Here is a 72,089-nt window from a genome sequence, read left to right as displayed (position 1 = left end):
GCCTGTCTGTTGGCGGTGACCGCCGCGCTGCTTGTCTGTACCGCCGTGGCGGGCGGTGTGTTAAAGTGGCTGTCTTTGTTGGCGGTTTCCGCCAGGGTCATAATTCCCTTTTTTTGGCCTGTTTGCGGTATTACCGCAGCTTTAACACCGTCCGCCAGGGTTGTAATGACCCCCTTAGTGATAATATATCTGAGTCAATAAACACCCCTTTGGTCAGATTTATTATTTTCTCAGAAACACAATGATCTAGAATCAAGCATCTCGCTTGCCAAACTTCAACCAATCGCTGCACAATACTTACACCACCAATAGCAGCACAACACTCTATGATGTCACAACCTGCTCTTTACAGCGGTTTACCCACTTTTACAATTTTCCCTTGTTGCAATGAAGAATTAGCTAGAAACACAAGGATTCTATAAATCTTGTCTGCTTTTTCTAAAGAAATAAAAGGTAATCTCTCAATCTATCGGAACAAGGCTTTTAAGAACCTTTAGATTTTTATTCTAACCACTATTTAACTTGAATGAGTTCTCGGCCTGCGGGAAGTCACCCTATTAGTCACCCAAGTTGTGCATGAGGTTCCCCAATCACAAGTTTCTGTTAGTACAGTAACATAAAGATTCTTATTATTTCCCCATCCTGGTGTAATGTCGACAAAGTCTCACAACTTATATTCCACTTAGCAGACAATCCTTTGTTTATCTATTCCAGGATTTTAGGGCCTCAATATGAGTTTAACGGTCCCTCAACCGCCATGGCGCTCATGGTGGTCCGACCGTCGTCAGGATGGTGGTTGGACCACCGAATTATGAGTCATGCGGACCAATGGAGCAAGGACCACTGCAGTTCTGCCAGCTCCGCCAGGCAGCAAGACCACCACTGTCATGAGGCTGCATCAGCAGGCCGGTAGAATCTGTGTTTTCGCACACTGACAATGTAACCATGGTGGTCCAACCACCACGTCTCAAAAGGTGGAAACGGACAATATAGAGGGAGATACTCACTTGCAGGCAGCCTCAGTCATCTGCTGCCATCATGGAGAACATCACACATGTCCTGCCTTTGCTGATGATCCTCAAAGGTACACAAAGCAAATGCCACTGTGAATGCCATCACCGTAAGTACAAACACCTACCTGTATCTCCAAAACAGATCGTAACGCTGTCGTCCAATTCATATGGGGGGCATGCCCCAGGCACCAACTACACGTCCTATCCTGTACAGTCTGAAACATACATCAAGACAGACACATTCACAGCCACAGTACACCTCCCTTTGGCAGCTCACTCACACTGCACTGCAACACTATACAAAATCTCCCCTGGAGAGAACAGGGCAAAGGTTAAGGTCAAACATAAAAACTTTCTAAGGGACACAGGGACGGTCATCAGAAGAGGATCAGGACTTGAATGTTGAGGGAGGGGTCGTAGGCCGTGTTTGTGTGGATGTTGTGGGTGCGTGCTTCTCGGAGGTATGCTTGTGTGTGGTGTTTGTTGGATGGATGAGTGAGTGAGTGCATTTGTGTGTCTTGGGGAACTGGGAGGTGGAGGTGATGGGGATGTGGGAATGGTGGATGTGTGTGTGGCTGTTGGGGTGGTGACTGCGGGTTGGCTGAGTGGTGGATGTCTGCGGGTATGTTAGACGTGTCACTGACTGTTGGTGTATAGGCTGTGTGTATGCTGGATGTCCTGTTGTGTGTAATGCTGGGGGTGAGGGGTGTCTAGGGAAGATGTGGGCGTTGTTGTGTCTATGGGTGGCTGTTGTTTCTATGTGTGCTGGTGTGTTTTGTGGTGCTTGTGTTTATGTGTTCTCCTCTTGGCTGTTGATGTGGATGCCTGCAGATCTGTCTCTGTGCTTTGGTAGAGAGAGTTGGAGGGGGGATGGAAGGTGGGGAGTGACAGGCTGCCATCAGTGAGTAGGCCAGAGCATGAAAAGACCTTAGTAGGCCAGACATTGCACCATAAATGCCTAACAGGAATGCATTAGTCTGTTGTAACTGACTTGCCAATCCCTGGCTGGCATTCACAATGGCTGACTGACCCACAGAGATACTTCTCAGGAGGTCAGTAGCCTCCTCACTGACGGCAGCAGGGGTAATGGGCTGAGGCGGAGGTGCCTGCAGCGGAGACACCCACCCTCTTTGGTGAGCGGGCTTTGCCAACTGGGTGGGGAGCAACAGGGAGGGTGGTGATAGAATGGGGACTTTCCTTCCCCTCTGGTCCCTGAGTCCCTCTGTGTTCATGGTGTCCATCAGGTGAGGTCTCGTGGCATGATGCTTTCCCACTCGGCTCTGCCCTGTCTCCTCCACTTGCCTGTGCTGATGCTGCCAAGACAAAAAGGAATAGGGTCATCACAGGTCCATGATCACGCTTGAACAATAGCCCTGATAAACAGACATTACCATGATGTCAAGTAGGCCCCAGCAATACACTCCACCTAAGTGGCCCATATTTGTGCCATACCATATGCATGCATGCCATCTGATTTATCAACAGTTGACCACAGGAAAGTCAGGATCTCCCACAACTACAATTGCATGGCTGAAGTTGTGCAATCACTATAACCATTCAACAACTAGTAGACTTCATCACCCTCAAAGCTCTGGCCCAGTCACCTCTTGGCACATAATTGTAGGCCAATGCAAAGTCAATTCCCACAGATCCCGCACAAGCTCATGCACACATCTATTTGTCCCATACATCCTGACCCAAAAATAAGATATTATGCTCCAAAATTCAGCCATATTGATGACAAAAGTACAATAGCCTGGAAAAGGTGACTGGGAAATACCCATGTCACAATGGAAACATCACCAAGTGATATTTGTCCCAACAGAGTCAAGAAGGTAGTATCAATGCATTACAGATAAGCCGCACATGTGGCATTGAAATGAACACTGTAGACATCATGTGCAAGATGTCAGGGAGAGAAGTCCCCAAAATACATCACACAATGAATCAGCAAGCCCCAGAGTAATCACCACTAATGTCTGGCACCCCTTAAAATGACATGTACGGGGTGCATCAGTAGAAGCCATTAGTCATTTGCATGTTGGAGAGACACAGAAGTTACAAGAACTTTTAGAAGGAACATAACATATTGCCCAATGGGAAGCTACATCACCCTAGATGTCTGTCTGTGAATTAATTCCTGTACTCAAACACCTGTGTCCAAAAAATAACTGCAAGGCACTCCATGATGCATGCCAACAGTCAGGGCACATACCTTAACATTTACACATGTGCAGTGCATTTTTCCACCTGATGCCACATCAAGGCCATAGATATTCAAAATTCTAGGCCTACCTGTCATGCCCCTAGTTGCTACTCCAGTTGAAAATCCCATCAACAAAGGTAGACCATGCATGAAAATGCAGCTTCCAAATGTTTTCTAAAAAGGAAGGGACACATGCTAACATATGGAAATTTGGTAACAGTGATGGCATTGATTCATGTCAATTGACATTCCCCACTTACCAAGTGAAAGTAGTGATCTGTTGCTGCACAAAAAGAACATAGTAAGCCATATCACTTGTATTTTGGACACCTTCACACCAGAGGCTGCAGTGAGGCACCAGTAACCATCATAGTGAGAGAAAACAAGTATATGGGTGGCAGATGCCAACATACACGTTTATACAGACACGTGGCTGAGGATCCATCACTTACTTACCTGTGGCCGGGAACACTGAGGAGTAGTGGTCAGCTGCATAGAAAATACACACACTACAACAACAAACAGTATATGATTGATAACTGTACACAGACATATGTGGTCCTTTCAGAGCAAGTGGTGTGAGGATTCCACCCAATTTTCTCCTAGGTCCCTATTCCATTAGGCAAGGCACATCAGTTCAAAACACATGACATGTCAACACAAAAAATCTCTCCACTACTGTGTGACACGTGGCTCTTCCCTAATTGTCATGGGGATCACTCAGAACCTCGCTCAATAACTGGGCAATAGGACAAGCAGAAATATGCCCTACACTCACCCCCCTCTGGCTGCTGTGCTGCCCTCAAAACCCCCAGCAAGCTCCAGATGGACCACCACCAGAATGTGGATTATTAGGGGGGGTCATGGTCCGATGGGTACCCAGCCCATGTTGGGAGGACATCCCCAGCTGGGCCTCCGGGATCTTCTGGGCCCAATGTCTCAGGTACTCCCGCCTCTTTCTGCAGTGGGCGCTCTACCGGCTTTGGACCTCCATGGTCCGCACCTTCTTGGCGATGGCTCTGCATAGCCTTTTCTTTTTGATGGGAGTTGACCTGCATGGATGCAAAAGACAAAGCAAGAGATCATGTTCACAAGTTTCATCACAAATGGTTCAGTCACATACATGTCAGTTACATCAAGCTAGAACATTCCCATTTTGTCAATACTCCGCAAGTTTCACACATACAAGCCAATAAGTACATAGACATGACTACAGATATACATTTCCCTATCTGCAGACCACCCCACCACCCTGCTCAAGCCCTACAATGACTAGGTAGACTTACTGACATAGGGGGTCATTCCAACCTCGGCGGTAAAAGGCGCTTACCGCCGTGTAGAAGACCGCCATAACACCGCCGCGGCCGCGGTAAACCGCCACGGTCATTCTGACCCACAACAGGCAAACCGCCAAAATACAGACATCCACAAAAGTCCGCCACACTAAAGGCCAGCGAGAAACTGGCGATGACCAGACCTCCACTGTCACGCCACCAGAAATACGCCCACACTATCACGACACACGAATCCACGCGGTGGTCTTTCAACCGCGGTATTCCATTGGCGGTACACACCGCCGCGCTCAAAATACACACACATCTCCAAAACACAGCCACATTGGATAATTCGAAATACACACACCTGAGACACATAAAAACAACACTCCCACACACCCAACACAATATAAAACACACACCCACATCACCCACAAACCCCCACTCCTAGAGATTCGTGAACACACACAGAGATAAGAGACCCGAGCACCCTGACGCGCAATTCACTGTCACCCAGCAATATTACCAGGCACTTCAAACTACACACCAATACACATCACCACACTTAGCACCACACAATCCACCCCACACATCACCCAAACCACCCCATGGCACCGCAAAGACACCCCAGGTTTTCCAAGGCTGAACTCAGGGTCATGGTGGAGGAAATTGTACGGGTAGAGCCACAGCTCTTCGGGACACAGGTGCAGCACACCACCATGGCCAGGAAGATGGAGCTATGGAGCAGAATAGTGGACAGGGTCAACGCTGTGGGACAGCACCCAAGAAATCGGGACGACATCAGGAAGCGGTGGAACGACCTACGGGGGAAGGTGCGTTCCATGGTATCCAGGCACAACATCACGGTGCAGCGGACTGGTGGCGGACCCCCACCTCCTCCCCCAGAATTTACAACATGGGAGGAGCAGGTCTTGGCGATCCTGCATCCTGAGGGCCTCGCAGGAGTAGGCGGAGGAATGGACTCTGGTAAGTCAAATCTTAACTACTTCATCCCCCCCACCCCACCAGCATGCCAACTCATCCCCCCACCCTCACCCCCACCCCCATCACACCTACTCCTTGCAAATGTCTCACCCTCACAACCCACCCATCCCAACACCAAGCCCTGTATGCGACCACAAAGCATGGACACCCATCACCTAAGCATGCCCACTGCACATACCCATCCCCCCGCCAAACCACCGTCACAAAAGCCCCCACACAGGAATGCAAGCACTGGGGTACACGGGCACCCACCCATTGCACGCTATGGCACACACAGAAGCAATAACCATACTTTTATACCCCTGCAGGACCCGAACGCCACGTCACCGCGCAGGAGGGTCCACAAATGTCCACTCCACCCCCAGAAGAGGCCCACAGTGATGACAGCAGCTCTGTCTCCCTGGATCTAGATGACCAGCCCGGCCCATCGGAGACCTCTGGACATTCGGTTCCCCTCAGACAGCCACAGGCCACAGCAGACCTTCCCCCCTCTGCGAACACCAGCACAGCACCCACACAGCGGGCCCATATCTCTGTCCCCAGGACACGTAAATCAGCGGTGTGTCCACCACTACAGGGCACCCAGGTTAACCCACCACCCCAACAACAACAGGGACCTGGGGGCAGTGGTAGTGGGCACACGGTCCAGGGGACAGAGGCCCAGGGAAACAGGGGAACTGGGAGGGCTGCTGTGCGACAGGGGGGGGACAGGCCCAGGGAACCCACTCTCCACGAGGCCCTCTCCTCCATCATGGGAGCATACCACCACTCCCACGAGACGATGGCCACAGTCCTGGCCAGGTTTCAGGAGATCCAGCTTCTGCAGGAGCAACAGTATATGTATGGGGTTCAGGGAAGAACTAAGAAACATCAGTTCCGCCATGGGCACCATCGTAGTGGCTCTAAATCAGGTAGTCACCACATTGCGGGACACTGTTGCACCACAAAGGGCCCCTGACACTAGCATGGACCAAGAACTGCCTACCACCTCCGCCGGCGCTAGTGGACAGGAGGCCCCGACACAAGACCAACAGGCCACCAGAACCCCACCCCCTGCAGAAGGAGAACCACCCCGCAAGCGGGCCCTGAGATCCAGGAAGAAGACAGAGAAAGATGCCAAGACCCCAGCCAGGAAAGGATACCTCCCTGATTGTCATCCCACTGTCCCACATTGACACCCTGTCCAACCTTACACTGCCCCTGCTCCACTTTCCACAGGCATCTGGACAATGCACCTGTGATACTGATAGTCTGGACTCTGCCATGGACAATCCTCCACCATCACACCTCAACGATTTGCAATCACCCACCAATTTAGAGCACTGTAATAAACACACTTATTGCATAAAACAATCTGGAGTCTGGCTGTGATTTTGTACAAATGTATTAGACATTACCGTGCCAAATGGCATATTCACATTGTGATGCCAACATACCAATGTCACACAGCTGTAGTCCATGGGGAATTAAAGCAGATGTCACGCAGTGGGGCCCACATCTCTGAAATCGGAAGGGAAAGTCACAACTCAGTTACCATACACTGGGGGAAAAGGTCAGACAGTAGAGAGGTAGTAGGGGTTAAGTATATGTAATATGCCGGTGTGGATTCTTACCTGTGTGTCATTGAAAATACTGCTGTATTACTGTGTTCCTGTTCTCTATGTCGTCCTCTTCGCCTTCCTCCTCTTCACTCTCCACAGGCTCCACAGCTGCTACAACATCACCATCTTGACCATCCTCCTGCAGAAAAGGCACCTGGCGTCGCAAAGCCAGGTTGTGAAGCATACAGCAGGCCACGATGATCTGGCACACCTTCTTTGGTGAGTACATTAGGGATCCACCAGTCATATGGAGGCACCTAAACCTGGCCTTCAGGAGGCCGAAGGTCCGCTCGATCACCCTCCTAGTTCTCCCATGGGCCTCATTGTACCGTTCCTCTGCCCTTGTCCTGGGATTCCTCACTGGGGTCAGTAGCTATGACAGGTTGGGGTAACCAGAGTCTCCTAATAGCCACACACCTGTGCCTCTGGAGTTGACCCATCACGTAAGGGATGCTGCTATTCCGCATGATGTATGCGTCATGCACTGACCCAGGGAACTTGGCATTAACATGGGAGATGTACTGGTCAGCCAAACACACCATCTGGACATTCATGGAATGATAACTCTTCCTGTTCCTGTACACCTGTTCACTCCTGCTGGGGGGGACCAAAGCAACATGTGTCCCATCAATGGCACCAATGATGTTGGGTATATGTCCAAGGGCATAGAAATCAGCCTTCACTGTAGCCAAATCCCCCACCTCAGGGAAGACGATGTAGCTCCGCATGTGTTTGAGCAGGGCAGACAACACTCTGGACAACTCCTTGGAAAACATGGGCTGGCACATCCCTGATGATATGGCCACTGTTGTTTGAAATGACCCACTTGCTAGGAAATGGAGTACTGACAGCACCTGTATTAGAGGGGGGATCCCTGTGGGTTGGCGGATTTGTGACATCAGGTCTGGCTCCAGCTGGGCACACAGTTCCTGTGTAGTGTCTCGGTCAAGCCTGTATGTCAGTATGACATGTCTTTCCTCCATTGTCGACAGGTCCACCAGCGGTCTGTACACGGGAAGATTTCTGCATCTCCTCGCATGTCCCAGCGGACGGTGCCTATGAAGGACAACAGCGAGCACAGAGTCAATCAACCCACAGGTACGTAACCACAGCTTGCACATAACACGATTCCCAATGCATTGAATGGCTTGTATGAGTGTCGATGCAAGGCCTAGGTATGTGTGACGCAGTAGAAAATAAGGCATGTGGGCCCTTGAAATGGCGGCTGCCTGACCTGTGAATTGCGACAATGGGATGTGAGGTCAATGCGCTGGCGTGGCACACTGTGGTGGTAGGCGGTCGAAGGCCAGCGGCGCAAAGCAGCATTGGTTAACATTGAACCCTATGGGTCTCAGGAGCCAATGACAATGTGCGCCGGCGGTCGCGGTACGCACCGCCGCGGTACGCACCGCCGCGGGCGTGACCGCCATTTTCTCTCTGCTTAATCACTCGATACCTGATCTTCGACAGGAGAGGACCTACAATGCAAGTGCTGCTGTGACCACGGTCTGGAAGAGACAATGGCTCATGCGACTGGGGAAAGGGCCCCTGCCTTCACTGCTCAGTAGTTGGAGAAACTCGTGGATGGGGTCCTCCCCCAGTATGCGCTACTCTACGGTCCTCCAGACCAACAGGTAAGTACACTGGGACCATGCTTTGTGGCCAATGCCTGTGTTGAGTGGGGTGGATGAAAGATGGTGGTGAGGGGAGCGATTGAGGCATGCATCAAACGACAGATGAGAGCATGTGCCACATGGCAAGGGTGGGGATGGGGGGGCCACTCACATCGAGCATGCAGAAGGTGATGATTATTCTTCTCTCCCTGTACATGTCACATAGGTCAGCGCCCACCAGAAAATCGATATTTGGCGTGCCATCGCCAAGGACGTCCGGACCCTGGGGGTCCACCAGAGACGGGGCACCCACTGCCGGAAGAGATGGGAGGACATCCGACGCTGGAGCAGGTAGACGGCGGAGGCTCAGCTGGGGATGGCCTCCCAACGTGGGAGGGGTGCCAGTCGTACTTTGAGCCCCCTGATGTCCCGGATCCTGGCGGTGGCCTACCCCGATTTGGATGGGCGCGTGAGGACATCACAGCAGACACAAGGGGGTGAGTACACTCAAATCCTGGTGACTTTGCGCGCAGTGGAGGTGTCTGGGTGGGGGAGGAGGGCTGTGGGTATCCCTAGGCCAGGGCGATATCTGTAGGCTAGGCCCCTCCGTAAGGCATGGCCCTGTGCCCCCGCCCCCCACCTCTGTAGGGTGCCAAGTACAGCTATTCATTGCCCTGTGTCATGTATGTGAGCAGAGGTCGCCCATAGGCTTGTAGGCCATGTCCCACGGATTGCGTAGTCGACCCCAAGTGTGCGGCGTAGTGCAGGGGGCTTCTATGTCTGTCCTGTCCGCCAACGGTGTCGCCAATGCATGCACTCAACATTTCTTTATTTTTCCCCACCCCCCTTTTTTGTTGTCTTCCTGTTCCTGTTCAGTTGTCTTCCTGCATCATCAGGCGGAGGAGAAGTGGCATCGGAGCATGAGGGAGCTGCATCTCACATGGCCATGGCGGGCCATGCAACAGAATCAGAATTCACCAGTGAGACGGAGGGCGAGGGGAGCTCCACAGCGGGGACTCGTGCGGATGTCAGTGACAGCGACTCGTCCTCTGAAGGGAGCTCCCTTGTGGTGGTGGCAACATCCGTGCCCCCGCAACAACAGGTACAGCCGCCACCCAGCGCACCAGCACCGCCCTCACAGCAGCCCCTCAGCATTTGCCCCGTGCACGCTCACCCAGGAAGGTGGGCATCTCCTTCGCCCCAGGCACCTCAGGCCCTGCCCCAGTCACCCCTGCTGCCCTCAGTGAGGAGGTCATTGACCTCCTGAGGACGCTCATTGTTGGGCAGTCTACCCTTTTGAATGCCATCCAGGGTGTAGAAAGGGAGGTGCACCAGAGTAATGCATACCTGGAGGGCATTCATTCTGGTCAGGCTGCCCATCAGCGATCGTTCAACACTCTGGCCTCAGCACTGCCGGCAGCAATTGTCCCTGTCTCTAGCCTCCCCCTCCAACTTCCTCCACCCATACCCAATCCCCTGTACCTCTGCCTATCCCAGACACACCATCAGACCAGCCTGCACACACCTCAACACCCAAGGGAAGCTCAGACAGACATGAGCACCACACATCACACAAGCATTCACAGAAGCAACATCCACATGCAGACATACCAACACCCACTGCCTCCACTGTGTCCCCCTCCTCCTCGTCTCCCTCCTCCCTCCCTGTCACGTCTCCACTCACACCTGCATGCACAACATCTTCAGCCACTACGTCCATCACCAGCACACACACCAGAACCCCCCGCACATGTGCAGTCACCACCCCCACTACCATTCACACGTCCCCTGTGTCCTCTCCCAGTGTGTCTGTCACCCCCTCTTCCAAGCTACACAAACGCAGGCAGCCACCCACCCAACAGCCATCCACCTCACGACAGCCTCCATCCCAAGCACCTGCACCCAAAGACAGCAGACTTCAAACTCCTACAACCACAACCTCTTCCTCCACTCCCATACCTACTACACCTACCCGTCCCTCTCTTCCTAAACTTATTTTCCTATCAAAACTTGACCTCTTTCCAACAACTCCCCCACCTCGTCCATCTATAGGACTCCAGTCAGCACCTCAGCCACCACAAAAGCGGGCCCTGTGAAGACAGTCTGCCATGGACTGTGGAGTCCCCCACCCTCAAGGTCAGCCAGTTCAGTAGGGAGCCATGGCACGGCCAGCCCAGCCCCGCAAAAACATGCGAAGATTGTCAGTGGCCGGCGCGAGAGGCCTGAAACACCTGGGACCAAAATCCCTACCATGGCTCCGGCAGGGAGTGTGGTGCCAGCTGGCACACCGCCAAAGGTGGGGAAGGGCCACAGGTGAACAGGGAAGGCTGGGAAGGGCAGCACGCCCGACAAGACTGCCAGCAGCCCAGCTGTGCAGGAGGGCCCCGCATGCCCCATCCCAGGTGGGCAGGAAGACACCAACAGGCCCGGTACTGCAGCCCAGGAGGGCCCCACCAGGCCCATCCCAGGTGGGCAGGAAGGCGCAGCCAGCCACAGGTCAGGTGGCGAATGACCTCCACGCCATGGGCGGATCCGCTGAACTGGGCGCTCATCCAAAGCACCACTGAACTGGGCCCTTCATCTCAAGCACCTGTGCGCTGGGCACCGCCGTCTCAAGCACCGGTGAACTGGGCACCGCCGTCTCAAGCACCGCTGAACTGGGCACCGCCGTCTCAAGCACCGCTGAACTGGGCCCTTCATCTCAAGCACCGCTGCGCTGGGCACCGCCGTCTCAAGCACCACTGAACTGGGCACCGCCGTCTCAGGCACCGCTGCGCTGGGCCCTTCATCTCAAGCACCGCTGCGCTGGGCACCGCCGTCTCAAGCACCGCTGAACTGGGCACCGCCGTCTCAAGCACCGCTGAACTGGGCACCGCTGTCTCAAGCACCGCTGAACTGGGCCCTTCATCTCAAGCACCGCTGAATTGGGCACCGCCGTCTCAAGCACCGCTGAACTGGGCACCGCCGTCTCAAGCACGGCTGGCCCATTGGCGGAAGGGGCAGGCCCGCATCTGTGTCGAGCAGAGCTGCACGAAGCACTCTGGGCACTAGTCCCCCTCCAGTACCAGTGGAGACTGATATTGACTTGAGAGACTGTGGCTTTGCACTCCCCAGGATGTAACAGTGGGCAAGCCACCCACTGTAGAGACTTGAGAGTCTGTGGCTTTGCACTCCCCAGGATGGAACAGTGGGCAACCCACCCACTGTGGAGACTTGAGAGACTGTGGCTTTGCACTCCCCAGGATGTAACAGTGGGCAACCCACCCACTGTGGAGACTTGAGAGACTGTGGCTTTGCACTCCCCAGGATGGAACAGTGGGCAACCCACCCACTGTGGAGACTTGAGAGACTGTGGCTTTGCACTCCCCAGGATGGAACAGTGGGCAACCCACCCACTGTAGAGACTTGAGAGACTGTGGCTTTGCACTCCCCAGGATGAAACAGTGGGCAACCCACCCACTGTGGAGACTTGCGAGACTGTGGCTTTGCACTCCCCAGGATGGAACAGTGGGCAACCCACCCACTGTGGAGACTTGAGAGACTGTGGCTTTGCACTCCCCAGGATGGAACAGTGGCCATGGAGGCCCCTCGTGGATCTGGTGTCGTGGACTCATCTGGCTGAGGTGCCCCCCCTTCCCTTCCCCCTGAGGTGCCTGTAGTTTTGGTATCTGATGCCCCTGCAGTGTTCTCTCCGTTGGAGTCAGGTATCCTGTGTGGGCTTTGCCCATGTGATTTGGGCCCAGTGGTCCACGAACAATGCCTGATACAAATATCGGACTGGACAATTTATGTATATAAAAGTTTTAGATAGTGTGATATATTTTAAAGCCAGTCATACAATATATTCCAATGTTTATAATCATTTTCTTTTGTCTTTGCATTCTTCCGGGGGGTTTGGGGGGGTAACTGTGATGTCTTGCTATGCATTGATGTGTGTGTTGTAGTGGGTGAGGGTGAGGGTGGGTGTGTCGCATATGTGTGTCCCCGTAATTTTTTGCCTCCACCCTCCCCTGTGTCGTAGGTGCAGTACTCACCGTTGTCTTCTGCACCGGCGTTCGTGCGCCTGGTAGAGGAGCAGGAAGACAATCGCTGGGAGGATGTGGAGTTCGGGTTCCATGCTGTCCAGATTCCTCGTGGGGTGTATGGAGGTGAGCGTTTTCCGTTTGAAATGGCTGTTTCCGCCGTGTTTTTATCGGCGGGGCTACCGCCCCGGAAAAGGTGGCGGATTGTGGGTTGTGATAGGGTGGGCGGTACATTTTCTCCCGCCTGTCTGTTGGCGGTGACCGCCGCACTGTTTGTTTGTTCCGCCGTGGCGGGCGGTGTGCTGAAGTGGCGGTCCATGTTGGCGGTTTCCGCCAGGGTCGGAATTGCATTTTTTTTACCGCCAGCCTGTTAGCGGTTTTGCCGCCGCTTTAACACCGACCGCCAGGGTTGGAATGACCCCCATATTGTTGGATGTGCTCTAGCAACCTGACTTAGATGTGAGCCACTATGTGCCACATCACACCTCTGTGGCTTTTGAAAGGTAGACTTCTTAGACATGAATGGACCAGCATAATTCACACTCTATGAGAATGACTCTCTGCATAAGTCCCTATAGGCTACTTGTAGATTACAAACTCAAACATCATACATGAATAACAATGAAGAGACGTTGATGGTTGGTACAGAAAGTGTCTACCCTGTCCATGTATGGACATTTGCCTAAACAAATGCAGACTCATGCCACTTCAGGGGTGGGATTCTGTGGTATGCATCTGTATCTGTGTATCTGTGAACACACTTTTGGACATATGTGTCTATCCTACAGAGATGACATTCAATAAAGGCATGCATTAATCAGTTTCTGCTATGTGACTGAGATATTGAGTCACATATCCTGGTCTCCCAGGAACAAACACACTGTCTGCACTGCAGAAATGTCAGTAATGCATTAAGCCTTGACAGGACAAATATGACCTGTAAGAAGATGACAGCAGGGCTGTGGGAGTAAGCTACCTGTCAGGAGCCAGAGACACACATTGACAATGTACGCAGTCCTAAGGGAAAGATGAATTGTGTGCAGGCTTTTACATCAGTCCCTCATATTGGCCACATGACAGCATATGCTGGGGTACAGGGAGTGGACACAGTGCCACAGTTGCATAGCCACAGTGACTCCACCCCAGACTAGAAAAGGACCCATACTGGGAGATACATTTGACTGACCCTGGTCTCTGCAGGCTGAGCAGACTTCACCTACATGACACTCCATTCCAAACACTTCCATGCATGGCAGCCCATCATGTAGCCAACAGCAAATTGGCATGTGGTGTGTGTGGCAACCTGGAGGGCAGACAGAGTGATGTGTGAAGAAATCTCTGTGGCTACATACACATAGCTCACATTACTCACAACTGACACATACAAGATGCATACTCAGCTAATGCTGTCATGCTCATGCATGTTGTCTCACATATACTAAATTTATGAGGAAAGAGATGTCAGTGGATGGATTTAATGTCACCTCACCTAGTTATGTGCATCCAACACAAGGCGGATCAGGGAACACAATAAACACACACCACAATCCGAATGAACTCAACATGTGGCATTGGCCACCAATACATGCACATTGACTCTCCCATTGATGCCACAAAGACTGCACCTATAGACACTTGAATATTTGATATGCCACACATGAGCACATTCTAGCCTGTGAGGAGGGAAAGGCTGATGAAGTACATAGAAAACTGTGCACTTGAGGGACTTTTCTAGTCCTCCGGTGCACCCTAGAGCTGTCCATACAGAATAGGACCTTAGTCACCAGCCTCTCCAACTCCTCTTGTGTGAAGGCAGGCCCTATCACCTGCTGGACGTGGCACGATTGCTCCCAAAGGCAGTACACAGCAGCTCGATAGTGGAGGTGTTGCCTGCAGCAGTGTCAGGAGTCAAGTATGGGATTTTGCAGAACACAGTGGTCACGTCAGCCACAGCCATTGGCCCGCGATTCTGAATGTCCAGTGAAGTAGGTCAGGCAGGCGCCATTTTAGTGGCATGAAATGCAGTATTAGGTTTTCAACACTGTGTCACACCTCAGAAAAGTTTGTTTTGTGCACAAAAGCCTGCTCATCTTGTCTTGTCATGTAGGTCCTACTACTCGAACACAATTGTAGTATGTTGCAGGGCACAGATGGCAATTTACAGTGGAGCACAGTCTACCTCCATCAAAGGTCATTTTTGTGCTTGGGACATCCAGTTACATTCCCAGTGACATTTGTGATGCACATTTTTGATTTAGGTTCAGATACATGATGTGTACACATGTGTGGCAAACCAACGGGTTAACATGTGACCCTTGTGTCATTAGCAGCTGTGATGTGTACTGTTTGCCATGACCATTCCTTATAATTTGTCCTGTCACATGTTAACTTTGAAGCATCATGTATGTTGCTGTGGACACAATGACTAATTTCCTGCCATATATAGATATCAAGGGGGAGGGAGGATACGACAACCACCGATCTACCGCCAACTGCCAGACCTTCAGGCTATGGAAGAAAGACACGTCATTCTCCTGTGTCATTGGCAAACAATAGTGGATTCATGTTGTCATTTGGAGCCAGATCTGATGCCAACTATTAGTTATTCAACCAGCATACCACCCATTGCACACCTCAAGCCAGTGTTGCACTTCCTAGCCACAGGGTCCTTCCAAGATACAGTGGCCCAAACTGGTGGTATGTCCCAATCTGTGTTCAGTCTTGTGTTGAAGGGTGTCCTGTCAACAATGATGAAACATCTGGACAGCTACATCCATTTTCCCTGATATGGGGATTTAGCCCATACGAAGGCTGACTTTTATGGTTTTGCATGCATCTCACATGTGGTGGGGGCTATTGATGGCACACACTTTGGCTTGGTCGCAGCACATGCCACTGAACAAGTATACTGCAACAGAAAGAACTTCCATTCCATCAACGTTCAAGTTGTATGTTTGGTGCACCTATACTGTACATTTCACATGTGTGTACCCTTTTTCTGGGTTCAGTCCATGATGCCTTCATTATGTGGAACATAGTATAAACCACAGAGGGTAACCCTGCAAAACCCAATAGGGGCTGGGTAGGAACTATTGTCAACTAACTACATTGCCCACTCTTGGACCAAATCTAAACTAAAACATAATAAAATGTACATGCAGCATCAAAAACATGTTTACATAAACTCATTTTATTTACATACAAAATTAGTAAACATATTCACCTCAAAATACCCCTATCAAAAAAATAAGAAGGACAGAACAAGTGTCAGAAGAAACATTGCTCGTGTTCAAGAAGAAAGAAAGGAAGTCAATCTCACACCTAACCAAAAAACAAAAGTTACAAAGGAGCCAGTTGGTTCAACTTTTAACACATTGAATCTTTATATACAATTATAAAGGTCATAAATCCCCAGTAAAGTCCTTTTTTTATCCTAAGGAACCAAAACAAAAACAAACACATCCAGTCTCAGACATCATCGTCGCTGTTTCGACCCCTGGCTCTCAGGCTAATTCCGGGCTCACATACGGATCTTCATCAGGGCTAAAGAAGATAGTTGTATAACTTGTTAGAATTCAATTCTTAAGGCCACACTCCTCTTCAGGTAAACTCCACAACGCCTTTACATCCCAAAAACATGGGGATATCCTTTCTTTATGTTCACACCAACTCTTCAAAATTGAATCCTTTTATATCCAATTGCTTTGTACTTCTCTTCGTTATTGCAGAATCTATCAAATCCTTTCTGGCCAGAAGCATCCCCAGGCCAGAAGACCTGGGGATGCTTCTGGCCAGAAAGGCCTGGTCAGAAGCATCCACAGTGGCCTCCCCCCGGTTGCCCACAACACACCCTACCCCCATGGGCCTGTTCCCCTGCCACAGGGTGCCCCCTACTACTGGTTCCAGGACCATCATTGTCCGAGGTGTTGTGCTGTGACTCAGGATCCTGGACTGGGGGGCACAAGATGGTTGTCACTGTCCTCGGAACACAGGTTGGGGGGTGAATGGCTAGCTGTGAGGTTGAGGCAACCAGGCTGGGAGGTACTGATGTGGGCACAGTGAGACTCACTGTAGGGGCCGACCAGGTTGTCCAGATGGCCAAGAACCGTCCTCCACATCCAGACTTCCAGGAGCGTCGTCATCACTAAGGGCTTCATCCAGGGGGTCTGTGGCCTCTGTGGCCTATCTTGGTCTTTCCCAGGTGAGTAAACTTGATTTGAGAGTGATCAGGCTAGGAGTTTTGGACTATTGACCATTGTTCTGCATTTGGAGTCACTTGAACAATGCCTCCTGGGAGCTGGGAGTTGCATTCAGGTCACTCCCCCAGTTCTTGACACTAGACAAAAGTGATCCTACCAGGTAATTAAAAAGTCCTTTGAGAGTTCACGAACAGATGCATTGGTGCAAGTGTACACTGGGCTGATGATTGGAGTTAGCAACACAGGGCCCATTGGGCTGTACATTCTGGTCACTGCAACGAGTTCCCAACACTAGACAAATGTGATTCTCCCAGGAGAATAAACTTCCATTTTGAGTTAACGAACAAGGGTATTGCACAGGTGCACACTGGGCTTTTGTTTTGAGTTGGAGAGGCAGAGCCTCCTGGCCTTAACAGTAATGTCACTCCATTTTATACACTTGAGACATGTCGTTCACCCTGGTAAGTACACTTCTTTCGTTATTTCTTAAACAAGATTCATTGGAGAAGAGGACACTGGCCTGGTGGTTGGAGTGACAGGAAGAGAGCCTCCTGTGATTTGCAGTCATGTAACCCCCTGTACTACACACACTATACAAATGGTATCCTCCCAGGTGAGTACAATTCAATTGAGAGTTAAGACACAGGGTTTTTCGAGGAGAGACCACTTGGCTGGTGTTTGGAGTTGGGGGAACAAATCCTCCTGTGAGTTGCAGTCCTGTCACACTCACTACTCCCCAATACTTGACACGTTATCCCCCCAGGTGAGTAAGCTTCATTTGGGAATTGGCAAACAGTGGTCTTTGGAGAAGAGGACATTGAACTGGTCGTTGGAGTGACAGTAAGCTTATAAGAGTCTGATAGACAGAAGGGTTGGATATATGTGTCTTCTTTCCCACACGCTCTTGAATTCTGCAAGAACAATATTACATGCATAAATATATTTTCCAATACCCTTTCCCATCCCTTCATTATGTTAGGTCATTCATGCAAAACATTTGTTATTTTCTATGCACGTCAGCACATTCCAAAGCAGGTTAGTAAGTGAAATGGATATAATTAATACTGGTTCCATTGTTCAGGACAATGTTTTGTTGCATCTTATAAGTCAAAGGAAGGTTAAGAAAGAAACATTTAACTTCAGGACTTTGCCAGCCTAACGAGTTTAGCGATTCCAGCTACAAGGGTTATGTAAAGTTCAGAGCATGCTTTTAAACAGTGATAGCTATGGCAGTTTTTGGTTCTCTCACTCGTTAGCAATAAATATTAGGTTTTAGGTTTCTATTAGGAGCCTCAGCAAATGAATGATCAAATTATAAAATTTTCAAAATGAGCTGGGTAAATGATGATGCCCAACTCATAGACATTAAAGCTATTATTAGGAATGCTAAATTATCTACAACATGCACAAAAGCAGCATTTAATTACAAAGAACAGCAGGGTCTGGATGATGTTAGTAAAGTGAGTGAAGCCAAGAAAAATAACAAAACCAATAAGTAATAGACTGTGACGCTGGGGAAATTAGGCTAGTATACAATTATTGCTGTGCTAGTACTAGTCACTTGGCTCACAGAAAACTAATACTCCACTCACAATCAAACATGTTTAAATTGTGGCACAACGGGACATTGTGCATGAACATACAGAAAAAAAGGTTGAATGTTTGGTCCTGATTCACAAAGATAACTTACACTTTTGAGGAGTTTTCTCTTTTGAGTAAGTTTATTACTGTTTGTCTTTTCCCAAAATCTGAGTGTAAATTTACTCCAAACGTGCAATTTACACATCTCCAACACATTAAAGGGCCTGGGGGCTATTCACAAATTGCTGGGACTATTCACAAAAGTAACTTACATGTTTGAGTAATTTACATATATACTTTCTTCTTACACCTTTGGGTAACTGCACTATTTTTTGCTATTCACATAATCCCAGTGTTTACCTGTGACTCTTCATCATGGCCTTGATAGAGATCAAATTTTACTAATACATTAGTGGCATAAAATTTAGCATATGGTGACTTACAAACCGTGGTTTAAAAGCCTAACAGAGAAATTAACATGGAAATGTAAAAGGTGAATGTTTGAAATATAGTGGACAATGTGGCCTCTATTAGTATCTGACCACACGTTTTAACATGAAAGATATTGTGCATTTATATTTGAGTGAATTATTGATGTGAATTAACATTAAAAGTGTTTCTTTAAGAGAAACAGTAGAAATGAAGCATATTATGAGTATTGAATGAAGATAAATTAATTGTACTTAGTTTGAGGTAAATAGGCTTATTAAGGTAAGTTGCACAGTGCAGAAAACTAAATGCACTTTTAACTTTGTTCTAATATGCCGTAAATAATATTTAAAATTGAAAAATTAGCTTTGCTTATCTTATTCAAATGGTAAGGTGCACAATAGACTTTTTATGTATAATTGTATTAATGTGAATTTAGGCTTTCTCAGCTAGACTAGGCCTGAAGATTCATTTTTGCAGCAAGAGAGGAAAATTACTTGTTTATTCTGTTCCCTCTGACCTGAATTATTTCCTAGGTTGCTGACGTGATGTTGAATGTCCTATTGTATAGAAGACAGAGAACATGTTTTAATGTTAACACAGTAACAGTATTTGTGCTAACTGTCGATCAAGACAGGACGAATTATTGAAACTCATATGAGTATTGTTTAACTCAGTCTGTGTATCGTGAGAAAGGATCCTGAAGTAACAATCAACTAGAAATTGTAATATTTTGGCATGAATTCAATGAAATGACTAATGACTAATGCTTTCTCTGAGAAAATCCGGAATAGTTGAAAACTTGATGGTGTCAGCGGCTACCATAGGATGCTGAATCTTGTGAGTAGGATCAGCCCACCTGGAGGACCAGTCGCAGACCTGTGGACATTTTTAATTAGTGAGGGACTTTTAAAAGTTCTATTCAGTCTACTAGTCAGTCTTGTCTTGTCTTTCTTGAACTCTGCAAGAGTCTGGCGAATGCTGCTGCTGTCACCTTCTATCCTTTTACAAATCTTCTGCCATACTCAGTCCTTATGTTATGAGTTTCCTTTAGTCCTACTTGCCCCATTATAAATTGATTGTCATATTGAATTTAATGATTTACTGATGTCACCATCATCTGCTTTGAAATCTCAAATTAATGTGCATATTGTGGCTTTGCTATTATTCTTTTGGAGTGTCTAACAGTATGATTGTTTAGTAGACAGCATCACTTTAGACCAGGGATACTCAAAGTACGGCCCGCGGGCCTCATGCGGCCCCTCTGACCTTTACATGCAGCCCCTGGGGCATCAGGAACACTGGGCAGCTGTTTGCTCGACTCGACTCCGCACTAAGAAAAATATTAAATACACACACAATCATTTATTTCAAACTTAATTGGTGCTAAAGAAAGGAAGTAACTAGGGACTTCTGCACTTAACTTTAGAAACGCCTTCATTTTTAAAGACATCTTGCAGCATAAGTGTAAAACTAAGACACTCTCTTCAAAATTAATTAAGTGTATTTAGTTAACATGCAGAACCTTTTCACCTCAGTACAATTTATTTTATCAGTGCATTGAGATGCATTCCTTTTAAAGTGATAGTTTTCAAACATAAATTTGGAAACATTAATTATTTCCCTTACCCTGAGAACACGATCAATAGTAAATTAAAGAGGCAAGTCACTTGGTATGTGCACTTTATGGGTGGCCTGGGTTCCTATCATATATAAACAACATTATAGTTTATTAAATCAAACATAGAAGCAGGTTTTGTGCAGTGCACACCATGAATCATGTATTTCGAGGTCATCTTAAATGTGATAATGCAGAAAAAGGAGGGAAAGTGACATTAAACAATTGCCTAGGATCACACAATTTGGAAACTTGGGTAAGCCGGGATTAATTCCAGGTTTTCTGTTTTCCCATTGTTTATTTCAGCCACTAGATGTATATATCCTTTGCTTCCCCTACACCTACCTTGCCACCAATCCACCTAGTCACCCCACCCGACCGCCACCGCCCTGGCATCAATGCGGCCCCCAGGCACGTCACAGACGAAACTTTTTGGCCCCTGGAAAAATGTTTGCGAGTACCCCTGCTTTAGACATTTTGGTTAGCCTATGATTTTCATGTATGTTTATAACTTAGTTTTACACACTATGGCCCTCATTACAACCCTGGCGGTCAGTGTTAAAGTGGTGGTAACACCGCCAACAGGCCGGTGGTAAAACAAAATGGAATCATGACCACGGCGGAAACCGGCAACACATACAGCCACTTTAATACTCCGATCGCCACGGCGGTAGCAACAAACACCGCAGCAGTAACCGCCAACAGCCAGGCGGAAGACAAGGTTCCGCCCACTGTATTACAAGAGGCCTATTCGCCACCTTTTCTGGGGCGGTACCCACACCATCAAAAGCACGGCGGAAACAGTGTTCTGAAGGGGAACGACTCACCTCTCGACACTCAAGGAAGAACCAGGGCGCCATGGAGCCCAAGCTGCAGGTCTTCACAGTGCTGGTGTATCTGCTCATACACCACGACCACAGTGAGTACTACACCTAGCACACAAGGGGGGGGAGGCAAAAGAGAGTGACACACACACGCAACACGCAACACCCCCACCCTCACCCCCAACACCATACACAAAAACACATGCAACAACATTACATATACACCCCGTAATCCTCTGGAATAAAGCATGGACAAAAGGAATGGAGTCAAATGAGTGCAATATTAGAAATACTTAGAAATACGTTCAGATACCAAAAACAGTATTTACAATATATACAATATATACAAAAGGCGGGACAATGCCCACTCAAAATGTCTGTGGCCCACTGGGCCTAAACATATAGGCCAAGCCCACACTTGACTCCTGCCTCAATACAGAGGGAACTCTGCAGGGGCATCAGGTCAAAAACACACAGGCACCTCAGAGGGATGGGGCGGGGAGGCACCTCAGCCGGAAGATGGTACAACGCCACTGCTCCTGGAGGGGGCTCCATGCCCACTGCTTGGTCCTGGGGAGTGCAAGGTCACTCAAGTGGGTGGTTTGCCCACTGCTTGGTCCTGAGGATTGCAAAGCCACAGTCTCTCAAGTGGGTGGGTGCCCACTGCTTGGTCCTGGGGAGTGCAAAGCCACAGTCTCTCAAGTGGGTGGTTTGCCTACTGCTTGGTCCTGGGTAGTGCAAGGCCAAAGTCTCTCTAGTGGATGCCTTCTTCCACTGGTTCTGGAGGGGGCTTTGTGCGCAGTGTGCTTCATCCTGGCAAGGAGAGGGTGAGTGAATGCCTTCTTCCACTGGTTCTGGAGGGGGCTTTGTGCCCAGTGTGCTTCATCCTGGCAAGGTTAGGGTGACTGGATGCCTTCTTCCACTGGTTCTGGAGGGGGCTTTGAGCCCAGTGTGCTTCTTCCTGGCAAGGAGGGGAGGGGGTGAGTGGATGCCTTCTTCCACTGGTTCTGGAGGGGGCTTTGTGCCCTTTGATGCAGCACATAGGGAGTGCAAGGTCACAGTCATTCACCTGGGTGTCAGACCCACACAATTTTCTGTGGGCAGGATGCATGACACTCCCTGGAGGCAGGTGCTTGCAGCAGTGCTTGTGGCGGGGCAGGTGGCGGTGCTGGCCGCGGTGCAGGTGGCGGTGCTGGCGGTTGTTATGGTAGCCTCCAGGCCTTCACCTGCAGCCTCGGACGGCTGAAGTGCCTGGCTGGTGTTCCGTGCCCCTTCCTGCCCTTGGCAGATGGTGGTGCCTCCTTGCATCTGGCAGCTGGAGTCTTTGGCTTGGCCTTGCTGGCTGATTGTGCCTCCTTCTCCTTGCTGGATGCTGTCCCCTTCTTGCCCTTACCTGGTGGCGGAACCTTCTTGGCCTTGGCAGGTGTTGGTGGCACACTGGCTGGGCTGACGGGTGCCTCCTTAGAGCCTCTCACAGCTGCAGAAACCACAGCGGACATGGTCTTGGTGGCTGAGGTGCTGGGCTGGTTTCTGGCCACCCTGGCCTGAGGTGAAGGGTGGGGGGGAGGGGAAGGGGCAGGGAAGAGGTCAATGTTGGCTAGGAAAAGCTTCTTAGGGACATTGGGGCGGGAAGAGGGCGAAGGTTTGGGAGTGGAGGAAGAGGGACTGCTTGTAGGAGGTGTCAGTCTGTTGTGTTTGGGTGCAGGTGCATGAGCTGGATGCTGTTGTGAGATGGATGGCTGTTGGGTGGATGTGTGCTTGTGTTTGTGTACTTTGGGAGGAGGGGTCACAGACACAGTGGGAGAGGACACAGGGGACGTGTGCATGGATGTGGGGGTGGTGACTGCCAGTGAGGGGCATGTAGTGATAGGCGTACTGGTGATGGAGTTAGTGGATGAGGATGTAGTGCATGCAGGTGTGAGTTGAGACACAACTGGGAGGGAGGTGGACGAGGAGGAGGGGGACACAGTGGAGGCAGTGGATGTTGGGGTGTCTGCTTGGGGATGGTGGTTGTGTGAGTACCTGTGAGATGAAGTGTGGTGCTTGTGTTTGCCTGAGCCACTTCTGTGTGTTGATTTGGGTGAATGCTGGTCTGAAGGTATGCATGGGATAGGTTGGGGTCGAGGGGATTGGGACTGAATAGAGGAAGTTGGAGGGGGAAAGCTGGAAATAGGACAATGGCTGCCATCAGTGAGTTGGCCAGAGCCTGGAATGCTCTCTGTTGGGCCGCCACGCCAGAGTGAATGCCCTCCAGGTATGCATTTGTTTGTTGCAAATGCCTTTCAACACCTTGGATGGCATTCAGTATGGTTGACTGCCCAACAGTGAGGGATCTCAGGAGGTCAATAGCCTCCTCACTGAGGGCAGCAGGGCTGACTGGGGCAGGGCCTGAGGTGCCTGCGGCGAAGGAGATGCCCACCCAACTGGGTGAGTGGGCACGGAAAACACGCTGAGGTGCTGCTGGGAGGGCGGTGCTGGTACGGGGGTGGCAGCTGTACCTGTTGTTGGGGTGGGCATAGAGGTGTCCGCCACCGCCAGGTAGCTTCCATCGGAGGAGGAGTCGTTGTCTGTAGTGTCCCCTCCTGTCTGCGTCGTGGTGTTCCCCTCGCCCTGCGTCCCACTGGTGCCCTCACCGTCGGTGGATTCGGCCTCCAGGCCCATGTGGGATGCAGCTCCCTCCGTCGCCGGTGCCCTGCTCCTCCGCCAGATGACGCTAATGCACACAAAGACAGGGTGACAAAACAAGAAGGGGGGGAGAGACAGAGGATACACTTGGTCAATGCCAGCAACAACAATACTGTTGGCGTACACAACACACAGGGATCAGCCCTATGCACTAGGCCATACACTGCCAGTTACAAAGCTAGTCACCAGCCCATGGGGTACATTGCCCAATGCCATTGGCTGCACACCTGAAACCCACAGGACCCTTCCCAGTAGTAGGTGCCCACTAACACTATTGGGGTTGGAGTGCTTGAGCCTGCCCAACAAGGGGCCTACCCTGCTAGTTCACCCTGGCCTACGGGCACCCACAGCCCACATCCCCCACCCAGGTACAACCTTAATGCTTGCAAAGTTGTGATTCAGAATCTGTACTCACCCCCTTCTGGCTGCTCTGATGCCTTCAAGTGCCCATCCAACTCCGGATAGGCCACAGCCAGGATGCTGAACATCAGTGGGGTCAGGATATGACGGGCACCCCTTCTTCCTTGGGAGGCCAGCCCCAGCTGGGCCTCCGCTGTCTTCCTTGCCCAGCGGTGCAGGTCCTCCCACCGTTTGCGGCACTGGGTGCCCCGCCTGTCAAAGACCCCCAGGGTCCGCACCTCCTTGGCAATGGCACGCCAAATACCCTTTTTCTGATGAGCGCTGACCTGCAGGAAAATATGCATAGAAAAAAGGGATTAGTCATACCGTCCAGACTGTTACACTCATCCGTCCTATCCCCTTACGCACAGACATTGACCACCAGTCATGCAGCACTCTGCCCAGGACCCCTCAGCCCCCCCTACACGAGGCTGACACACCCAGCAATCCCTACATTCATGGCCCACGCATCATGCTCACAGTGTACTCACCTGTTTGCCTGGAGGACCATAGGGTAAAGTGTATTGGGGTAGGACCCCATCCACCAGTCTCTCCAACTCCTCCAAAGTGAAGGCGGGGGCCCTTTCCCCAGACACTCGAGCCATTGTCGCTTCCAGACACAGGTCACAGCAGCACTTGCAGTTTAGGTCCTCTCCTGTTGAAGGTCAGGTAGCAAGTGAGTGAACAGATACAAAATGGTGGTCAAGTCCGCAGTGGTGCGTACCGTCACCATCAGCGTACATCGCCATTGGCTCACGGAAACCCATAGGGCCCAATGATAACCACTGTGAAGTTGCGCGGCGGTCATCGACCGCCGACCGCAACGGTGCACAACACCAGCAGAATTACCTCATTTCCACTTGTCCCTCCTCACAGGGCAGGCAGCAGCCATTTCAGGGGGGCACAGGCCATGGCACCAAACTGCGTCACAGCAGACATTGGCACATCAACTGACTTTCGTATTCACATACTGTTTCTGTAAAGTGAAAAATGCATTTTTAATTTCACATATGTGTGAATAGGACCCTCTGCTCACCGTTTTCCACCCTAGAGTTCAACCGGTGAGGATGAATTGGAGATGGAGACATCCCCTCGTGTACAGACCCCTGGTGGACCTGGCGACAATGGAAGACAGACACATAGGTGGTCATTCTGACCCTGGCGGTCTTTGACCGCCAGGGCGGAGGACCGCGGGAGCACCGCCGACAGGCCGGCGGTGCTCCAATGGGGATTCTGACCGCGGCGGTAAAGCCGCGGTCGGACCGGCACCACTGGCGGGGTCCCGCCAGTGTACCGCGGCCCCATTGAATCCTCCGCGGCGGCGCAGCTTGCTGCACCGCCGCGGGGATTCCGACCCCCCCTACCGCCATCCAGATCCCGGCGGTCGGACCGCCGAGATCCGGATGGCGGTAGGGGGGGTCGCGGGGCCCCTGGGGGCCCCTGCAGTGCCCATGCCACTGGCATGGGCATTGCAGGGGCCCCCGTAAGAGGGCCCCTACATGTATTTCACTGTCTGCTGCGCAGACAGTGAAATACGCGACGGGTGCAACTGCACCCGTCGCACAGCTTCCACTCCGCCGGCTCGATTCCGAGCCGGCTTCATCGTGGAAGCCTCTTTCCCGCTGGGCTGGCTGGCGGTCTGAAGGCGACCGCCCGCCAGCCCAGCGGGAAAGTCAGAATTACCGCCGCGGTCTTTCGACCGCGGAACGGTAACCTGACGGCGGGACTTTGGCGGGCGGCCTCCGCCGCCCGCCAAGGTCAGAATGAGGGCCATAATCCTTACCTACAGACTTGATAGGGCCACAATCCAAGAACTGTGTGCCCAATTGGAGCCAGACCTGATTTCAGCTATTCGCCAGCCCACAGGTATCCCCCCTCTAGTGCAGGTCCTGTCAGTGCTCCATTTCCTGGCAAGTGGCTCCTTCCAAGCAACAGTGGCCATGACATCAGGGAGGTCTTAGCCAATGTTCTTTAACGTGTTGACCAGAGTGTTGTCTGACCTGTTGAAACACATGCACATCTACATTGTATTCCCCCAGGTGGAGGATTTGGCCACAGTGAAGGCTGACTTTTATGCCCTGGGACTTATCTCCAACATCATTGGTGCCATTATCAAATATCCCTCAATATTTGCAGGTGACTCTGGTTACGCTAACCTCTCATGGCTACTGACCCCAGTGAGAAATGCCAGGACAAGGGCAGAGGAACGTTACAATGAGGCACATGGGCGAACAAGGAGGATAATTGAGAGAACCTTTGGCCTCCTGAAGGCCAGATTCCGGGGCCTCCATCTGACAGGTGGATCCCTGTACTACTCACCCACGAAGGTGTGCCAGAACATCTTTGCATGTTGCATGTCGCACAACCTGGCCTTGAGACGCCATGTGCCTTTTCTGTAGGAGGATGAGCCTGGAGATGGTCTTGTGGCAGTGGTGGAGCCTGTGGAGAGTGAGGAAGAGGAGGCAGAGGAAGAAGATGTGGACAACAGAAGTTCACTCATTCAACAGTACTTCCAGTGACACACAGGTAAGACACTGCAACTTCACTTTCCATTGCAGTTTTGTGTTAGACATTGAACACAGCAGCCTGGTTTCCCTATGTCTATGGTCACTTACTATACCCTTTGGCATCTCTATTTTCAGATCTCTGTGCCCCACTCTGGCTCCTTGTGTGTTTACTGCTGCACCACTACAGGTCATACCTATGTATGTATAACTGTACATTTGAATTGCAATGTTTACAGCTTGTTAAAGTAATACATATTTCAATCATTTGACAGACTCCATACTTGTATTTGTTCCAATGGTGTTTATGTATGTGCTAATAAGTGGAGGGGGTACTGCAATGGGCTGGGTTGCTGATGGAGGAAAGTCCAGGGTAGAGTCCAATCTATTTGTTTCACAGGTGCATTGCCAAGGGGGCATAGGAAGGGGAGCAGTGGCAGTACAAGGTGGACAGGGTGATAGAGTTGGACACAAGGGTGACATTCAGGAGAGTCTTATTTCCTGGCGGGGTCTTGGCAATGTTCTGTGGCTTCTGCCTGGATCGCAGGGACCGTTTGCAAGGTGGTTCTCCTTCTGCAGGGGGCGGGATGCTGGTGGCCTGTTGGTCCTGTCTACTAGCGCCAGCGGAGGTGGAGGGCTGTTCTTCGGTGTGGCTAGTGTAAGGGGCCTGTTGTTGTGCCACTGCCTCCCTCATGGCATTGGCCATGTATGCCAGCACCCCTGAAATGTGGATGTCTTTCAGGTCCTCCCTGATCCCCAGGTACTGTCCCTCCTGCAGCCGCTGGGTCTCCTGCAACTTGTACACTATCTGGCCCATGGTCTCCTGAGAATAGTGGTATACTCCCAGGATCCCTGCAAGTGCCTGGTGGAGAGTTGGTTCCCTGGACCTGTCCTCCCCCTGTCGCACAGCAGTCCTCCCAGCTTCCCTGTTGTCCTGTGAATCTGTCCCCTGAACCGTATGCCCACTGCCACTGACCCAAGGTCTCTGATTGTCTTGGGTTTGTGGGGTTGCTGGGGTCCCTGTGGTGGTGGACACTCTGCTGATTAATGTGTCCTGGGGACAGAGGGATGGGCCCGCTGGGTGGGTGCTGTGCTGGTGTTTCCTGAGGGGGGAGGCTCTGTGGTGGGTTGGGACTGTGGCAGGGTAACCGACTGTCCAGAGGTCTCTGATGGACCAGGTTGGTTATCGTGATCCAGGCGTGAAGAGCTGCTGTCATCACTGTGGGCCTCTTCTCTGGGGGGACTGGATGTTGGTGGCACCTCCTCTCCGGTGACGTTGAGTGGGGGTCCTGTGGGTATGTAAATGCAGTGTTATTGTATCTGCGTGTGCCATCTTGTGCATGGATACGTTTCCCTCTATGGTTGTTATTAGCAAGGCACCTTTGGGTTGTGTGAGATGTTATTGGTTTGACTGAGTGATTGTCACTAGTGTGCATGCTGTGGTGATGGGTGTCCATGCAGGTCTGTGATGGGTGTCAATGCATTGGTGTTGCATGCAGGGCTTGGTATTGGGATGGGTGGGTTGTGATAGTGGGGTATATGTGAGGTGGTGGAGTGATGGGGTGAGGGTAGGAGTTTGTGATGGCATGGAGGTATGGTGGGGGATACAGTAATAAAGATTTGACTTACCAGAGTCCAGTCCTCCTGCTACTCCTGCAAGGCCCTCAGGATGTGTGTGGTGTGTGTATGTGTGTCAGGTGTGTATAGTTTGAATTGTCCAATGTGGTGTAGTTTTATTAGTGTGTGTGTATTTTGAGCATGGTGGTGTGTACCGCCAATGGTTTACCACGGTTGAATGACCGCCGCGGTGATTCGTGGGTCATGATGCTATGAGCGTATTTCTGTTGACGTAATGGTGTGGGTTCTGGTACTGCCAGTTTACCACTGACCTTTGGGCTGGCGGACTTGTGTGGGTGTCTGTATAGTGGCCGATTTCTCTGTGTGGGTCATAATCCCCGTAAAGGTATACCGCCGCTGTCACAGTATGTTGGCGGCTGTCAGCACGGCGGTCGGCAGCATTTACCACCAGGGTTGTAATGAGGGCCTATCAATGTTACATTGATTTTAGGATTAGAATTAAGCTTTGAAACCTAATTCAGTTTGAAGTTCGATTTGATGTTTGCATTTTCATGGTTTCTAGAATTGTTTATGAGTTTCATGTTATTGATTTGTGTTTAATGAATCTGACTCCCGCACTCCTCACTAAGTCCAAAGATGCAGTTGACTTCTAGTGGTACAATAAAGTATGGTGTCTCACCAGAGAGCTTGTGGTTTCTGAACCCGAGGCGGGAAGTAGACATCTTCGGGTGCTCCAGCAGCCTCAATCAGATTATGACACAATCTGTAAATAGACTTTAAGGGCCATAGTTACAAGAAAGTGGAGCATCAGCTCTGATGCACCATTTTTCTTGCGTCATTCTGCCTACTCCCTAACGTCACCATGGTAGCACTGTACTACTATGTAGTGCACCATTGCACATGTTAGCACAATAGCATCATAATTTATGATGCTATTGTGGTGCTTTGCTGGATTAGCACCATAAATGATGGCTCTAGTCCAGCAAAGCACAGATAAGCCCATTGGTTATTATGGGAGTGTCACTTTAACACCTGCCGTGAGCAGGCTCTAAAAAATGACTGAAAAACATGGTGCAGTGAAATCTTGTAAATTTCACTACACCATTCTTTGGGCCTCCTGTGTAGGAATGCCCCCCCTTGTATACATTATACCTGGCACAGGTATAATGTGGCGCAAGGGGTTAGAAAGTGGCACAATGCATGTATTGCACCACTTTGTATATATGGCGCATGGTGGGGGCCTCCTTATCGCCTCCGTAGCATAGAAAAAAACACTAGGGTGGCACAAGGATGCACAAGGGGCTTGTAAATATGCACCTGAGTCTCCGCAATAAGAAAATCCCTTTCCAAAGATGTACATTTCTCAAAAACACAGAAGAAAAAAAAGTTTTCTGAGATAGTTACATCTTTCATGGTACTTCAGCAGAACTTAGAAAGGCTAAAAAAACACAATAAAACAGAGATCCTTGTGGTGGAAGGGTTAAATCCAGCAATGCCCTGGGAGATCTGGCTAAGAGAAAGAACCAACAGCTATTGTAGACTCCCTAAGTATAATTGCCAGTCAAGCATTGAGTGTTATCAGTGTCTGGTTCTTTCACCTTCAGTTAAAAACATCTTAGAATGTATACGTTTTCCCTATTGTTTCTAGGTCAAGACAGCATTACAGCTTATTAAATGTAATAAGGTAACTCCAATGTTAGGCTATGGGAGAGGTATGTCTTGCAGTAGTGAAAAAATAATTTAAGACTTTTTCACTACCAGGACATATAAACCTTAAAACTACATGCCCTACCTTTTAAATACATTGCACCCTGCACTCCGGGATATCCAGAGTCTGCCCTAGGAGTGACTGATATGTATAAAAATTGAAAAGGTTTATTTTGTCAGGTCGACGTGGCACCCAAAGTCTACACACACAGGCTGCAATGGCAGACCCGAGATGTTTAAATGTCTACTTAAGTGGGTGACACAATCAGTGATGCAGGCCTACTAGTAGCGCTACTTTTCAGGCCCTAGGCACAAGAAGTGCACTTTACTAGAGACTTATAAGTAAATTAAATATGCCAATTGGGGATAAGCCAATACTGTCATATTTAGAGGAGAGAGAGAACACATGCACTTTAGCACAGGTTAGCAGTGATAAAGTGCTCAGAGTCCTAAAGCCAATAAAACAAATTCGGCAAAGAGAGGAAGGTGAAGACAACAAGTTTTGAGATGACCATACAGAAAGGATGAGGTCCAACACAACCTCACTCCAGCCTAAAGCTAGGGAAGACTAATGAATACCTTAATTGACTTTGCTGCTTATGCGACAGAACGTGGACAATAATCCTCTTCTGCAGGGACAGTTGTCTGTTTTATGCCCTTTTGAATTTAGGTGGCATTCTCTGTCTACACTCTCCTGAAACACTGAACTGACCCATGGGGAACCCTTCTCCTCACCTGTGTGTCCATTCCGTGCAACACTTAGGGGGTCATTACAACCTCGGCGGTCTTGGAAAAAGACCGCCGAGGATGCGGGAGACAGAATACCGCCATTGCCGGCGGTATTCCTGGCTCCCTATTAAGACATTTCCGCTGGCCCAGGGGATGGTAACAGTGTTACCGTCCGCATGCCCAGCGGAAATGTCACATCAACATTGCTGCCGGCTCGTGATAGAGCTGGCGGCAATGCTGATGTGCAGCGGGTGCAGTAGCACCCGTCACTCATTTCAGTGCCCGAAATTCGGGCAGTGAAATGCACGACGGGGCTATGCCTGGGGGCCCCTGCACTGCCCATGCCAAGTGCATGGGCAGTGCAGGGGCACCCAGGGGCACCCCAAGTCCCCTTACCGCCAGCTGTTCCATGGCGGTGTTTACCGCCACGGACAGGCTGGCGGTCAGGGACTCATAATCCCCAGGGCAGCGGTGCTTGCACCGCTGCCCTGGGGATTATGACCGCCGGGCGGAAGCCTGGCGGTATGTTGGAGGGGCAGGCGGTATGGCCATGGCTATTGCGCCACGGTCATAGTTGCTGGCAGAACACCGCCAGCCTGTTGGCGGTGTTACCGCCACCTTACCGCCGGCCGCCAGGGTCGTAATGACCCCCTTAATCTTAACTTGGTCACAGATGCATCCCAGTAGGCAGACTGTAGCACCATGGCCAACAAGTTATATGTCCTATTTCACTCCTTGGATCAGAATGTTGTCCCTAACCCAAGAAAAATTCTGCCCATAAGGATAGTAAGCAACAAAGGCCACTGACAGCTGTCAGTGTCAGGAGCCAGGCCCAAGGCCATCCACTGCTAGGTAAAAGATCTCAGCGGGGACACTGGGTAAGCCTCTCTTCCACACTTGGGGATAGCAAGAAGTTTCCTATGGGCTCCTGCGGCATCTTTGACCTCTGAGGTGTCTATAAAGTGGGGGGGCAGTAGCCCCAGGTGTTTTGCACCTTACTTTCACTCTATCTCCCATTATTTTAGAGGTAGGATCCAGACACTGGCCAAGCCACCTAGGGTCTGTTTCCTGAGGCTGAACAGGAGACAGAGGTGAGCTCTCCATCACCCTGCCCCTCCATCTGGGCTCCCTTACCCTCTGCTTGGGAGGGGTACCCCCAGAAAACATTACTGTCAGTGTGCCCGGCGTAGCTTCCCCCTCTCAGCTCTCCTGCCACTGGGGCAACTCATTGCCCAGAATGCAGTCTGTGGGCCTCTGGGGACTAACTAAGACCCTCCTCTGGGACACCTCCCTAACCTACTCCAGAGATATAAGGGCCGTATAACAGACCATTTCCTGCCCATCGGCCTGAGTTACCCTATTCACCTGGCAACTGTACTGCCTTGGGGAAACTAGCCTTTCCTCTAGCATGGCTGGGCTATCCTGGTATCCCTGAGATCAGTGACTGGGCCCCTGTTTACTTTTACCTGGTGGAAGTGATGACTCCCACCCCCAGGCATCACAAGCTTTCCCTCTGAGTTCACCTTCCTGCTAAAGGAGACCATGACATGGTCTATGACCTGCCTCTATTGACTATTTACCCCAAGGCCACATTGGCAACCCTGTAGAGGTCCCATCAGTGGGTGGTTTCTTTGGACAGAGTCCTCCTGCTTATGTCCTAACTCAAGCAGCAGGATTGGGAATGGGGCACCCTTGGCCATGCCCACCAGAGCCACTACTCTGTTTCTTAGATGGGGCATGGGAACCCTTTCTTCCCCCTTAATCTGAGACTTGTCTGGATAATTTTTAACCTTCCTGTTACTCTGCTGTGGGGTAACCTGAACCAGCCTTCTTAGGGCCACTCACAGGTATCTTCTTGGACACTCTGGCACTGATCCAGTGGTCCACCTCCTCGGCAGGCTTTCTAGGGTCAGTAAGCTTGCTGTCAACTAGTTGATGGTGCAGCTCTGGAAAACAGGTACTGAACATATGCTCTCTCAAGAGTAAATTGTACAGCCCAACACAATAACTTACCTTGCTGCCTCACACCCCACCATTCAGTGCCTTGCTGGCATAACCCCAGAAGTCCACCCAAGACTGATTCTGCTTCTTCTGGCTGTCCCTGAACCTGAAGTGGTATTTCTTTGGGTAAACATCCTTTATGCCGAATTTTTTATAACGAAGTCCTGGTTAACGAAAGCGGAACAACGCTTTCTTTAACCACAACTTCGTTATTTTGTGCCTTAACCACGCATGTCCTGAACAACGAACATGCCTGGTTAAGGTACAAACAAGGGAGTTGGCTGAGGAGGATGACGCAGATGACAAGGTGACGACTCAGGTAAGTGGGGGGTTTTAGGTTTTGGGGAGGGGGTGGTGGGTCAGGGGGTTTTAGGGTTTGGGGTGGGGTTGGGGGGGTGGGGTGTTTTTGGTTTTGGGGAGGGGTTGGGGGGTGGGGGGTTTTAGGTTTTGGGATGGGGTTGAGGGGGTGGGGCGTTTTTGGTTTTGGGGAGGGGGTGGGGGCTCGGGGGTTTTAGGTTTTAGGGTGGGGTTGGGGGGGTGGGGCGTTTTTGGTTTTGGGGAGTGGGTGGGGGGTCAGGGGGTTTTAGGTTTTAGGGTGGGGTTGGGGGGGTGGGGCGTTTTTGGTTTTGGGGAGTGGGTGGGGGGTCAGGGGGTTTTAGGTTTTGGGGTGGGGTTGGGGGGTGGGGCGTTTTTGGTTTTGGGGAGAGGGTGGGGGGTCAGGGGGTTTTAGGGTGGGGTTGGGGGGGTGGGGCGTTTTTGGTTTTGGCGAGTGGGTGGGGGGGTCAGGGGGTTTTAGGTTTTGGGGTGGGGTTGGGTGGTGGGGTGAGGGATGTAGGGTGAATGGTGCCTATTGCTAATGATTTTATCAGGAATGCCTTTACAACGAAATATCGTTGTTAAGGCATTCGTGGTAAAATCATTAGTAGTAAAGACGAGGTCGGTGTTCCGACCTCGTTGTTAAGGTTAGTAGTAGTTTAAGATTCGGTGTTCCGTCATATAACCATTTCTTTGGGGTGAGTCCAAACTTTGAGGCAACATTGACTTTCATGGAGGCATATCTCTGGTGTGGTCCTCCACTCCTGGTGCAAGCAGGGTGCTCCTCTCCACTGTAGGAATGTTTTCACAAGCCACCCTCTGCAGAGCTCCTCTGGAATCCTGTGTACCTTCAGAACTACCTCATATGTGGTAAGCCTTTTGTCTGTGTCATCCCCTACCACATAGTTGGGCACTAGATCTTTTGGTATGTGGACCTTCTTGTCTCCTTCAGAAACTGCAGGAATGCTGCCACCACCACTGCTGGAATCTGCCTCCCTGGTTTGATGTCCAGGTCTTCTAGGCTTAGTTAATGAGCCAACAAGAGTTTATTTTCCTATAAGGCTCTTTTAAACTTTTTCTCCCCTGCCTCCATCTTCAACATGGTAATTTTTATCATGCATACCCTCTCTTCTCTCCTCTCTGCCAGTTCCTCTGGGGACAGGTTGCAGGAAGGGACAATTCTCCCTGCCCTGGCAGGGGGCTCTATTTCAGGGGTCAAATCATCCCTTTCCACTGCAGGTGGTTGCTAAGAAGGGTCCTCTTCGGCCCCCCATCTCATTATCTTCTCCTGTGGCTTCAATCAGTGTGAGGTAAGCTTCTGCAAAGGCCCTCAGCACCTTTTGCAACTCCACCTTCCTGGTGGTGCTCTTGGCAGAAAGCCCCCTCTCTTTGAAGAAATCCTCGAGCTGGGCAACAGTGTAAAAATCCATGTTGGCCAGCTCAAAGTCCATTTATGCAGGTGTAGTTTCACTGAATGGCACTACAAAACACAAGTCCTACCCCATCGCTGCCACCAATGTATGAAATTGGCATGTTGGTTGATGTGGGTGTTAGCCCTGGTAAGCAGCAACCACAATCCATGTCAGGATTAGGCACAAGCAAATCCCAAATTAACCTGTGCTCAACCACACAGTAGCTTGGCACAGAGCTGTCAGATTCAAATTTAGAGGCAATGTGAAAAGTATTTGTGCAACACCTCAAACAGCAAAACAGCAAAAAAGATCCAACACCAGATTAGAAAAATAAAGCAAAATGTAATAAATAAAACAAGACTAAAACAACAAAAATCAAATTAGTGAACCAGAGATAGTGAATTTTAAACTTCAAAGTAAAAAATAGTGCTAAAAAAAGAACAAAGCACTACTGGGCATACCTGGTCACACTGGACCGGGACAAAGTCACAAGTTCAGGTCAACCACAATGGAGTGCGGGCCGGCTACAAGGATCCAGGTAGGCTCACAAAACATAAGTACCTTTAATCCTGGTTTGAAGAGCATTTTGTGGATCCGTGTTGAAGATGTGCTGCACAGCCAAGGTGATGCATCAGTTCTGAGATGCAGCGAGGCTGTGGGGTGAGGTCCTGTTGTGTCAACAACAAGCATTCTGTCGACAGGGCTTGCGATGCAAATCTGGTGTCAGGGAAACAATGCACAGTTGAGGGAATGCTTCAATTATGAGGAGTGGTGAAGCTGCAATGCATAGGTTTAGTGTCATTGTCAAGGTTGCCATTGATGAGAAATGCAAGGATCCGCTACAGGGAAGCGTTGTGCACCTGTGGTTCCAAAGGCAATGCCTTTGGCCCCAAATGAGTGATGCAGCAGCAATGTGAATCTTTTGCGATGGGTTTAATCCATGCAGTAGCGTTGATGCATCATTTCTGCTGCGGGATGCGCTGATCTGTACAGGAGATGAACCAGTTCTGCATAAGGATGCACTGTTCAGTAGAAGTGATGTATCAGTTCTGCTGGAAAGCACCTCAGGCCCACTTCCAGGGGTCCAGGATTGGGTTGGCACCACTTGGCAGGGTAGACTCACAAATGTCAGAGTCCAGGTGCGAAGAAGGGTTGTTGGAAGTCTGTTATGTTCCTAAGACTTCATTTCAGGAGAGCAGCCAACTAGCCCTTGGAGTCCCCCTGGGTTCAAGAGAGATGCTGGTCTAGACCTTCTCACCCTGGCAAGAAGGCAGTAGGCAGCAAGTCAGCACAGCAAAGCACTAGGTCACATCTATGCTCTCATTGTGTGGCTGTCCAGGAGGAATACTCAAAGCACAAAGACCAACTGCCAACTATACCAAGTCATGTTACCAGAGACACAATGCAGGCAATAAATGGCCAAGGCCAGAAAATACCAACTTATTAAAAGAGACATTTTCAAAATTGCAATTTAAAATCCAACTCCTACATATGTTAGGGTTTTAAATTGTGGTTACAACGACACCAAACCTGAAGCAGTTATCCTTCCTTTTAGAATTTGCCCTTTTGCAGGGTCATCCCCAATCATTTTGCCTCCTTCCTCCTATTTTTTCTGACCTATTTTTGTTGCCTTTAGAAATCTGAGCACTTTACCACTGCTAACCAGGGCTAAAGTGCATATGCTCTCTGTGTAAATTGTATGGAATTGGTGCCATGATTGGCATATTTGATTTACTGGTAAGTACCTAGTAAAGTGCACTAGGGGTGCCCAGGGCCTGTAAATCAAATGCTACTAGTGGACCTGCAGCACTGGTTGTGCCACCCAAATTAGTAGCTCTGTAAACATGGCTCAGACCTGCCACTGCAGTGTCTGTGTGTGCAGTTTTAAACTGTAAGTTCAACCCCACTTGCCAGGCCTAAACCTTCCCTTTTCTTACATGTAAGACACCCCGAAGGTAGGCCCTAGGTAGCCCAAAGAGCAGGGTGCAGTGTGTGGTTAAGGTAGGGCATATAGTAATGTGTTTTATATGTCCTGACAGTGAAATACTGGTGCAAGGCCTATCCCTCTCATAGGTTAACATGGGGGCTACCTTTAAATATGTTTAAAGTGTAGATTCCCTTTGGAAGCGGATAGACATGTGGAGTTTGGTGTCTCTGAGCTCACAACTTAAAAATACATCTTTTAATAAAGTTGATTTTAAGATTGTGTGTTTGAAAATGCCACTTTTAGAAAATGAGCAGCTTCTTCCTTAAACCATTTCTGTGACTCTGCCTGTTTGTGGATTCCCTGTCTGGGTCAGTTTGACAGTTGGGCTGGTTGCATCTCTCACTAGACAGTGACACAAAGGGAGCTGAGGTGTAGTCTGCATTTCCTGATGGGCCATCTGTGCTAGTAGGGAGGGAAGGAGTGGCCACTCACACCTGAAAGGGCTGTGCCTGACCTCACACAATGCAGTCTCCAACCCCCTGGTGTGTGTTTGGGGCCTGGCCTGGGCAAGGTAGGATTTCGCAAACAAGAGAGACTTTTCTTTGAAGTAAGCCTACTTCAAAGAGCAAAATGGGTATAAGAAGGGCACCCAAAACCACAGACTTTAGAAAACTTCTGGAAACCAAGAGGAACCTCTGCCTGAAGAAGAGCTGAAGAGCTGAGGAAGAAGAAATGCCCTGCCTGTGACTGTGCTTTGTGGAGCCCTCCTGCAGTTGCTGCTTCTGCCTGTGCTAGAGGACAAAGACTGAACTTTGTGTGCCTTCTTCTAGTGAAGAACTCACCAAGGGCTTGATTTAGAGCTTTCCTCCTATTGTTTGAAGTCTCAGGGACAGCAAAGACTTCTCTGTGCCAGCACCTGGAGTTTTTGCTGAGACTCCTACTCTTCCAGGTGGTGCCCATCCAGTTCCTGGGACCCTGAAAGGAGAAGCTGACAGACCAATAGTGGGAAATCCACGCGCTGACTGCTGTGCGGGAAAAAGATCGATGCGACTCCAACCTGCGGCTGAAAAATAGACACGCCGGCGGGTTCGTGGCTGAAAATCAAATCGACACTCGCCTGCAACGCGACCGTAACATCGACCCCCGCGGCTGGAGAAACAACGCACAGCATCGCTGACGGAGGCTGGTGAGATCGCAACCCGCGCTGTGTGGTTTTCGGATCATCGTGCAGCAGGATTTCCGATGCAAACCTCACTGGGCATGTAGAAATGACGCAAGGCCTGCCTGAACCCGAGAGTGCCGTTCGAAACGACGCATCGCTCTCCTGCAGAGAGAGGAAATTATGTACACTGACTCGACTGAAGGAGAAACAACGCAAGGTCTCGTGACTGAGTGAAATCGACGCATCATAAGCCCTTTTTGACGTACACTCGCCCTTGTGGGGTTATGTTTGACGCACCGAGGTACATTTCCACGCTAACAGCGTTAGCGTTGTGTTTAAAATTACATGAAGACTCTTTTTGGTTTTTAATTGATAACTTGACTTGTGTATTGTGGATTTTTTTTGTTTTGGTCTTGTTTTGTTTAGATAAATATTTTCTATTTTTCGAAACCTGTGTTGTGTCATTTTGTAGTGCTTTCATTGAATTACTGTGTGTGTTGGTACAAATACTTTACACATAGCACTCTGAAGTTAAGCCTACTGCTCGTGCCAAGTTACCAAGGGAGGGGTTGCAGAGGTTAGCTGAGGGTGATTCTCTTTTACCCTGACTAGAGTGAGGGTCCTTGCTTGGACAGTGAGTAACCTGACTGCCAACCAAATACCCAATTTCTAACATTGGTGATCAGAGGTTAGGATTGGACTTGTATTTGTACTTGACATAGAGTGATTAAGTGTACACTACTGTTTTCAATGCAGACCACTACGTGACTACATACTACTTGCCTTGTGATTTTTGTTTTTTTTTCTCGTGGGACTCCTTTTGTTCTAATTCCATGTTTTTGCTGATCCCTTGTTTGACTTTTCTTTGAAACTTCATTGGGAACTTGATTCTGCCTTTGGAAATTTACACTTGTTTGCCATCATTTCTCAATCTGGAGATGCAACAGCTGGAGCTGTGTTTGAATTAGAGAAACTGAAAGAGTACTCAGTTGCTCAATTGAAACAGTTCCTTAAAGATCTTGCCTGTCCAGTTAAGAGCACACCCAGGAAGGGGGAGCTGCAAAAGGCACAGAAGGCCTGGGTGACAGTCAAGGAGGCTGGGGGGCACACAGAGGAGAAGGATATGGATGGGAAAATGCAGAGGTACACAGTGGTGTAGTAGAGGTACCTGTTACGCCTGGGGGGATGGTCCCGAGGAGGGGTAGCAGGGTGTAATCCAAGGGTCTGACTCCTGAAGAGTTACAGGACAGACAGGCAGAGAGGGCTCACTGGTTGAAGGGAGAGGAGTTGAGGATGCAACTGGACAGGAAGTTAGAAGAGATGAGGGGGGACTTAGAGATAAAAAAGATGATTTTGGCTTATGAGCTAAATTCTGAAAGAGCTGGAAGCCATGAGGGCTGAGTCCAGCTGGAATGCTGGCAGCAACAATTCTATATCCAGTGCTGCTGAAGAAGTGCACATGCCCAGAGCCGTGGTGCCTTACTTGATGGAGGGAGTAAACATATACCAGGAGGTTCAGGGGTATGGGGAAGTTCCAGTAAAGCACAGGGTCCCTGAGGTGGATTGGAGAACTGGCATGGGGAGTCATATTCCTACTGGTGGGAGGGACACTCTGCTGACTCTAGGTGAGAGTGACAGGGAGAGGGGTTCCCCCCAGGTAGAAGTCCTGTTTATGGAGTGTGAAGACATCCCAGAAGAGTGTGGGTTGATAGTCAGGGAAAGTCAGGTACTGTCTCCCAGGTCTCAGGAGGATGATGAGGGGTACTGTTTTGAGGCTGAGTCACTGGATAGTTGGGTGAAGGGTAGTTTGGTTAATTCATGTGAGGGGCTGTGTGATGTAATTGCTGGAGCGCACATGTCTAGTCCTTATTTTCCAGAGCTACGCCAACACCAGGTGGAGTGTGAGTTCTCTGACCCCAGGAAACTTACACTGGAAGCAGACCTCTGGGTGAGTACCAGAGAGTCTGAAGAGGCATTTGGGGGTGCTCCTGAGGGGAGTGGTCTAAGTCAGGGTTCTGCAAAGTCGGTCCTGGAGAGCCAGGTCCATGCCAGATTTTTTAGCATATCCACGTTTAGAAACAAGATGTTTCAGAAATCTACATTTTTCTAAATGTGGATATGCTAAAAATCTGGCATGGACCCGGCTCTCCAGGACTGACTTTGCAGAACCCTGGTCTAGGTATTTCCCAACCAGGTGAGGTAGGGAAGGATTGCAGTGTCCCATGTATGTCCCAGTGCAGTGGGATGGGTGAGGGACCCCATGTCCAGTCTCAGAGGAGAGGGAACAGGGATGGGCTGAGGCCGAGGGTGCCCGAGATCTAGTCCCAGGTCCTGGAGGGTTCCATGAGGGAACACCAGGAAGGGATCCTAGCCTGTACCGTAGGGCCATGTGCTGAGGGAGACCCCAAAGTGTCAGGAGAATGGGGGGGGGGAGGCTGTAGCCAGCGTCCCACCAGTTCTGGTATCTGGCAGTACCACTCCTAGTGAGGGAGTGCAGAAGTCCAGACAGAGGGTTGAGAGGGGGTTGCTGACCCCAGTGGAGAACCTGGAGGGTCAGGGGTCTTCTCTGAGAGCAGAGCCCCCAGGAATGACCTTGATGAGATCATTTCTGGGTTGGGGGAATCCATACTCTGCCAGATGGGCAGGGGTCAGGAGGCCTGCACCAGCCAGACTCTTGTGTGGTCCTTGGGGAACGGTATGACCCTTGTTGGGAGTAAGTGTGCCCCCAGGAAGTCCTGGTGCACCACGCAGTGGTTCAACGCAGGGTAGTGACCAGGTTCAGAAGGTAAACTCTAACCTGGTGGGGGGTAGGTGTGGCCCCCAGGAAGTCCTGGGTTGCCAGGCAGTGGACTAGTCTGAGGATACAGACCCTGGACTGGAGGATCAGGTGCAGGGGGTAATCCCCAACCTGAAAGGGGGGCGGTTTTCCCAATCACCCCCCTGGTGTGATTTCTTGGGATACTCTCCCTGGGGGGGGTGCAGAACCCTGAAAGTAGGGGCAGGGGAGGGGGCTACTCACCCCTGGCCCCACTTCAATCTAAGGATAAAGACCCTGGATTGGATGGCCAGGTTCAGGGTGCCCCCCTAACCCGGAGGAAGGGGCTACTGCTAACAGTGCCCCTACCATGTTGTCCTCTAGGGGGGCACTCGTAGCTAGGAAGCCTCACCCCTGGTCCAACCTGAAGGTACAGACCCCAGGTTGGAGGACCAGTTGCAGGTTGACATTCCTGCACTGGTGGGAGAATTGTGCAGGACTGCTTCTACAAGCATCCTGACAATTTTGGACTCTGGGGTGCCGCTCCAGGAGGGGGGGTACAGAGCCCCAAAGGGGAGGACCAGGGTCAGGCTGTCATCCCTGACCTGTTGGAAGAGAGAGTGGTCAAAGGGTGCCAGGCACCTGGGGCTACCGTCCCCCACTCTCCACAGTCACAGTGGTTGGAGAGCCTTGAGAGGCCTGGGGCCTGGCTCTCATCCCTGACAGCTGTCAGTGGCCACTGTGGCTGGCTGTCCTGGTGGACAGAGTTGCCCCTGGGGGGGGACGAGAGTCACACCCCGGGGGTGGAATGCACAACACCACTGTGTTGGCCCTGATGGTACTATCTGCCCCAGGGATACATCTGGGAGCAAAGTAAGGTTAGGTGCTGCACAAATGGTATCTGCAGGTGAGGAGAAGGGTTCCCCATTGGTTAGCTTAGTGGGCCCTGAAAGTATGGACAGAGGGATCCAACTGGAGTCAGGAAGGCGTAGAACTGGAACATGTCCCTGCTGTTGTGGGCCAGGGTCCCTGTTCTATCGCCCCAATCAGGGAAGTACATCAAGGTATTGATTGCTCTCCCCTGGCTGTAGGCTGGTATGGGGTAGTGTTGGAATTTGCCCTTTTGCAGGGTCATCCCCAATCTTTTTGCCTCCTTTCTCCTATTTTTTCTGACCTGTTTTTGTTGTCTTTAGAACTCTGAGCACTTTACCACTGCTAACCAGTGCTAAAGTGCATATGCTTTCTGTGAAAATTGTATGTAATTGGTTCATCCATGATTGGCATATTTGATTTATTGGTAAGTACCTAGTAAAGTGCACTAGAGGTGCCCAGGGCCTGTAAATCAAATGCTACCAGCGGGCCTGCAGCACTGGTTGTACCACCCACATTAGTAGGTCTGTAAACATGGCTCAGACCTGCCACTGCAGTGTCTGTGTGTGCAGTTTTAAACTGTAAATTCGACTTGGCAAGTGCACCCACTTGCCAGGACTAAACCTTCCCTTTTCTTACATGTAAGACACCCCTAAGATAGGCCCTAGGTAGCGTCAAGGGCAGGGTGCAGTGTGTGGTTAAGGTAGGACATATAGGCGGTCATTCTGACCCTGGCGGTCATGGACCGCCAGGGCCAACGACCGCGGGAGCACCGCCAACAGGCTGGCGGTGCTCCCATGGGCATTCTGACCGCGGCGGTACAGCCGCGGTCAGAAACGGGAAACCGGCGGTGTCCCGCCGGTTTCCCGCTGCCCAAGGGAATCCTCCATGGCGGAGCTGCAGGCAGCGCCGCCATGGGGATTCCGACCCCCTCACTGCCAGCCTGGCTCTGACGGCTTTGACCGCCAGAACCTAGCTGGCGGTAACGGGTGTCGTGGGGCCCCTGGGGGCCCCTGCAGTGCCCATGCCAATGCCAATGCCAATGGCATGGGCACTGCAGGGGCCCCCTAACAGGGCCCCACCAAGATTTTCAGTGTCTGCCAAGCAGACACTGAAAATCGCGACGGGTGCAACTGCACCCGTCGCACCCCTTCCACTCCGCCGGCTCCATTCGGAGCCGGCATCCTCATGGAAGGGGGTTTCCCGCTGGGCTGGCGGGCGGCCTTCTGGCGGTCGCCCGCCAGCCCAGCGGGAAACTCAGAATGACCGCCACGGTCTTTTGTCCGCGGTATGGTCTTCTGGCGGTTCCCGCCAGGCGGGCGGCTTCCGCTGCCCGCGGAGGTCAGAATGACCCCCATAGTAATGTGTTTTATATGTCTTGACAGTGAACTCATGCATTCAATCATCTAAAAATAACTTCCAGAGAATAATCTAGGACATCAAATAAGGTAGCTCAGTCCTAAACATAGAGTTGAAAAATATGCCATAGTGCAGTGTATGTTATCCAACCACCAGATATACAATATAGTCTCTTGAACCACATATGACCTATTCAATATTAAGCCCAATAATGCTAAACAAGGCTGCATTATATTAGAGTCTTCTCTGATAATCAGAAAATCCATTAGTTCTACAGATCTCAAGGACATTCCCTACATTAAATTCTCACATCTAAGTACATTCTCTATTGAAGAGAGGTTATTGTAAAAAGGAGCACCAATCTTGAAAGTTATACATTATTCGCGTAATTCACAAATCATTTCAAATCAATCAACATGACAACTGCAGCTCGTTATCTTACCACGTATTTCAAATCCAGAAACATACTGCATATGTAAAGCAGCACCATCTTCCTAATTTATATGGAAATAAAGAGTCCCCTACAAGAAACAGCTAAAATTACAAGGTTGAATACAGCACATACATAGAAACGCGCAAAAATAAATTGTAGAGGTGAATTTAAATGAAATGATGACAAGATGTGTATTTTATTTAAATATAGTCCCCAGCAAGGTCCAATCACTTCACAATATTAGGTACACATCCCCTGCCTTGACGCTAAACATAAGAATCACAATCTAAACTCAGGGTCGAAATACCTCGGAAAACATTGTGCTCACATGCTTCACATGCTCCAGACAAGGCATTCATGCTCTCACCTGTGTGCCTCCTTATACCACTGGAGTAAAAGTAGCCACTGCTCAGCACTTATTTCATTCTTGGATCTCTCAGGCTCTTCTGTAGATTAGCTAATCTTTCTATGTCAAAGACAACAGATCCCTGAAATAACTTCGTTCTGTCTTCACTTTAAGTCGCAACCATTCTTTTAGGAACCTTCAGCTATGCGTGCTATACTGTTGTTTGATGGCATGGGCAGGAGTCCTTTTCAATGGGTGCTCACTGTAGTTAGATCATTCTACCACCGTCAAGATTCCATAAAACCTTTCACACATGTAAGGAAAAGGAAGGGATATGCAGACCTTGCGCCCCAGCTCACCCCCTTGAGGGGGGGGAGGAAATGGAGTGGGGGTAGGGTTCCCTTCAGTTATTTCTTATAACTGATTTTGTGATGGGGAGGATAGTATCACACGCAAAGATCCTCTTAAATTGGGTGGACCCTCCGTCTGTGCCTGGAAAGGCTTGTGAAGGTTTTGGTCTGGCTAGATTACAGGATCTCTCTCTATCACACTTTCATCCTTGAAGGATCTATGCTTTGGCTCCGGGCATTCTTGCCTGTCTTCCCCATCGTTGAACTTTTCTAGAGACCTCATTCTATTACAGTCACACTCACTTTCCCTTCAGACTCCTTCAGACTCCTACTATTCATACCTGCCCAACCACTTTTATTTATTCCCAGGCATTTTATACAGTAATGATAGCTCTTTTTCTCATTAGTTTCGACAACACAATAGTCTCAAAGAACGCAAGCCATGCAAGCAAGCCGCGAACAAGCTGTAAGCACCGTTGGACCTTTACCTAAATTTAGTTTGATTTGTGCTCCACATATCTGCCAGTAAACAGGTTCTAGACCAGTTTGCTCTCCATCCCACTTCCACTGGAGAAACTTATCCTCTTTTGTCTGGTGCCTAGGGTCCTTGTGGGGAGCCCGGCCTCATGCCTTCCTGTTTTTCTTGGTGGAGCAGATCCCACCACCATGCACCATGGGTTAAAAATAAAATGCAACACGTGGGGGGTAGGCAACTCCAAACACCTTAATCCAACACTAGAAAATGGTAGGTTGAAGCAGAGACCTGAAATATGCAAGTCATGATCAATATACTTTTTCGCCTCATACAAGTTAGAGGGTCATGTAACAACAATTAATTGGTTCCAGCAATACATATCTAACATGCTAGTGACCAGAATTATTTGTCCTAGGAAGCGCTAAATGGCCTTGAAGGGAAGATATCATGCATTTCTACAAACACTAACTCCATTCTTCTCCCAAGACCCTGTTCCTTTGTCAGGTTTGAAAATGAGCTTACGTTTGCTAAAATGTGCAATGTACAACACTGTGAGGTATATTTACTTTAATATTGCACCATGTTTCTGTCAGAAAAGTGACAAAAATCAGTGGAAATCTTTTTGTAGCTATTTATTTTAAGTTTTGCGTTGGAAAATCACTTAAAAGTAATGCAAATCAGCCCATAGCACTGCTTTGCATTACTTAGCGCCATGGAGGCATTGCATGGGTGGTACGTGGGCGTTCCCATGCAACTACCTAAGGTTTTTGATGCAAAACTTTATTTTCTAAAAAAAAAAAAGAAAACAGGGTTTTATGTAAAAAAAATAGTGCCCATTCCAATTAGCCGCTATCACGCAGAAGTACTTTTATTTCTCCTTTCTTTTACGACTTTACATGCGTGGTGCACTGACCAGCACACATACAAAGTGGAAAAATTGTGTCTAAGCATAGTATTTTGTACTGGAAGGCTATCCTTCAAGTGCAAAACCTATGCTGGACTCACGCAAATACCCTTGCACTATGGTGCAAAGATGTGTGTGTGCTGCACGACAGCAGATTTCTGCGCCGGCACTAGGTAGAGGGGAGGAGAGTGCAATATTTCTGTAATTATTGAGCTCTCCTGCTCTCTCGTTCTCACGCAAACCATCATTTTTCACTGCTATACTGGTGTAAATTTGGCAAATGTGGTCGGAAGTATCATGGCACCTTGGTCTACCATGGCCTGGAAAAGCTGTCAGTAAATGAGATACTATTAACAGCTTTAAATTAGAAGAAAATATTTTTTCTAACTTTAACACAATGCATTAAGATGTTTTTACCTTTTCACACAATTCTGTTTGTGAAAATATGTTTTCACAACAGGTCCTCTGCCCTAAGTCTTTAGTCGTTCATTTTGAATTTCACCATTTCACAAAATAGAGCTGGTTGCAAGTGGGATTACCAGGTGCAGGAACAGTGGGCCTGATTTTACCACCCAGAAATGCATTCCGCAATGCCACGTGGTGAGATGCTGCAGGCATAGGCACAGCCTGGGCAGTATTGCCCAGCTAACATGCGATGCCCCTTCAAAGAGCCCAGAGTCTACCCTGTCGCCTGACATCCTCCTGCCTTGCACCGTCCCCATCCCACAACCCACTCTGTCATGCCGCCCTTCCCAAACTGCGGCTAGCCATGCACCAAATCACGCAGCATTTCACATTGTTATTCCCCATTGCAGGAAGTGCAACTCGTTTATGCGCAGTGCAGGGGTGCAATTATTGGTTTCAATTAGTGACTGCACCTGCTTTTTTGACATCACCGTACCATCCGACATGTAATTTCGGCCCTTAGGCGAAATATTTAGATCTTATCTTAATGCAAATTCTCATTTCGATTTCGTTTTTATAATGTTTGTGTGAATGTGAATTTCATTCCTATCTCTCTGCAATCCAACATCTCAAGGCTTTTAAACAGTTCCCCATTGCATTAGTGGGTCTCAGCACTAACAACCAAGTCTTCGGTACTGCAGGATGCAAATTGAAACATTCTTCATGATAACGTGTTATTTTAATTTGTTGCCAAATGCACGCACCCTCTGAGTATTCACATCATCCATCTTTCACTATTATCTGCTTCTCCATCTTTAAGGAAATGTCTACAGCTTTAAGGAGCAAGTATTGCTGAAGTAATACGAGAGTTTGGAAGTCCCTGCCCTCGGTTCATTGATTACATTAGCATAGTTACATTTCCAAGGAGCTCCACAAGTTACAGTCACTTTACAAGCCATGACGTACGTGGAAGAGGGGCCGATTGCAGGGGCTACCAAGTAACATTTCTCGAAACGCAATCTCAATTAATAATATTGTACAAAAACGTGATTGTGTTTTCAAGCTGTCAGATGCAAATACTACATAGCAACTCAAACACTTTTTAAATTATCGATTTACACACTCAAGGGGGGAGATTTACGAAAATGTTGTGCTGGGTTGACCTCACAAAAGCAAAACTATGTTTTTTTTCCTAATTTACTTTCCAATGCAAAAATTGTTTCGTGCTGGAAAGCACCCTAAGTGTAGTGCGAAGAAGAGCAAAACACCTCTTTCCGTCACTTAGCGCAGAGGGTGTGTAACATGGGCGGTACATGGGTGTTCCGATGCAACCACTCATGCCTTTTGATGCAAAACCCTATCTACAAGCAAGAGTAGACAGGGGTATACTCCAATTACAAGTGTGCTGCACTGTGCAGCACGAATACAAAGTAAAAAAAGTTTTAAAGTTTGTCTAAGCACTGTATTTTGTACTGGAAGGGTACCCTTCCAGTACAAAACCTGTGCTAGACTCACACACATTCCCTTGCCCTACAGAGCAAAGGTGTGTGCGGGCTGCTCGGCAGCAAAAACTCAGTGCTGGCGCTAGGGCGAGAGGGAAAGAGGAAATCTTTGTAGATATTGCTCTCTCCTGCTCTTTCCCTGTCACGCAACGCAGAACAACATTTTTGGCTGATGTACTATATTGCCTGCGTTTTCTATAAATCTGGACCTTCATCATTAATTTCTGATTCTTGAATTCCAAGGTAGCAATAACCTCTGAGAGGGCCATTTAGACACCAGTGGAAATTATGCTCACCCAAGAACCAACTAAAAATCACATTTGCACTGCATATTGGGTATGTTTTTCAACCAGTTCACACAACTGAATAAACAAGAGAGAAAAGGAGGAGTAATTTACACCAGTTTTTTTTTTTTTTTACAAATGCTTTAACCAGCGAATCACAGATGGTATGATCACGTTAAAAACATGATAGGGTGACCAGGCGTCCGGGTTTGCCAGGACATTCCTGGTTTTTCACCCAATGTCCCAGCAGATTTCAGAAAATTTAGCTCATGTCCCGGTTTTTTGTCAGGGTTGACTGAATACGATGGAAGGTGCCTTTTTATGTTTTTCAAAGCAGGGCTAGTTAGCAGCTTTTATAAGAAAATAATTTAATTAAAAGGTACGATGCTTGTATTAAATATTGCATTTTTTTATGTTCTTGGTGCCTCCTCTTTAATTCTGTGCTAATAAGCGTCTTCATTCTGTACTCTCAGTGGAAGAACAATGGTAGTCCTTCTTCTATTTTTGTGAAATGTCCCTGTTTTTGGCTTTAAAATTCTGGTCACTCTGTAGCAGTAGCAAGAACAATTTACGTTCAGTTTTTCACATTATTGGAAAAGTAGGCAACTTTGGAAGTGGGGAGCTATGTTTGAGTTTCTATTTGCTCAACATCCTTTAATTCCGGGTAAATCACTTAATCTCAGTATGTCTGGAAAAAAAAAAAAAATGTGTCCTTGAGTAATGCAACTGGTGCTCTGAAAGCGCTCCAATACCTTCAGGTTGAGTTTGCACTATATAAAGCTGCAAAATATAAATACATAATAATAATAATAAGCATTGCACTCTCTTTTGCACCAGTGGTGAGGTGTAGATGACCGTGTTAGACATAAATACCATTGTGCCCTATATCATGAGTGGCAAAACAGCAAGTTAGGATATTTAAGTCCATACCTTTAACAGAGAAATATGCAAGTCTCAGAATAAACAGTGCTAGTGTCTAAAACGCCTGGTACTATGGTGATAATGATGGTGATTGTTATTATTCTTATCATTATCATTATTATTGTTATAAGGTAGTAGTAGCTGTGGTATTAGTAGTAATAGTAGCATGAGTCATAACATTATAATTTATTGGAGTATATTGAGCACAACATAAACTCACAATAAGGGCCAGATTTACAAGGCCTTTGCGCCCCTTAGTGCCACAAATGTGGCGCTAATGGGTTACTACCACAGCACCATATTTACAAGGTGGAGCAAACTGTGTTTGCACCTCCTTGTAAATCCTTTGCGCCACATCATGCTTAATATATGCATGATCTATGCAAAGGGGGCATTCCCTCGTTTAAGGGTTGCTAAAAATGGCGAGGTAGAATCCAAAAGATTCCATTGTGCCATTTCTAGTGTAATTTTTAAAGCCTGCCTAAAGCAGGCGTTGAAATGAGGCTCCAAATTGATTTCAATGGGCCTCGTAACACTATACTGGATTAGCGCCATTTTTGTTAATGCTAATCCAGTATAACGTTACAATAGCATAAAAAAATGTTGTTATTGCCCCTAACATGCGCCATGGTGCATGTAGGAGGTAAGCCTGGTTTGTAGGGGGTACCTATAGTACTTGCATCTTACACCAGGTCCAGTTATCCCTTATTAGTGAAATGTAGGCAGTGTCTAGAAGCCAGGCTCTCTAGAGGTAGCTGTAGCTGAGCAACCAAGGCTTATCTAGGAGACATGCAAAGCTCATGCAATACCACTGTAGTCACACAGTACTCACACACATGAAAAAAACTACTCAGTGTTACAAAAATAAAGGACTTTATTTTGGTGACACAATTGCCAAAATACCATAGAGACTGTACTCCCCTAGGAGGTAATTACTACACAAATTATACACCCCAGTATGCAGAAATGTGCATAAAAACAGTCAGAAAACTGTGCAATTAGTGAGAATCACAATAGTTAGAAATGGGCCTGGGGGAACACAAACCTAATACTAAGAAAGTGGAATGCGAATGTTGGTTTCTGACCTAGGAAAGTGTAATGTGTAGAGGGTCGCTGGGAGTACTAGAAAACACCAAAGGTAAGTACTAAAACCCACTCAGTGCCCAGGAAAGCAGGAGTAAAATACAGTAACTTTCCCAGAACACACAGAAACATGAGAAAGAAGATTATACAAGAACTAGAAGAGACTGCAAGACGCCAACAGTGGATTCCTGGACCTGAGGACCTGTGGAAGAAGGGGACCAAGTCCAAGAAGCACAGAAGAGTCCAGGGAGAACAGGAGCCCTTGCTAACCTGGATGAAGGTGCAAAAGAAGAACCACAGGTGAAGAAGAACAGTCAGTACTGCACCCAAGAAGATGGGTTCAGGTCCCTGGTTGGTGCAGATGATGTCCCGTGCCGGATGGATGATTTCAGTCTGGTTTGCGTCGCTGAGTTCTGCCAACAAGCCTTGGCACACGCAAAGCTTGCGTTATTGGAAAATGGCCCTGCCTGGGACCAGGAAGGACCACGTGGACTCTACCTAGGGGGGGAAGTTAGAGGGGGCTCTCAACAACTCAGAGAGCCCACAGGAGACCAGACAGTGAGCACAGGAGTCCCACAGCATGGGGACAAAAGAGGTGCAAAAGGAGGACCACGCAGCACCACAACAAAGGCTCCCACGCTGCTGGAGAACCACTCAGGAAGATGTGGGTCGCAGGATAGAGTGCTGGGGAGCAGAGCTGCATGGTGCATGAAGAACTTTGTGGAAGGATGCCAACAAGCCTTGACAACTGCAAATCATATGGTGCACGGGGGTACTGTCTTGCGTGGGAGGCAAGCTCTTACCTTCACCAAAGTTGGACAGTGGGACACCAGGACCATTTAGACCACTTCAGTCTACCAACCGTGATACAGGATCCATTCAGCTCATCAGGAGAGGGGATCCACGCAGCTGGTCTTCATTGCAGTACGTGCCTGCTGAAGCAAAGGAGTGACTCCTTCACCCCAAGGGAGATTCCTTCGCTCTTCTGGTGCAGGCTGAAGACAGGCTGTCCTCTGAGGGTACACAACTGGGAAACAGTTACAGTTGCTGGCAGGAGCTGAAGATAGAATGTTGCAGAAGGCATCTTTGCGTCTTTGTTGCAGTTGTAGAGTTCATGGCGGGTCCAGATGCAGATTGTTCGGTGAGAAGTTGAAGTGAAGGATGCAGAGGACTCCTGCTGGAGTCTTGCAATCCGAATCCAAAGAACCACCCAAAGGAGAGACCCTAATTAGCCCTGAAAGGGGGATTGGTCATCTAAACAGGTAAGCACCTATCGGGGAGGGCTCCGACGTCACCTGCTGGCACTGGCCACTCAGATGCTCCCAGAGTTCCCTGCCAACTTGGAATCCAAGATGGCAAAACCCAGGGACCTTCTGAAGGAGCTCTGAGCACCAGCCCTGGGGTGGTGATTGACAGGGGAGTGGTCACTATCCTTTCCTTTGTCTAGTTTCGCACCAGAGCAGGGACAAGGGGTCCCTGAACCGGTGTAGACTGGATTATGCAAGGAGGGCACCAAATATGCCCTTCAAAGCATTTCCAGTGTATTGGGGAGGCTACTCCTCCCAAGCCTGTAACACCTATTTCCAAAGGGAGAGGGTGTAACATCCCTCTCCCAGTGGAAATCCTGTGTTCTGCCTTCCTAGGCTTGAGCTTTTTAAGAAACAGGAGAGCAGAAACCTGTCTGTCACTAAGCCCTAACGTGAGCTTTAAACTCCCCAACTCCCCTCCACCCCATACTTCTACCTTTGAAGCATCTGTCGCCCTAGTGCCCAACGGGGGCAACACAGCCGTGTAGACTGCCATCGAGTGGAGTGGTGGACCCCTCCTGTGTGTCGGATCAGTTGCAGTTGATTAACGAAAAACCCCTACCCGTAATAAAGTTGTTGGGGTGCTCGGCGTGGTGCCGTCGTGGTTGTGCTTTTGCACCAATCACATGAACGCCATCTAGTTCCGCTGGTGTGGCCCATTGCAGAAGGAGCTCAGTACATGTAAGGCCAGTGTCAACCAAGTTCGGGAGACTGGCTCAAACGGTCTACTCGTTGCTCTTCTTTTGAGGTCTGGTCTCCAGGGTGAACCATTGGTCCCTCCCGCGGTGTGGGGACCAGGATCGGATAGTTATCCTCTTCTGTTTGGGCATTGGAGTTTCCTCAGCCTCCCTTTCCTGGATCTGGTGCGCTTCCAACCTCTCCGCATGATCGCTTGCGTGCCTGGGTGTGCCACCCGGAGGCCTCCAGACGAATCAACTGGCCCCCTTCGGTTTCCGATACCTTCCTCCGTCAGCCAGTCCCACGCCTCCTCAGGTGATTCGAAGAAGTGCGCCTTGCCGGCAAGGATTACTTTTAGGCGAGCTGGGAAGAGGAGCATGTAGGAGAGCTGCATCGCTCTCAGTTTTTGTTTCACCTGCTCATACGATCGGCGTTTGGTTTGGACTTCTCGAGTGTAGTCTGGGAAGACCAAAATTTTCTGATTGTCCCAGAGGAGGTCAGGGGAGCACCTGGCTTCTCTGAGGATCGCATCACGGTCTTTAAAATTGAAAAAGCGCGCTATCATGGATCTTCGAGGGCCACCCGGGGGGGGCGCGGGGCCAGGGCTCTATGCGCTCTTTCAATCGCGAACCAAGGTGAAAGAGAGTTCTCCGGCATCCAGGATTTAATCCAGTTCTCTAGAAACTCAGTAGCTTTGCCATCCTCCGCCCCCTCCGGGACGCCCACGAAGCGTAGGTTGTTGCGTCTGGAGTGGTTCTCTGCGTCCTCCGCTCTGCGGTGGAGTTCACCGGTCCGAGTTTGTAGCTGAGCCACCTTGGTTCTAAGGTCGGCCAAGTCGTCCTCTGTCTGTGAGACACAGTTCTCCACCTCCGTAATACGGCCCACTGCATTTCTGAGATCTTGTCTTACGAGGCCCATCTCTTCCCTCACCTCTCCAATCTTGGTTTCCACTGCCTGCGAAGTCTGAATTTCGAGAAGGATAGTACTGACCCAGTCTGTTCGTTAGGTGGAGCGTCACCTCCGGTTCGGGGGACCGTTGGCGTGGTAAATTGGTCGATCCTCTGCTGGGATGGCTGCGCCTGTCTGGCGGCTTTATCCTTACCCATGTTGTCCGATGGGCCAAGGAAGCGCAGATATGATCCAGTGGGAGCGGTGCGTATCCACGACAAGGGTTGCATGTCTCTTGTCCGGGTGGGTCTGACTCGGGGTGGCCACCTCAGGGAGCCTGGTCTTTCACTGGATCTGCAGGAGGGGTCCGGAGCCATGGAGGCATCTGATTGTCGGATTTTTCTGAGGCAACAGTCCTCCATCAGGTGAACCAATTGTTGTCTTGGTGCCCTCATGGCGTGCCCATGGCGTTTGGTGCCCCCATGGGCGCGGGACCGCGGCGACCCAGGGCCGCTCCAAGGCCAACCTCATCCGGGGCCTGAGTCTCCGCGGACCCTGGCGAGGGGGAGCCACTGGCCCCCACTGTGCTCCCCATGGAGTTGTTATTGTGCCAGTTCGGTATCACCCTTCAGTGGGCTGATTTCCCCTCAGGCGCAGGTTTCGGGACTTCGGTATGTAGGTCCACGTGGGCCAGGGCCCTCGCTGTATTTGTTCGTCCTCCCTGCCTCCAATCGCTCCTCCGCTCTCGTTCCTGCGCCGGAGCAGGTGCGTTCTCGGCGCTTCGCAGTCTGGGGGGCGGAGCCGGTGGATGGTCTTCTGAGGTGGGGGGGACACCCCCGGTTCGTTGTTAAGGTCCAGCAGGCCCCGGGTTCCGGGCTACAGGCCCAGTCGTCCACCACTTAGTGGTGCGTCTCCCGGGGCTCAGAGGGCGCGGATCTCCAGCGCACGTCCCTCTATGCCTCCTACCTTCTGAGGTCGTGCTGCCCGGGTCAGTGCACCGATATCCGGGCTCCCGGTGTCTGGTCTGCCGAACCACGGGGCCCCGGTCAATCCCTGGGCCCGTCTGCTCCGGAGTCGCCCATTCTCTGCGCCGCCGACCACGCGTGCGGTCACCCGTTGGGCCCCCCTCTCGGGCACGCTGGATGGCGCAGCGCCCCCGGGTGCGGCTCCGGCAGCCCCGGTCAGGCCCCGCCGGCTGGGGTTGGTATTCGTTCGGCGGTCTCAGCCGGAGGGCGGTTTCTGCCTCGGGCGCGGTCTGGTTCCCGGGTCGGCGTCGCTCCCTGACGGCTACAGGCACTCCCGAGCTCCGGATTTTTGAGCTCCCGGAGTCAGGGGGCCACCAAGACACCCCTCGGGTCCCGGTTGGGACAAAGCAGGATCAAGTATGGCAGTGGATTTGGGCGGATGACTGAGGGGTCCGGAGCACTCTTAGAGTGCGACCGCCATCTTGACGCCCGTGGCCACGCCCCTCACTGCAGTTTAATAACTTAAGCACAGAATAATCCTGCTTTTGATTTTCCCTTCAAACTCTGGTGTTTCAAATCAGAAGGATATCCAGAGGAAAAACTTTCCATGTCTGGGTTTCCTGTACACTAACAGCTCTCTCTCCTCATCTTTCGTAATAGTTTAGAACCTTATTTTAAAGTGCGCCTAGGTGTACATTTTGGAAACTTTTTTCACATAAAAAACTAGGGCAACTGCCATCTAAGATTCTGTGCTTAATCGAAGAGATGTATTTTACAGTCAAAGCCTTTCGTTGTGGTACAATAAAGATGGACTAGTTATGAAGGTTGATCTGTACAAAATTGTCTAGGAACAAGTAACAAATGGAGGGGTATTAACCCGATCTAGTACTTGGCAGGATAGAACCCTGGCTGCTAATTCATTTCTGGGATAAGCATAGACTGAACACAGTTAGAGGGGTTATGTCTCTCACCTTTTTGAGTATCATCTATAGTCAGCATTACCAATTAGATGTCAAAAGTAGACCTGAATGGAACTCACAGAGTTTCACTCAGCGGAATTCCGCAGAGTTACATGAAAACTCAGCGAGAATCTATGGAGTTCTGCGAAAGGGTGGAATTAGGCATGTCACGCTGCTCACCCTGATTTTTAGTGCTGGGAGCTTGTTCCATACTAAAAAATCTGTGCAAACGGCACAACGCAGCATGCCAGAGGGCCCTGCTTCTTGAATTGATTTTGCTGCCACTTGAGTAGATTTTCGGCTGCCTGTGACTGCCTGAATTGGGGAAATCTCGACAGGTGCCCTCTTAGTGACCAAAAATTGCACCAGTGGATGTCAAATCTCGCTCTTGCTCACCATGCAGTGGTTGGTGGAATTTAGCCAGAACCTGGTGGTACATGTATAATGTGGAGCGGCCAAGACTCTGCCAACTATGCATGGGGAGTAGAATTTATTGCCCACACCTTGTCAAAATACCGGAGGGGGAGGAATTTGCTAAGATGTGATGCAACACAGTGCACCAACCAAAAGTTGCTGCTTTGCGTCAAAAGTAGAGAGCAGAGCTGCACCACATCTGCTAAGATATGGTTCTGCTTTTCTCCCTTCTCTCCGCTGGTGCACTTTTGGCTGCATTGTGCCAATGCACACACTCTTGCATCATAGTGCCCCCCTCCCCAAGCCTGGTATGGTGCTATGGACCCCATCCTCCTGGGCCCACATATATATCAAAGGAGAGGGGCCTCTTCCTCAAGCCTTACTAGGCTCTGGGGACCTGATCCCCCAGAGCCTATTTTTTATAAAACGGGGGGGGGACGGTTTTCAGCTTCAGGTATCGCATCAACCGGGGTCCAGTCGGTGCCCTGGTGCCCACCCAGGGAGCCTACCATATACTTATTGGGGGCCTTGGAGGGAACCCCAGGGTCCCCACAGCCTCAGCCAGCTACCAGCATGCGGCGGGAACTGACATTGCTCCCACCCGCAGGGAGCAGCTACTTATCCTGCTGCCTTCGGGCAAGAGCAGCCTCTTGATCTGATCTCAAGTCTGCTCCCAACTGGCAGGAGTATTTTTAATACACCCATCCTCAGGGAGCAGACTTGGTGTTTTCTCCCATTTGGTAGGAGTTGTAAACATCCTCCTGCCAAGCAGGAACAAATACAAGTTTCCCTCCCCACGCTGGTACAGCAGGGAAACTGCTGTCTCCCATGGGTGGACACCTGGGACATACCATGTGAGCTGGCCCAGGGGATGGCATCCCCAGGGCCATTAATGGCAATGTGCCCCCCTTTTTAAGGTGATTAACAGCCCCCGGTGATGGGGTCCTTAGGGCTTTTAGAGGCTTGAGGAGAAGGAGGACTGCACACTCTCCTGCCCCATGTCACAGAGTCCCTGGGGAAGAAAATAGCCTGGGGATGAAGGCAGTGCAACCCCACACCCATAAAAGTAAGCGCGGGCCGCCCAAGGGGATGGGGTCCTCATGGTGGAAAATGGACTGGGGAGGGGGCCCATGCACCCCCTCCCATAAAAATAACTGCAGGCCCCAGGGTATGGGGTCCCTGGGGCTGCACATGGCCTGAGGAGGGGGGTCATGTGCCTCCTCCATAAAAATTACTGAAAGCCCCTGGGGATGGGGTCCCTGGGGCTGAAAATGACCTGGTGAAGGGGGGTCACAAGCCACCCTCACCTTACAGAATATTTTGGGCCCCAGGGGATGGTGTCCCCTGTGCTGAGAACAGCCTGGGGAGGGGGGCACTGGCCCCCATCTCCCCATTAAAAATAATAATTGTGTAATGCACAAAAGCCCTGGGCCAATCCCAGGAGTTTTAAAAAAATAAGTGCTGGAGTCCACACTTCTGTATTTTTTTTTTTAATCCTCAGATTCACAGATCCTAAGTGAATTTTCAGCCCAAAAAAAAAGCAGAAAACATGTTGCCTCCTGGCCTGGTGCCAGGACTGAGTCCTGAGTCCTAATATGGCTGCCACCACTTCCCTGTTGATGTTGTGGCTGCCAATCTGATCTCAGCAGGAGATCTGTTGAATCCGCAGAGGATCCGCATCAAATGGAGTAGAGTGTGGAAGATGGATTGCTTTTCACAGGGGAATAAACTAGTTCCACTGAACATGGTCATGAACACCCTGCTTGATTGCAGCCATCATGGTCATTTGAGGATGACTCTTAACAAAAAGACTGAGAGACACCTATTGGTGGCTAGAAATGGACAGAGATGTCGAGGAGTGGTGTAAAATGTTTGTGATGTGTACACAAAATGATAAGGGTCTCAAGTGCTAGGCACCCCCAATGGGTGAAATAGAAACTCCTAAAGGGGTTTGGGAGAAATTGTCAATTGATTTCTCATTCCAACTCTTACCTGTAAACCAGCTGTTTGCTATTGTGATGATAAACAACCTATGTAAATGTTTAGAAGTCAAGTGCTTGCGAAAACCAAACACCAAAGCTGTGGTCACATTCCTTACTGATGCATTTTCAAGAGAGAGGTATCCGTTAGAGCTGATATCAGACAGTGAGTTTCAGTTCACATCAAGCCAGTGCTCAAGTAGAAAGAGCTGACAGGATTGTCACTGAGTGTGTCAGAAGAGCGATGATTGAGGGTGGTGACGTGGTTGAGGCTATCCAAAAAATGATTTGGTCTTATCACAACATACCTCGTTTGGTGTGCAGGGCTTTCCCCCTTTAAAGCATTGAGAGGAAGGAGTTCATGTGATTCTTTAAGACCTGTGTGGTTGAGAAAATGTAAGTGTATCCTTTCCACCGAAGAAATACTGCAAATGATAAGCCAGGACATTATAGCAGAGCAGCAGCGGGGCAAAAGACTACTGGCCCCAGAAAGCCTCATGCTGGCCCATCTACAGTGTTGTTGGTGCCCGGAGATTCCCATAGCCACTTGTTTAAACCAGGGGGAAGCTCCCACTGTAGGGACATTAGAGGAGAGCAGCAACATGACAGAGGAACCAGCCTTAAAAAGCCCTCACGCCGGGCTCGCCCACAGTGTTGTTTGCGCCCGGAGGCACCTAGAGGTGCTCATTTAAACCAGGGACAAACTCCCGCTGTGTGGGACATTAAAAGAGAGCAGTAGTGGGGCAGAGAACTACTGGCCCCAGAAAGCCCTCCTGCCAGCCTGCCCACAGTGTTGTTCGCACCCGAAGGAGCTTGTTTAAACCAGGGGTGAGCTCCCGCTGCGCATGACATTAGAGGAGAGCAACAGTGGGACAGAGGACTACCGGCCCCAGAAAGCCCTCACGCCGGCCCGCCCACAGTGTTGTTCACTCCCGGAGGTGCTTGTTTAAAACAGGGGTGAGCTCCTGCTGCGGGGAACATGCACGGGACGGGCGCAGGTGCATGCCCTGACAAAGATTGGGCCAAGAGCAGGACAGTCCGTGCCTGTCCATGGCTGTTCGAGGCCAGGCCCACTCTCTTGGCTCCTTTGGCCACCTTGACCTTTTTGATCCCCTGGTTTGGCTTCATCAGTTCTGTGGATACTAAGTGGGCAGTAACTCCTCATTGTTGGATTCTGCTATTCGCTAAACATGGGTAAGCACAAGACTGGGTGCACCACATCTACACTGGTACAAACAGTATCACCATAGACGCTTTCTTAGCATGAGTCATGGGAGTTATCTCCAAGGAAATTGATCTGACCGAACAGCGGCTGTCTTTGTGTTTGACGGGGCTCTGTGAAGCCATGGTGTCCTTTGTGGAGTTAGACTCCACAGGACTTGGACCTGGAGCTGGTGGATAAGCAAGATACTATCACTACTGAAGTATCAGTAGCCCATAATGATTACTAATCATTTGCTAATGTGACCACTCCCCTTGTAGCTCATTCTCCTGCAGCCAAATGCAAAAGAAAGTGTAGAAAGGCTGGAAAGGACAATCAGAGGCTCCCCATCTCTGTCTGTCTCGGTGAATTAACAACTCTACTTCCACGTATGAAATTCTTGGAGGTCCAACTTGGAGTAAGCTCCTAGCCACTATTAAAGATTTGCTACTACCCCTCAATGAAAAATTGGATAAGTTCGAAGGGGCAAAGTGATGTCATTCTGCCAGAAATCCTGGGAGCATAGTAACTGCTAATGCAGCTGGCACCTCTCTGCCTGATCACAGGCAGGCCAAACCCACTATTACACCAGATCTGAGTCACCAAAGGGACATACCACGGTCTAGCCATCCCCAAGGGCAGTCTTCTAAGTGTCCCATGGAATAAGTTGTGTCCTGTGGACCTTGTAGCTGTTAAGGTACTGACTAAAGGCTCTGATGTTAGTGGTACTTGGCCAACTACCACTAATACCGGTGAGGATTTTATTACTACCCATCCGTATACTAATGAGGGAGTTCCAGGTAACATGACACAGAGCCTGGATGGGTGCTATAAATTTGCAACCTGGAATGTGCGTGGCTTAATGAACAAGTTAGGTTCTGCTGAATGGCCCAACACCATACATGGGCCTATATTTATGGAATGTTAGCGTCGCCTTAGCATCATTTATTTTGACGCTAAAGCAGCGCTAACTTAACTCCATATTTATATTTTGATGCTAGACTTGTCTAACAGCAAAATATTGGAGTTAGCACCATTTATAGGAAGTGCCAATCCACCTTGCATCAGTGAGTTGTAAGGTAGGCATTCCCTTCCTAAAAATGACGCCAGCTCCCCATTGCAATATTTAACGCCCGACACAGAAACAACGTGCAACTAGGAGGTGAGCCTAAATAACGGCACTAAGTCCCATTAGTGTAATTATATAATGCCTGGTCAGACCAGGCGTTAAAGTGCAGGTAGGCCCACTTTCATGGGAAAACACCATGAAATGGGCACATAGATGCCCACCCCACCCCCAGCATCACCACCACCCACACCGCAGGGACATTACAATAGGAGGGAGCCCATCCCAGGTACGTTGCAGGTATGTGTGTGTGTGTATGTGTGCCCCCTGCCTGGCACTGGGCATGTTGGGCTTGCCCTGGGGACACTGGTTCCCTGTGGTGGGCATTGTGGTACTGGTAATAAATCCTTTCTATACTTAGGAGTCATTTTTTGGAAATTTTGCCGCTAATCAGCCTACCGTCATTTCTGAACAACTAACGCCATTTCCCCTAACGCCATCCCTCACCGGCTAGCATCTTTTTGAGATGCTAGCCATTCCTTAGCGCCATCGTGCGTCATTTCTTAAATGTGGCGCACGGGTGGCATTAGGGAATCGTGTGAAAAAAGTGTGTTAAAAAAATATCGCACAACTGTGCTAGCGCAGTTGTGCGCCATTGTTCATAAGTATGGACCATGGTTCAAGAAACCTGCTGTGTGAATTTGGTGCACGTGCAAGGGATTTCTCCCTATTTTCTTGGTGCTATGCCTTCCCAAGCTGGGAGGGCCAAAGGTGGGCTCTAGATTCTAATTTCTAATAAACTCCCTGCCAAAGTCAAAAAGCATTCTTCAGTGGGCCCACACTCCCAATTAATTTGGTTAACTAGTACGGGGGAGGGATCTGGTGTTGGTTAAGTTCTATAATAATGTTTTTGGGGCTACAAGCAGTAGGGTAGCTAATGCTTTGGACGATGGTCTTGAAACATTTCTACGTCCTATTGCTACTAGTTTCATATTATTATGGGCCGGTAATTTTATTTTACAGCTCTGCCCTTTCTCTGCAACAATGGTATGTGGATCTACTAATCAGGATAGGGAGGAAAATGTACACTTTAGTCATAACAAGAATGGGAACACATTGAATTCTATTATTTCTAAAAATGACCTACTGCTACTGAAATGTGAATACGATGCTGGCTTAGAGGGGTAGGGGAAGACTTGGCAATAGAAGGCCCTCTCTCTGGACTTTTCTAATGAAGAGGCCCTTTCTGCCCTGCATGCTAGTGCAGGGGTTAGGGCCCCTGGCCCAGATGGGATTCCGGTAGATGTGTTCAAGTCACCTTTAGACTTATGGTGGCCCATTTTGACTAGGGTGTTTAATGCTGCGGTGGTGGATTACATTCCTCCTTCGTCTGCACCTTTATTATTGTACCTATCTATAAAAAAGGCAATAAATATAACCCTAAACATTATTAACCCATTGCACTCCTGGACTGCTCTGTGAAAGTTTTGGGTAGAGTTGTCCTGATGAAGCTGGATGAGTGGGTTCAAGAGCATTCCATTCTATCCCCATCGCAATATGGCTTTAGAAAGGATTTTGGTACCATTGAACAATGTGTAAATCTTGATTGGTAAGTACACCAGAGCTAAATCAGGGGCCCTATACCTTTGCAGACTTAAACAGCACTTTCAACTTAGCTGACCATACTATTCTCTGGTCTTTGCTGCTTACCCTCTGTACCCCCAGGGTTATTATTTGTTTTTTGACTTGCCTGTACAAAAATGTATCCTGCAAAGTTCGTTTTGAACCCCAGGGGAGTGTTTTCTAGGAAACTAGGCAATCGGCCAAATAGAGATATGGTGGAAATTTATAAGGCCAGCGTGGTGGCTACCAATACTTATGGGGCCGATCTATATGGGTTACACAGTAAATACTCCTCTGTAAGTAGAGGAAAACAGTTTCCTAAAAAATCTCCTTTGCCTACCTACCTCGGCATCGACTACGATTATTCATCAGGAGGTAGGCTTACAACATCTGGAGGATGTGCTATTGGTAAGACCCTTGGATGTATTGTACAGCATATGAGCTAAAGAAGAAACTAATTTTAAATTTTTTTAACAAATTGATAATTTTAGATTGCCTAAAACTAGATAATGTCTCACATGTCCCTTGGCTTAAGTATATTCACAATAATCTTTTAGCACTTTGTTCAGTATGGTCAGATCCCCTCCAAGTGCTATCACTAACAAAGAAGACCATTAAAGAATCCTTTATGCAGTACAGGAGGGAAAGAAGAATGCCCTCTGTATGTCCCTTCCCTGCAATGAGGGCTGTGCAAATATTTATCTTGGGTTAGCATTATGCAACACCTATTTGTGCTGACAAGACTTAGACTTGTGCAACACCTGGTTGCTTTCCCCAACATGAAGTTGTGCCCTCCGGGGACATTCCCAGGCCCGTATGATGGCTTTAGTATTCAAAGCACAACGCACTTTATGCTATTTTGTAAATTTTATTTGCCTTACAGGCGTTTTCATCTTAAACCTATCTTTGCTGGCCAGAATATTAGATCTTTTAGAGTTGCTTTGAAGTTTCTTCTTGCATTGAATGAGCCCACTGTATGTAATATTGTTGCACTTTACATTTTGAAGGCTATTAATGAGAGGAAAAGCATTATGTATTAGTTTGGCTGTTCTCGGGCTCTTATTCTGGCTTTCTACATGTACTTATGAATTTATTTGTTATGTTTATGTCTGGGTTTGGGTTGATTTTAACAAATTTGTGTTTTATGTACTTTTATGGCTATTGCTATTTAGCCGAATAAAGTTTATGAACAAACAAACGAACGATAAGCCAGGCTCATGCTAAAATGGAGTCTTGTTAAGAAAAAGGCAAAAATAGATATGAAGATTTGAAAAGAAACAAATGTGTGCGTTTCAAAAAAGAGGATTGGGTATGAGTCAAATTACCAGCATCACGAGTGATGAAAGGTAGAGAAAGATACAGTTCTCCTTATTTAGTAAATGAAATCAGTGATGATTGTTGTGGAGTTCAGTTGTGTAATGGACAATGGAGGAATGCTGCATGGGTGGCAAAATTTGTTGTAGGTGATGATGGTGTCATTAGTGGGTGTTGCAGCAATGTTACAGAATTTTATGACAAGACCGGAGGCTCCTATTATGATTTCTTTTCATGCTTTCTTTCCCTGCTTTATTATAACAGCAGCCAAGAGTAACAGACCAATCCCAGGGCTTGCGAACACGCAGCCATTGGGAGTTAAGAGAAATAACGTTAACCAATCAGTACACTATAAGATGTAAGATATACCAATCCTGACTGCAGGCAGCCCTCTTTTCTTGCTGCTCGCAGTCAAGATAAGTATATCTTTCGTTGCTCCATACATCTAGATAAGTTTATTGTATATTTATTGTATTAACATGTTGTTCTACTATTTGGCGTGTATCTAATACCTTTGTCAATGTTAGGACCCTGTATGCGCACTTGTTCGCATCTCTTTAGCCGTTTTTTTCTCACACGCAAAGAGAACGGCCGCCTGCAGCGTCTCCCTTTCTCATTCCGCTCGCGTCGCCGTGAACGTTCTATTTTGAACGCCGGCTGACACGAGCTTCAAACGTACATTTTTCTCATTCCAGAGCGCATTCCTTCTAAAGGGCTCCTTCTATCGCGGCCGCCTGCAGTGTTTACACGTTTCTTAACACTGCTTCGGGGCTCCTCTGTACCTCGCCGTATACTCTTTTCAATCTACAGTGAAACTTGGCCTCATTTTACAGCGTTTATCGCCTGTCTTTCTGGTGAGTCACACGCCTTTCATTCTCAGAGTCTGCCCTTCTCACTTAACCCCTTACTTACCAGTTTTTTGCCTCTTCCTTTTAGCAAAATGGATTTTTCAGACTTCTTCACAGAAAATGATGATTCTGAAGAGAATTTTTCATATAATTTAAATAACTTCATTCAATCTTCAGTCAAAAAAGCAGTTTCTGCTTCAATGGGAAAGATTTCTAAACAAATTCAATCTACAGTATCATCCTGTTTGTCCCAATCACAAGTGGCCCACTCTGCGGGGGAAAGCAGAAAGCGCAAAGCCTCGGAGGCTTCTTCTAATCAGGCTAACGCCTCTTCTGCGCTAATGGATGGTGAGCCAAGCTCACACAGGATGGAGGACGAAGTTCCTCAAAGGCCTCCTAGTACAGAGGAGAACAAAGTTATGGGTAGTAAAAGTAAATCTAAAGCAAAAAATGAGTCTAAGACCCATAAAATTGTGATTGCGGACATTAGAGACACTGATGATGATGGTGACATCATTGATTCTTCCTCTGACAATGAGGACGACAACACCTCAAACTTTTGGATTGGCCCCCCCTCCAAATAATCTAAGTCAACACCATCTGAACAATCCCACGCCCCTCTATTAGATTCAGATGGTAACCCCATGTTTGACCCTGGTCTAATTCACCACCCAAATTCAACCGAATGGTTACCTTCTGACCACTTTGCAAGTTATATTCTTGCAAAATTACGTCTTCCTCTAGACAAACAAGTACGAGCTAAGCTTCGCTCAGAATGTCCCAGACCCTCCCTTCCCTTACACATTACTGCTACCCCGTCCATAGATCCGTCCCTTCTAACTTTTTTCTCCAAATTTGGGAAAGATCCCCGTAAGGGGTGGACAGAGCCTGGGCCCTGTGTCAGGATAAAGTCCTTGATTTGGTCGGTCCCTTATCCCGCATTTTTGACCTCGCTGAATCCGCTAGAATGAATGATGAATCTATCGATCCCGAAGAACTCTCCCTCTGGATCCAGAGAGCCTTTTGTTTGTTGGGTAACGCGAACTCAGCCATGACGCACGAGCGTCGAAAAGGTCTACTGCTCAAACTAGATCCTAAACTTGCAAATTTGGCAGCTATGGATCCAGGGGCTAACGCTGATGGTTTACTCTTCGGAGATAATTTTATCAAAGAACTCAGTAAATACGTCACCACCTTTGCTTCACTAGACAAAGCCCAACAGTCAATCAAAAAAGTTTTTAACTCACAGGTTTTTGCCAGGGCCGGTAGAGGAAGAAGCCGCTCCACCGGCCGGTCTTTCAGGAACTAAGGCTTCAGAGGCTCCTATAATTACCAACAACAACAACAGCAGCAGGACTTTCGTCCACAATTCTACCCCCAGCGTTCCAGAGGGTTCAGAGGAAGGAACCATCGCAGGTCCTATAATAACTCAGGTAAGCCAACATTCTGGCCATCTTTCTATAGGGGGTCGTCTAAAATTTTTTCTCCACAAATGGAAAGAAATTACCTTAGACCCCTGGGTTCTCAATACTGTCAAAGGCTACTTAATAGAACTTTACGAAACTCCCTTTCAACTATCCCCTCTTCTTCCCCTCAGATTTTCAGAAGAAATGTCAAATCTTATTGATTCAGAAATCCAAGATCTTCTTCAAAAACGTGCTATCGAACCAGCTCGTCCTCTTCACTCAGGCTTCATAAGCCCCCTCTTTCTAGTAATCAGAAAAAACAAGAAAATAAGACCGGTCATCAACCTTAGGCAATTCAATCAGTTCGTTGTCTACAGGCACTTCAAGATGGAAACGGTTCTCCATCTAAGAGATTCGCTTCTCCTCAACGACTGGATGGTTCATCTAGACCTTCAAGACGCTTACCTAACAGTTCCTATACATCATTCCCACAGAAAGTTTCTTCAATTCCAATGGAACTATCACACCTATCAGTTCACTTGCCTACCCTTCGGTCTTTCCTCAGCCCCTTGGTGTTTCACCAAGTTAATGAAACCTATTGTAGCTCTTCTCCGATCTCAGGGTTTCAGACTGATAATCTATCTGGACGATATCCTCCTTATGCACCAAGATATTTCTACACTGCGGTCACAACTCTCTTTCACAATCTCACTCCTGTCAGATCTAGGCTTCTTAATCAACAACGAGAAATCAATGTTTATCCCGTCACAGACAATGGAATTCCTAGGATTCCTAATCAATTCCTCTCAAGGCCTCCTACAACTCCCGGCCTCAAAAATAAAAAATATCAAATCCGAGATAACCCTATCTTTAAAGGAGACTTCTCTCTCCCTCAGGTCTCTTGCAAGGATTGTAGGTCTTCTTTCTTCCTCGATTCAAGCAATTTTCCCAGGTCCCCTGCATTATCGGGCGCTCCAAAGATTGAAAATCCGACACTTGCGCAAAGGTCTTGCTTATTCAGATTTCATCCCCCTCGACCTCGAATCCCGTACAGAACTCCAATGGTGGCTCGATCACCTCAAAGCCTGGAATGACAGGACCATCTTTGCCTCAGCCCCAGATCTTGTATTAGAATCCGACACAAGTCTAACAGGCTGGGGCGCAAGGTGTGGTCAGATATCGACTGAAGGCACATGGTCTCGACAGGAGTCTTCATTGCACATCAACTATTTAGAGATGCTTGCAGGCTCCTTTGCAATAAAAACCTTCACCAAAAACAGAGTCTCTTGTTCCGTACTCCTTCGTATGGAGAATCTCACAGCAGTAAAATACATCAATCATCTCGGCGGTACCAAGTCCAAACCCCTTGCAGATCTAGCAAAAAGCTTTTGGGAATTTTGCCTTCATCAAAAAATTTCAGTTCAAGCAGAATACTTGCCAGGTTCTCTCAACTCAGTTGCAGACTGGTATTCTCATCATCTTTCCGATTACAGCGACTGGAAGCTTCATTCTTCAGTATTCAACTCTATTCATCGCAAATGGGGTCCCTTTCAGATAGATCTCTTTGATCCCATTTGAATGCTCAACTTCCTCGCTTCTTCAGCTGGAGACAAGATCCTCACGCCTTGGCGACCGATGCATTTCTCCAACAATGGAATCATGCAATAAACTTCGCATTTATCATGATAAACAGAGTCCTCAACCATCTTCGACGTCAAAAAGCCACACTAGTTTTAGTAGTCCCGTTGTGGCAAGCCCAAGTGTGGTACCCCACTCTCCTAGAATTAGCCTTAGACTTCCCGGTACTTCTACCCTCCTTTCCCTCCCTCCTTCTCAATCCACAAGGTCTTCCTCACAACCTCATTCTCAACAAAACCCTTCTCCTATCCGCCTGGAAAGTTTCAGGTCTTCCTCATCTTATCCAGGAATTTCATTCAAGGCTTCAACCTACTTCACCAATTCCTGGGCTCCAGGCACTTCCAAGGCTTACAAATCAGCTTGGTCCATCGGGTCTAGCTGGTGTTTGGGAAAAACATGTGATCCCTTTTCAGCAGATCTAACCCTAATAGCTAACTTTCTTGCTTCCCAAGCTAGCGCCGGCAAATCATACAGAACCATCAATCTTTATAGATCAGCTATATCTCTACACCACCCATTTATAAACGGAAAACCTGTAGGAGAACATCCTATTATTTGTCGTCTATTGAAAGGAGTAAAATTCTCCAATCCCCCAATTCCCAAGTATTCCACCTTATGGGACGTGAATCTCGTTTTGCAAATGTTTGTTTCATGGCATGATAATGACTCCTTATCTTTCAAAATGCTTTCAGCTAAGCTAACAATGTTACTTTGTCTTGTGTCAATCAAACGTCTTTCTGATGTCAAAGCTCTAGATATCTCGGCTCGTCACTTCACTCCTAATGGTGTTATGTTCAATGTCTCTCGTCGTACAAAAACTAATATTACTTCTGTTTTCTATCCCTTCTTTCCAAATCACCTGAAACTTTGTGTGGGAAACTGTTTAAAAATTTATGAACAGAAAACGGCCAATCTTAGAACATCTTCCGCTTCCCAACTTTTAATTTCCTTCAGAAAACCCCATAAGCCTGTATCTTCCCCCACCTTAGCTCGTTGGGTCAAATGGGTGATGTCCCTAGCGGGCATCGATACCTCAAAATTTGGTGCCCATTCCGCTAGAGGGGCCATGGCGTCAAAAGCCTTTTGGGCTGGATCACGCTTGGAAGATATTCTAAGATCAGCAGATTGGTCAAATGATTCTACCTTTCGTACTTTTTTATTGTAAACCTGTTAGTACAGCAACTTCTGTAGTAGTTAACATGCTTTAAACAAGCATAATAGGAGCCTCCGGTCTTGTCATAAAATGTAGATTTTCCAAGTATTTTATGATGGAAAGTCTTAATTTTATTAAAGACACAGAGGCGAGTATTATCCCACCCCTTTTTGCACTAACGTTGTTCTTTCCCACCCCATCTAGTTACTACCAACGCTCCAGCATCCGCTTCAACTTAATTCAACGGAGGCCAATTCTCCTCACAGTATCCATTCACAGCAATTTCCATCGAACTCGGACTTCTGCATACATCAGCCTGCCAAACCATCCTATTCTCCTAACCTGGACAGAATTCAAGACTTTTTTGCTCTAATCCTGGCATTTTGTTTAATTTGTTGATTTGTACCTTTATTCAAATCCTTTTCTTGACTGTCTCCCATCTGAAAAGAGGGCTGCCTGCAGTCAGGATTGGTATATCTTACATGTTATAGTGTACTGATTGGTTAACGTTATTTCTCTTAACTCCCATTGGCTGCGTGTTCGCAAGCCCTGGGATTGGTCTGTTTCTCTTGGCTGCTGTTATAATAAAGCAGGAAAAGAAAGCATGAAAAGAAAGCATAATACTCGCCTCCGTGTCTTTAATAAAATTAAGACTTTCCATCATAAAATACTTGGAAAATCTACATTTCCTGTTGAAAGTACCACCAGCTAGAATGGCGGTTCTGCTTCAAACTTTACTGTTGAGGACAATAGCAGTGGTCACAGCAGACGGAGAAGCCTGTAATAATCCTTGAATGTCTTTGTCTAGTACAAGTGTAGGACTCAAACCAGGGATAGGTAACTTAAGGTCTAGAAGAGCTGTATAAATGGTAGATTAGCTGCTTGACTATTGATTATTTTAATGAGTTTAATTCACATTCAGTATATGCATCTTTCTATTAGGTGGATAGCCTACAAATCTGGCCTGTCGGCCCTTCCTGGACCTGTACTGGACATCCTTGAAAGACTCTGTGAGAGTAAACCTCAATCAAAGAGACTGTTACTGCTTCTATCACTACTGCCGGAATATAATTTGAGATTTGATGTGTGGGCTCATTAGCTCAGACTGCTGTCCTTCTCTGTTTGTTTTTGTTAACCAGGATGAAGAAGATGCGAAGACAAATGCATGATTGCAGCTTAGCTCTACAAGTTAATATCTAAAAAGTGACACCAACCACAAGGCTCCTCAAATTCTTCATGTAGAAAATGATACCATTACCCAGTATCCTGTACGGGTTTTGTTAGGAATGTTTACCTACCTTCTGTTCCAATTTACCTTAGAGACTATGGAGGACACTGCAGTTTGTCAGATGGCCCACCAGGCTGTTTGGTTGGTGGACAACTTACCTCTACCCTCCCGATTTAACCCCAAACTATGCTTGCAGATTGCATCAACATCAACAGGGTTCATTTTGTTGAAGTTGATTACACCAATGTGGCAGAAGTACATTTAGGAAAAACTATGTCTTGGATACTGGCCAGCTCGTGGCATTGGTCAATAAACTGTTTTTCTTTTTTGCTGCAACAGAATTTGTCATCTGTGTCTGTGCTATTGGTCATTTTGCCTGCCTGGTCCTGATCCGTTATCTAAAAGAAAATCTGCCAGAATGGTGTGCTCTACATAGCGCGGGCCTTCTTATGCAGTATTGTTAGGAGTCCTGTGGGAGCTGGCTGCTACCAATGAACAAGTCACACATCTCTGCAAAGGGCAGGGGAACCACAGCTTTGCAGAGATGTGGAGCTTTGCTGATTTGTGCTGGACCTTCCCTTCCACAGGCCGTAGATACCCCCATAAGTCACTCTAAAGTAGGTCGAGTGGAAAGGACCACCAGTGGCTTCTCAACTGATATAAAACAGGCCTTCATTGCCAGTTATTACTTAGTTCATTCATGTTGCCTAACCTCTGGCACTTCTAAATCCTAATCTCTCAACGAGCGGAAATCCTAACGGAGTTCTTACTGCTGAGATCTTCTTGAAACTAGGTCTCTGAGAGAATATCTGTCACAGTACAACATGAGAGGCACTTTACCATTGGCAGATTAAACATGATTCTGCCTCTGGTAACCTCCACTAACACTCATTACTGATGAGCAGACTGCACATTTCCCTTGGCTTTGCATAGCGTTGAAGATGATTCCTCATGGTTCATCTTGCTTACATGGCGTTACCCTTCATTAAGATGAGGTCCTTCCTCTTATACACAATCCTGGATTTACAAATTGACACAGACTGGGAAACAACCTCACAAAAATGGACTTGCCATTTTCTGATCTTACCATGGTGGTAGTTGGAGAGTCAGAGGTTGGTCCAGTTGAAAACTGGATAAGGGGCTTGAATCACCCTTACACCGAGGTAATTGTAGCTTTCTGCATTTCTGTGGTAGCACAGCAGGGGATCACTGAGACCAGCAGAAATTCAACTCGAAATAACGCATTTTCCATCTTCGTTGTGGACAATAGGGATTTGTTTGTGCAGCTTGTCTCTGCCTAGCTTATCTTCTAGGTGGGGAGCCTAATGGCCCACTGACTTTGTGATTTCCTCTAATTATTCATCAAAGCCTCTCTGCATGGATTCATTCAGGCTCAATAAATCACCATCTCTTCCTTCCCCCCTCTCTGTCTCTCTTTTTCTCACACACACTTGCATGCACTCCTTCTCTCTCTCAAAAACAGTCCAAACCCAGATTGCTTCATTTAAAAGATATTCATAAACGAGGCTTGTTTTTTTAAAAAAAACCATCTTTGTTTAGAATAAGAAATAATTTGCAAACAACCGCGTGGAGTCACATTTTTTGCAATTGTTAGTCAATCTGTATTTCCAGTTTTGCTTTAGCTCACAAATATTTAAAATTATGCAAAATCTCTTTGCTCTATTTCTGATTGCACACACAGCCAAAACCGTAGCAAGGAGCAAGTTTTTTTGCACCAACGTAAAGCTATAGAAGAAAGTAAAATTCCTTTCCAATGCCCAGGCCTAGAACATGAAATGTGCCTGCGAGGGGGAAACATAAGGCTTCATATACACAGAGTGCAGAAGGACAGTGTACGAAGTAGGTTGAAGATTTATTTTATTTCTAGTAGCATGCCATTCTTTATTTTAGGGAGCAGAAATCCCCCACCCATTTGTAGCACTTACAAGACTGTGCCAACAGCCATTACGGCATTAGTTAATTAGGCTTATCTAAAGGCTAACGGAAACGTTTTAGATAATTGCATTCTTGGCATTTGATTGGTCCGTGTTCTGGAAGATTAATCGTTCACAAAGCAGCACCTAGAAATGAAAAGCTGTGATCTCATGTGTTCCAACCAATTTTATGTTTACACCGAAAAAAACCTACCTACTGTAAATGGCTTTCTGATATACACAGCATCCATCAAAGCAGATTAGGGCATCAATGTGAATATACAATGTTCGCCAGAGAAAGCTCTTATCTAGCAAGACACAAAAGGGAAATGGGATGGAAAAAGGAACTCACAGCTTCATGTTCCTTTCGTGTTATATGTTGGTGCTTCTGTTTATATTTTACATAATCCCTTAAAAGCCTCGTATTAGCGTCCTGGTGCATTATACACGGGGGTTTGGTTTTATGAAACTTTTCCAGGATGCACGCATACATGGAAGAAGTTGCACTATCTCTGAACTCTGATTTTATTATATCCATTTAAAGATGGGTTGACTAATAAAGGGTTCTATTCAACTCGAAATGAATGATGTGGTCCAAAACTAGTTACATTTGTCTTGGTTGGCATTGGGATGTGTGGGTTGTGATAGTGGGGTATCTGTGAGGTGTTGAGGTGATGGGTGTGAGGTTGGTTGGGGTCACTGGCTGGAAAGAGGCCTTGATAACTGGAATTCCATTTTCAACACAACTTTCTTGCATTGGATTTTCTCTTTTATGCCTTACGCCTCCCGCCGAAATCAAATCTAATACAACATTGATTTGCAGGTATAGGTAGCACGACTAACCAAATTATTGTTTAGTTACTTCCATAGATTTACTCGTCCATTTGGCGTAATTTTTTTTAATTCACTTGTAAACCTGATTTCCAATATTGATGAGTTCATTCATGGTGGTTATGCCACAAGCACCTGAATATTTGAGTGTTATGTTGCTCCATTAAGCTACATTTCAAAACCACTGAAAACAAAATTCAATTTGCACACAACCTATAGGACTGTTTTGCACAGGTCCTATAAATAACCTTCTCACTCTTTTAGAACAGGTATTTCTTCAGGCCTTTTCTTGATGGGATTAGGGGTAATACCTGCTGAAGTCTAGGGTGGAAGCGACTGCCAGAGTTATTACACTGGAAGAAGAACGCTTGCCATCTTTAAAGCTCTGCTTTATGCAAAGTCTGTCTGGAGCCTTGAACTGTTTACTTCTGAAAACTCATGTTGATAGGTTGATATGAATATACTTTGTGAGGTAGGCATGTGTTGGATTATTTATGCACTTCCATCAAAGGCAGCACACTTTGAGATGCAACGTCTCATCCTGGCTGCAGCAACAAGATCTGTCTTTCTTAGGTCCAAGATTATGTAGATGAGCACTTCTTGTACTCTTTGTCAAAGCCGAATCTAAAATTCGTGAATGCCTGCTTGTGGGGTATTATAATAATCAATTTATGAGTCACAGCCTCTGCAACTACAAGTGCTTATTGTTAAGTACAAACCACTGAAATCATTTGTTTAAACTCACATAGCTTGTGTAAGCGGATGATAAAAAGGGCATTGACTCTTTCTGGGATGGTTAGAATCAAACTATTGTGTTTTAACCTTATCTACTGCTGGATCATGTCTGACCAGCACATGAAAAGATAAAACACTTAGGGATGCCCTCCCCTTACCACCAGAGAAAATAAGTTCAGTATTCACACTACTTATTTGCACACTGTTCTTTCCCATCCACATTTCAGTCTTAGTGAGAGTTTCTGGAGAGCTGCCACCACAGAGGAGTCTTGAGAGAAACAAATGTAAATCTGCTGGAAACAGCATGCCACTGAGCAATTACAGGTAGGTCCCTAAAGATGTCAAAAGGAGGTGCCAGGTAATTATTAAAGAGGGTGGGAGAGAGAAAGGGTACAGCCCTGGAGAGCTGTAGGAAGGAGACACTGTGATAC

The sequence above is a fragment of the Pleurodeles waltl genome, chromosome 4_2, assembly GCF_031143425.1.
Source record: "Pleurodeles waltl isolate 20211129_DDA chromosome 4_2, aPleWal1.hap1.20221129, whole genome shotgun sequence".
Taxonomy (NCBI): Eukaryota; Metazoa; Chordata; class Amphibia; order Caudata; family Salamandridae; genus Pleurodeles; species Pleurodeles waltl.
The sequence above is the reverse complement of the archived record's forward strand: the minus strand, read 5'-3'. Positions refer to the sequence as shown.